Source organism: Mangifera indica, chromosome 4 (assembly GCF_011075055.1).
Source record: "Mangifera indica cultivar Alphonso chromosome 4, CATAS_Mindica_2.1, whole genome shotgun sequence".
NCBI lineage: Eukaryota > Viridiplantae > Streptophyta > Magnoliopsida > Sapindales > Anacardiaceae > Mangifera > Mangifera indica.
Window position 1 is genome coordinate 2,351,939 of NC_058140.1, and position 55,673 is coordinate 2,407,611.

A 55,673-nucleotide genomic window follows, 5' to 3' on the forward strand; every position below is an offset into this window, starting at 1 on the left:
TTTAAATATAGATAAGAGTAGCCGGTTCAATTAGGACCCAAGGGTGAACCAATTTAACCTCGGTTCATCTCAACCAAACCAATGTACTGATATTGATGTAAAAAATTGGAACATGAAAATAGACATACCTAATTATTAGGCTAAATTCAATTTGGGATTAAATGTAATTCATATCTAATTTTTAATGATTAAATAAATAATTTTGTTTTGAATATTATTTGTTAATATTAGTTTGTCTTAAATGAGTTGATCTCAAGTTAAAGTTTTAGCTTCATATTTTGGATCGATATTAATTTTTTTTCATCAAATGACATGGTTTATCCTTCTATCGATATCATTCATTCTATCACTAGGCCTTTGATGACATTCTACATTAATTCGAATAAGTTTGAGCTTGAATTAAGTATTATAAATTTGAACTAAACTCAAATTGACCCTTAATTCAGTTTGGCTTGAATTGAATCTACTTATGTAAATTACGTTAACAATCTCATGAATAAGACCCTAGGGATAAAAAAATATTCTACAACATTCAATCGAATGAACTTTTTAGGTGCATGAATAACCACAAAAAAAAAAAGGTTTCTCTTATTGGGAACCCTTTTGGGCTTCAAAGACAAGCCATATGCTCTAGGGATGGCAAAGTTATGATGGGAAATGACAGAAATATTGTGGTCCTTCAATGTGAACCATACTTGCCAAAAGTTGCATAAGAAGCTAAGAACTAACACCTTTTTAATTCATTGAAAAAGAAAAATTCTGATTAAATAGTGGACAAAATGACTCATAATAGCTTCTGATTTGCTTTATTTCAAAGCTCGTGACTAGTCGACTTCGAACCCCTTTTGGTTGTGGCCGAAAGGGTTTTCAGAGATAATGTCGATCTAATAGTTAGGGTGAATCTTTAAGTGGAGGTTTTAGTCATGGAGTTTGGTCTGTCAATGTTGCTATGAACTTTGGCTTTAAGAAAGACAAAGAAAAGAAGAGAATCTTTCCTTTGCAAATAAAATTGACCAAAAAATTGTGTGGCAAAGCAATAATTTTGCGAGTAATGTTATAGGTACACACTTTAAGTATACAAGATAAGTACAGAGATGATGTGTCATTTTGTGATTAATTATTACTTTATTATTAATTTAATATCACTTAATCATATAATAACATATCATATATGTATCTATTTTATGTAATTAAAATATGTATATATAATTTTATTATAATTTTGCTTCATTCTTTTTAGGGTTTGTTTAGCGGAGTTTCAAGTTACTATCACCAAATTATTAATTCCATTTATGTATAGGTGGATCTAATTCGAACTGGTTTAACTAAAATGAGTCAATCTCAAATTGGAGCTTTAGTTCAATAGCTGAACTCATTTATCCATTATTAACATTGTTTATCTTACCAAAAACCCTATTTTAATATTGTATATGAATCGAACCAACTCAAGCCAAATTTGAAATAAAGCATTAGTTTGATATTTCGACTCAAATCCCCAATTTGTGACATTATTTATCTTATCGATAATATTACATATCCAATTAATTATTTTCTTACAACATCTATGACTTGTTCTAACGAGTTTTGGCTGGTCATTATGGATTCCAATCGAGGCTTGACTCAAATCCAATCTTATACTATATACCCCTTTTGATAACATTATTCACTCAACAGACCTTCGATGATATTGCACACTAGTTAAAACTTAGACTAGTTATTACGATTCAATATGAGTTCGAGCCAACCCCATACTTGACTCGACTCAGATTGAATCCACCTTTACCTTTATTTATGCTTAATCTGCAAACTATGATACGATCTCTTAATTAAGAGTCGAATAACAATCAAGAACCTTTTGCTATAACAAACTATTATTAATACCATTTAATGTTACAAATATTCGTTTTATGATTTTAAGTTCTATGTTTGACATTACATGTTTTACAGAGATATTAAAATTTAAGACCTGTTATTTAATGTGTTATTAGACCATATTTTATAATTCAAAAATATCGATATAGCGATATATTATTATTTACACTCAAATTGATACTCATTATAAATACATATTATTTTATTATTTTCATAATTATCTTTTAAGGTAGCATTTTATCTTGCAGTCAATGTTTTAATACTAGACATTGACTCTGTTAGACAATTGTTTTGATTGTTTGGACAAACCGATAATATTAACATAACATAATTTAAATTTTAAAATAGATTTACCATACTAATGTCAACGGTGTGGTCAAACCGATCTAACCTGAAGGGTGAACTATACCCTTATAAGATTCATCCGATTTAATATTAAATTAATATAATATAATATGATAACTAAAATAAATTTTAGCCATTATTTAGATGGAATTTATCCTTTGTTTTTATCCAACTGACCAGTCCAAATTTTAAATGATTGCTCCCATTCTCAATTATTGACTCCAATTCGTCTTTTAAATGATGTCCCATTACTTGTACTCCAAATTCTATGATATAAACTTGGACTTCCCGTGAGAGAATGTCCATTTCCCACCCGGCGGCCTATACAAAAAGACAAAATGTCACATTTAAAGTAAAAAATAAAGATTTTCCCATTTCGTCGCGTCCAATTATAATTATTTTTTAATTTTTAAAATAGACACAATAAAAAAATAAAAAAAATACTTTCCATTACTTTAAATATCTATTAAAATTAAATAATACTTTATATTGAAATTTTATTAAACACATTTTAAATTTAATTTACTAAAAAAATTTTAGAAAAATTTATCAAACATTATTTCGACTGCTTGAAATTGCATAATCTGATTCTAATTAAAATCTTACAAAAATTTTGAGATTTAAGTAAACATGGTGTAATTAAGTGGAATCAATTGAATCTCACTATTCTGATACAGTTTTGACTAAATGATATTATTTTGATACAATTTTAATCTTAAATTTATTTGTAATTATTGCAGTGACAAGTTTGGGATTGATCCATTTTCATCTTTTTAATAGAATATAGGTGTCACTAGCTAAATTTTCTTGACTTGCCTGTACAGCATCCCTGATAGGCCATCTTGAGAATCAGTCTTACATACACCCACATTTTTTAGTTAGTGAAATGAAATAGTATTTGTTTATAGTGTAAGATTGTAAATGATATTAATTGTATAATATTCATATATATATTATAAATTAATAAAAATATCCTTTCACGATTAAAAATAACATTTGACTTTTGACGGAAAGTGGGAAAATGTTAATTTTTGTACTTCAAGGGCAGCAATTTGTCACTTCGGCATAGTTCGGGTAGAAAATAGTTGTTCTCTCGATCCCTAATTATAATAGTATTATGAGCACAATTAATAATATATTATCGTGTAATTGAATATTATTTTATCTCTAATTTAAAGTGATCTAATCATATGATAACATATAATTATTTATGCATAAAGTTGTAAATTATTTGTTTATATAGTTTTATTGTTACAAGAAAATTTATAAATCCGGCCATTTTCAGTTTATGTAACGGGCTGCCGGCGGACCAAAATGGAGAACTTAGCCCAAATTCCCAAATTTTGGGCCAATTATTTGAGCCCAGTTCTTCTCTAAAACCCTGGCAGTTAACAAAACCAAAACCCTATAGCCTAAAACCCTTCTTTCCAGTTCCCCGAATTCTGAGCGCTCCCCTTTCACCGAAACCCTAATTTCGAAGCCATGGCGAAGCGCTTGCTCCCAACCCTCAACCGTGTTCTCGTCGAGAAAATCGTCCCTCCCTCCAAAACCAACGCTGGAATTCTGCTCCCCGAGAAATCAAACAAGGCAAGTACTTGGTGTTATAGGATTTGTGTTTTTGTTGTCTTGATTTTTGATCGGATGGTTTGGATCTGATTGGGCTTTGTTTGAGGTAAATTTTCGAGCAGCTCAAATCTGGGACGGTGATTGCGGTGGGTCCCGGCGCACGTGACAAGGACGGGAACACGATTCCGGTGTGCTTTAAGGAGGGCGACACCGTGCTTTTGCCTGATTACGGCGGTACCCAAGTCAAGCTTGGTGAAAAAGAGTAAGTGCTTTTCGACCTTTCGTTTTATTTTGTTTAGGGCGCGTTTTGGAGTTAAGTGCCTTGGGATTTTTTTCTTTTTAAAGGAAATGTGGGGTTTACGATTAATTTTTAATTATATTTTTAGTATTAATCAAGGTAAATTGTACTTAATGTTCCATTAATTATAAATTTTCATTGATTTGTAGTAGAGATTGCTATTTTAATGCATGGTACGGTAGGTAAGTTTCTAATTAATAGAACTTTTAGGGAAAATAAGTAATTTTAAGCCATATTTTCAGACCTGAACTGGGCATTGACCCAATGAAGGGACTTGCCCAGGTCAATCGGATATTGGATCTCTGTAATATTTAAATAAATATTCAAAATAATTTTAACTATTTAAATCATTAAATTTAAATTATAATTAATCTAAACTGGATTTAGCTTGGGGGTAATGCATGTTCATATTCATTTACATAGAGTTTTGAATCGCATTACATAAAAATTTTTCAAAAAAGATGTTTCCCTTCAAATAAGTAAGACTGATGTATAACTAAATTACATTTAGCCTGATGGTGCAGGAATTTTTTACATTGATGTCAATATAGGGGTCTAATTGCAATTCATCCTGGGTCAAAGCCCCAACCAAGTTTATAACATAATCTGATTGGATTGGCTCACAGTTCCCGTTCAAACTGATTCTGTCCTGTTTTCAAAACCGTGATTTTAAGTGTTGATGAGGGTGCAGTGAACATTATCTTGAGTTAATTTCTAATTATTTTTAGTGATTTTTCTGAACTTGAAGGGCTACATATTGCATTGTGCATTAACAAATCATTTCTATGACAAAATGACTATAAATTTGCTTTTAGATGTCTTTAAAATAAAGAAATATATTCAATAGTTTTGTTAAATTTAGGGATAGTTTGGAGAAATTTAATCTTAAAGTTTAAGTCAAAGTAAGGCAAGATATAATTTAATCTTAAAGGATGAAACATAAAAAGGAAATTTATATTTATTTGATGGGATTTGCTTGATGCAGGTATCATTTGTATAGCGATGAGGATATTTTGGGTACTCTACATGATTGAAGAGTTGAGCTAATTGCTTGTTGATTTGTAAGGCATTGTTGTGTTCTGGCTTTATTACTTAAATTCAACTCGTTAATCAAATGGGGGATTTTGATTTTGAAATCCATAGCCTTGGTTAATGTTAATGCCAATACAAACTTTGTCTTTAATGTTTTCACTTATTTATAGTTTGTGTTTATTGTTACTATCATTATTTTGCTTTGTGGGTATGGGGAAGATTGTTGTATTATATGGAGAAAAATTCGTCATTTCCCCACATAGTTTGTTTTCATTGAAGTTTTCTGACCATTTATTCTGATTCTAGTGAAATATGTAAATGGAGGAAAATAATTGTGTGAAATCTTTATAGCATTCTGTTTGATTTGGGTTGACCACGGTGGCAATGACAAAAACTTTGGTTTCTGTTGCCATTGGCATGGTTTAGATGTTGATGACTTGGGATGTTTTGTTTTCAGAAAGTTTTCGATTAATTTGGATTGTAATAGAATATTGTGAATGGGGAAATATTGTTGAAAAAAGCTTTGCCATTCTATTTGATTTGGGTCATCCATGGTGCCAAAATTAGGGTTTAGGCAGCTTTTGTTGTGAGCAGCCTTTTAGGTGGATTTGTGAGGTTTACAATGCCTCAAATGATCGGAAATGGATGGTCCCAGATCCTTGAATTATCTGTTAATCAACTAATCATAAATAAATATTGAACCCTTATATTAATAAAAGGCCAAAAGACTTATTCCCATATGAGGTTTAATGTATTTTCAAACTTTTATTTATAAAGTTTCAAAATTTTAAATATCTATTTATTATTTAATTTTTGTTAAATTTTTTTATTAAATGTAAGGTTTAAACTTTTTCAGTTTTAGGAAGTGTTTTTTTCTCCTATATTTGGGTCTTTTTTTTCTTTCTCTCTTTGGTCATCATCATCATCTTAGACGGCCTCCTTTTTCTGCCCTAACTTTTAGCCGACTTCTTTGTCTGCAGATGGAAAGTCTGTCTTTGTACTTATTATTATAATTATTTAGATTATTGGAAAAAAGGTGGGCTAATACATAATTAAGAGTCTCATTAGTAAGTAAATCAGTTTCACATTGTGATTAGACCATTATTAATGATAATGACATTAAACGAAAAATTAAATGCCAATTATTAGTCGTAATATTTTCTTTTTCTTCATTTATTTTTCTGGGTTCTGTTTGGTTGTCAGAATCTTCGAACATTTTGTCTTCTTGTTTGGAATTAAAGTATAAATGATAAAATATTATTAATTTCAATAAAATTTTAGCCATTTATTGATGAATTTATTAAGGTTTCATTTATTTTTATGTTGATATAATAGAGGTTTTTAATTTTCTAAGGTGCATACTATTTTTCTAAAATCGATGACGGGCTCTAAATTAAAAAATGTTTTTCCTTAGCATATTTTGTTGTGAAAATAATATTATTATTTGAGGTAAATTTAAATCGAGTCAAACATAAATAAGTAGTAATTTAAATTTAACTCAAATTTGAAACAACTAGTATGAAATTGAGTTTGACTTATCTAAATTATTAGCTCAAATTTGGTTAATTCGAAATTAGTAAAACACTAGATCTTTCAGAGAGAAGGTCTGAGTTCGAATTTTAATCACGTTTTATCCAGTGCAATGGTCAGGGGATAGTGGCAAGTTTACCTGACTAACTAATCTGAACAGAATTCCCTGATGTCAAAAAAAATTATAAAAATTAAAAAGTGAAAAATAAGAATCTTATAAAAATATATTATAAGAGATTTTCCATTGCAAAATCAATTATTTTTTCACAATATGGATGGGTTATTATCAAATATATTTCCAAAATTGGGACACTTTTCAAGCACTTGAGCATGTAGCCAAGTGTTTCACAATCAGTCTCATTCAATTATCATAATAAATCATTTTATGACTCCAATTATGCCATGGTGGGATGTCAATTTTTTGCCAAAATCATCATCAACAATTGAAATTAAATTATCTCAATTAATATGAATCACAAAAATTTAGCTTAATATGTAGCATTTTTGAGGTTCGAGAATATGCTAGATTATTTTTCTTTGAAACAATATCCTAAGAGTATAAAAGAGATATACGAATCAATTTCGAAATTATTTTTTTGATCTACTATAGATCATAACATAATTAAACATTAAAAAAGGGTTATTAATTATATTTATTGAATAATGTTTCGAATTGAACAAAAATGAGTTTTAACTTTAACGGGAATTGGATGACCACCGATCTGATAAGGGTTTTAAAACACTAGCTAAATGATGCCTAAGCATTTCCCTTTTTTTTTTTTTTTCATAAAATCTTAGCCACAAATTAATTGAAGGAGATAATAATTATGTGAAGTTATTATTTTTTTAATTTTCTATATTTGAGTATGAGTCATTTTCTGAAAGGTATGGCCAAATAAAATGAATTTGTGGAGATCAAATAAAGTTGAATTAATTGAAAACAAGTTGAAAAATTTTAAGAGCACAAAATGGAAGTGTTCAAGCAAGAGTCTTCCCACATTGATAATTCGTTTGAACTTATTTGCCTTTTAGAGTTTTTTAAGTTTAAAATATCACATTATTTTTTAAAAGCTTTAAAATTCTTACTATTTTAAGATCCGCGAATCGAAAGCTTAAACTTAAATGATTGAATTGAGTTAAACTTTATTTGTTCGATTTGAACTCTAATTCAAGTTCGAATGACTTAAATCAAATTCAATCCTATTTATAAATACATTTTTGTTAAATTATTATCGTCTTTTTATCTTAATAATAAGTAAATAATTTGGAATAATTGTTAATGTATTTTCAAGTTAATAATCCCTTATTGAGATAAATAAAATTAGGGATAAATATGAATTAAACTGAGGTTGAATTTTTTGTATTAATATTATTTATCTTATTAATATAATATAATTTAAAAATTTTAATAATATTATTTATTATATTATTAATATTATTTATCTTATTAATAATAATATTTATAAAATTAATAATAATAATATATATCTCGTTAAATAAATTTCTTCCAACTCAAATTGAGTCGGACCAATAGGATTAGAGTGGAATTTGCAGAAGAAACATCAAAATATACTTTGCTTGTACAACTCTTCCATCATCCCTGCCTTAAATCACGTGCCTTTCCTCCTCCTTCTCCTCTCTCTCTCTGACTCTCGCTGTTCGAATCACACTACAAACGGAAAACCAGAGAGAGAAAGAAGAAGAATAAGACCCCAAAGTCAAAAATTCAAAACCTCTGCTTCTTCACTTTTCTATAATGTAGAAAAAAAAGTAATAAGAAACAAACGAAACAAATTAACAGCGAAAACAAATCAATGCACGCTTACAATCGACTGCCCAGCAGCGGTCACACCACTCCGTCACCTCCCTCGTCGCCGTTAAGGTCGCCTAGATACCGTCACGGCCGTTCCAAGGGGGGGCGTTTTTCTCCCGTTGGTCCGCCGTGTGTGGGGAATTTGCCCCACCGGTTGGCTTGGCTTCTTTTGTCTGTTCTTCTTCGTCGTCAGGGTATCTTTTTATTCGCGCCGCTTATTTATATCTCTGGGATGCTGCTTTACATGGGAACGGTGTCGTTTGATGTTGTTCCGATTATAAAACACCGGGCCGCTCCTGGTTCAGTTTACAGGAGTCCGCAGCTTTATGCGAAGTTGAAGGTGGGAATGGATGCGGATAATTCTTCTGCTGATGCGGTGAGTTTTGGGTTTAAAGTTTGTGAATTGTGTGATTTGGGGATGTGGGTGTGATTTAGTTTAGTATCTGGAGTATTTTGATGGATCATTGAGGTTTAAGATGTGGGTATGGTTTATGTTTTTGGATCATAAGAGTATAGGGGGTTTTTTGTTTTGTGTGATCAGATTTGAAGGTGATTGATAGTGCATTTGCTTGGCATTGATGTTAAAGGTTTGTTCTTGTTTATGTTTAATCAATCGAAATTCACTTTGATTTAATTCCAAGTGTTTTGAGGAGCAGTTGTGGCACACTTAATAATCTTAACAATTGAATTTTTGTTTTATATTGATCTCGACTCCTTTATTTTGGAAAAAAAAATGGTGCTTGTTGCTTCTGATTGAAGAAGATAGATGGAGAATGTTATTTCTGTTGCTTCTGCTACAGTGAAAAGTGTAACAATGCCTATATGGATCTAAATGGGAGGGAAGTTATGCCATATGGATATCTGAATTAACTTGGATATGTTACTAAGAAGAGTAACTTAGTGCTTGCATTTTAATGTATATAGCTGGATACTGGCTCAAAAATGGAAGAACTAGGCATTTAGGATTTTGTTGGCAGTTATGTGTTCTCTTTTCTCTAAAGCATGTTTTAAGAATGAGGAGAGGGTTTTTTTTTCTCTCCTTGTGTTTCTATGTTTTGTATAGAAGCAAAATACTGAGGGAAAATTATTGGCCTACATGTCGTTGGAACGGTTGCATAGTTGAGGTGTTTTTCTTTATGCAATTGACTGTTGAGTTATCTCTGCTGCACGCGTTTCTGGAAGTTTCCATTTGGCATATGGTGGCTTAAGTTCTATGTCTTTGATCTACTCTTTTTCTTATGTGCTGCTAAGTACTGATTTGAGCAAATGAATTATATTGTAGATATCAACTATATGGAAAACCTCCCATAGAGGTGGAGACTGGAAACCATGTATAAAAAAGTCTTCAGGAGGTATGTCTCATTTTTTATCTTCTTTCAAGTGGAGAAAATGCTATTCCAGTTCATATTGAATTCCTTTAAAATTAGTTATTGTGAGATTATATTTTCATCTTAATTAGGCTTTAAGTTGATCTGGTTGATGATGTTGCTTTTCAAAAACTTACAGTCTTTTGGATCTGTTTTTGTTTGCTTCTTTGCTTAATATAAGTTCATTAGTATGGAAGCACATATATTGCTGTGGTGACAGGATAATTTTTATTTATTCCCATATTTGTTTTTGTATGTTGTTCATGTTTTAAGATGCTGTTCATACTTAAATTTTAGGTTTACCTGAATCAAATGGTTACATCTCTGTTGAGGCTAATGGTGGCTTAAATCAGCAGAGGATATCGGTTGGTTTTATTCCTTCTTTCTTTTTTCAATAAATTTGCTAATTTTTTAGGCTGTGGTGGCTGAAGCCTTCTTGACATGTTTGTTTATTGTGGATATTTTGTAGATATGCAATGCTGTTGCTGTAGCAGGCTATCTTAATGCAACCCTTGTGATTCCCCTATTTCATTATCATAGCATTTGGAGAGATCCTAGGTTTGTTGGCTAATTGTTATCCAATCTTCATTGTGTTGGGCTTCATCTTTGGGGTGAGGAGGGAAGGAAATAAAACTTTTTCTACTGAAATAGATTTTAGGGTATATTACTGCTATGACGTGTTACCTCATTAGGCAACAATAACTGATAGTTGGTAGTTCAATATTAAATTAGTCTCTTTTTTCCTCTTTTCCTTTATTTTTGCAACCAAAAGGTCTTGGTATATGTTATTGGGGGTGATATGGTACCATTTCAGTTTCCATTAGGATTTGTAATTATTTATCTTGAGTACCATACACACACAGACAACTATCTAGAAATATATATTTACATTTGTTGCATGTATCGCATTCAAAGTTCGCTTTTCTTACTAACAAATATTAACTTTAAAAATCTTCCCAAAGTTTTCTTATTAGGTAATAAGTGATTCTCAATCTATTTGTCTTATTATCATTAATTAAGGATGCCTTATGTTATTGCTTACTTGAAAATTTACTGGTGGTCACTTCTTAACACAAAGTAAAAAATGCACAAACTTAAATGTGAAATTATATATTGTACCTGCTCATTAAAGTAGAATTTTTTCCAATTAATTATTTTATCATTGGGTAATCTATTTATGATATTTATCATTGGTGAAATTTTTGAGAGATTTCTGGTTGTCTTTTCCTGTTAACTATCAAGTTAATTTAGAGTTTACTGATAAATTGTGTAAAACGTTTTTTTTTTTGGTTGTAAATGAACAGTTAGAGTTGAATAAGGTTGTATAGTCATGAAGAGTGCAGACTATTTGGTTCATTATATTGTATTTTAATAACTTCGTATATGTTCCAGAGTGTTATATATTACTGATTAGATTTTGTACCAAGTATTTTATCTTTCAAGTGGACTAGATTAATGTGATGGTGCAATTTCTTTTCCAGCAATTTCAGTGATATTTATGATGAAGATTATTTTGTTAGTACCTTGCGAAATGATGTCCGGGTGGTTAATACAATTCCTGAATACATAATGGAACGTTTTGGCCACAACATGAGCAATGTTTACAACTTCAAAGTAAAAGCGTGGTCACCTATTCAGTACTATAAGGATGAAGTTCTCCCAAAGCTACTTGAAGAAAAGTGAGTGAGAACAATAAGTTCTACAGTTCTTTTCTCAATTTTAACTTAAATAGACTTGAGGTCATGTGAAATTATAGATTTGTAGTCATGGTAGTTTTTACAGTTCTTTTCTCAATTTATATACACTGTTTTACAGTTACTAATAACAATAGTTATATGCTGAATTCAATAGATTATTTGTGATTAAGTAGGGTTTTTATTTTTATAATAATTTGTTATTAGTAACAATAATTATGCAATATTTTTTTTGACTGATGTGGCACTCAATTCAACAAAGTCTTGACCCTACTTATTTGGGGTAGCATGGCAGGTTACTTAAAATTATTCTTTGACTTTCAACTGCTTTGGGATCACTATTTTTATGGTTTGGTTTTGAGATTTAACCTCTAAACTTTTCTCCCCTTGATAAATTCTACTCACCCTTCTGTCACAACTGCTTCGGCATTTTTAATTTCGCTAATTTGGATAGGCTTGGTGGTTAGTACTTGATTTATTACTTTAGGTTTGTGTGCCCATAATGTTATGTTAAGATTCACATTGATGCATGCGGTGTCATTGTCAGGGCTTGACATTGACATGCATCTACTGGTGTCATGATGCATACCATGTTTTATTATTTCTGATTCTTGGGCAGAGACAATAATATCATTTTGTAGATTTAAAGTACCTTTGTATTCCATGATGGAACAGAGTTATAAGGATTTCCCCTTTTGCAAATCGTTTGTCATTTGATGCTCCTCCAGCTGTCCAACGACTTAGATGCTTGGCAAATTATGAAGCTCTGAGGTTTGCAAGTCCTATATCAAATTTAGGTGATACATTGGTGGCAAGAATGAAAGAACGCAGTGTGAAGCATGGTGGGAAATACATTTCTGTACATCTACGCTTTGAGGAGGTTAGTTTTCATTATTATACAAGTGTTGTACTGCCAATACAGTTTATTGTGAGCATCAACTATAGGTTTGTTATCAAAATTATTGTTGCAACCATATATTATGCTGTCACATGAGCAGGACATGGTTGCTTTCTCATGCTGTGTATTTGATGGCGGGGAGAAAGAAAAAGAAGACATGGAAAATGCAAGGGAAAGAGGTTGGAGAGGGAAATTTACAAGAGCTGGTCGAGTTATACGCCCCGGAGCTATCAGGATAAATGGGAAATGTCCGCTTACTCCTCTAGAGGTACTACCTACTGGTTTTGTATTGTTTTGTTGTTATATAAAGCTGATGATTAAACTTTTATTGTAGTCACAAATGTTGTTGTTGCCCGTGCATGTATGGCCAAGCTTCACATGTTATGTTAGCAAAAACAATTTCTGTATTAATTTTGTTTCAATTTTTCTTACGCCAATTGTTTTAGCTCGCATAATACATATTTTGCTGCCATGGTTTTTCAGCATCAAATATAATTAGCTGTCAAATGCCTACTTGACCATTGATATAATTTTTTGGGTATTTTGCTTACAGAAAAAATGGAAGAAGCAATATTTGTTTTATCTTCTTTATAGTTTGAAAAAGTTATGTAATGTGGAGGCACTTGAAATTTGTTGGCTATGCTCACTGTTGTGCCATAGCAACAGCTGAATGCTGGTACAGTTTTTAACAAAATCTTAATTGAGTGAGACGCTTATAGATGATAGCCCAGAATATGTTTTCAGGAAACTAGGACAATAGTGCCATAGAAACAGCTGAAATCTGGTTCAGTTTTTAATAAGATATTGATTGAGAATTCTATAGATGATAGGCCAGAAGTTGTTTTCTGGAAACTAGGACAGTTGATAAGTTTGTTTTATTATTATAAAGGTGGACATGGGGTTGTGGGTTAACTGTTAACATCTAAAAGATTCCTTATGTTCATCAAAAAGTCTTTTTATGCATTTCAACTTTCAACTCAACAGTCAGCCTTATTGTATGTACCAAAATATATCAATCAATATCTAGAGATCTGATTAGCTTTTCTTGTCATTTACTTGTATATGATTTTTGTGTTTTTGTTTGACCGCAGGTATTTTCAGTAGGAGTTTATTACTCATTTCACATGCTTTTTTTGCATCTCATCAGGTTGGCTTGATGCTTAGGGGAATGGGATTCGATAAAAGCACACATATTTATTTGGCTTCTGGAAAGATATACAATGCAGAGAGGACAATGGCCCCGTTATTGGAAATGTTTCCAAATCTGCTAACTAAAGAGACGCTGGCATCAGATGAGGAGCTTGCACCTTTTAAGGTATGAATGGTTTGTGGTTTTGTTTCCATTTTCTAAAATTTTTGGGGTGCAATTTAATGTCATTACTTCGGCTTGTGTTATTGCTTTCAGAACTATTCGTCCAGGATGGCTGCTATAGACTACACTGTTTGTCTCCACAGTGAGGTCTTTGTGACCACTCAGGGTGGAAACTTTCCTCATTTTCTTATGGGTCACAGAAGATTCGTGTTTGGTGGACACTCTAAAACAATCAGGCCAGACAAGCGAAAGTTAGCTATACTTTTTGATAATCCAAATATTGGGTATGCTTTTGGTCTTTTCTCATAAGTTTTCTTTAGTTCAAATTGATTGGTGCCTCTTGCAATTCAAGATCTGAAACATTAAGAATGAGGCAAATTCACTCGAAATTTCAAGCCAGCAACATTCTGGAAGGCCATTTTTATTTAATAGTCATCATATTAATTATAGGTTGCTGAATCTTACATAAGCATCCTGGCTGTGAAATTATTTGCATTGGCACTTGTTCAGATTCTGTCATTCTATGATATATAGACTAAACATTGCCCTTTTTTTCCTGCTTTAGATGGAAAAGTTTCAAACGGCAAATGCTGAGTATGCGGTCTCAAAGTGATTCCAAGGGGTATGAACTAAAAAGACGGAATGACTCAACCTATACCTTTCCATGCCCAGATTGCATGTGCCGGACAAACAAAGCCCCCGATTCAAAATCATGATCTGCTATGTTATTCGTTGCGAGAGAATTTTGATGGGTGATTTCACGCCTATAATTTTGTAAGATGTCCTTGCTGCTGACCCCCTCTTTGTGTTGTATTCTTTCATTTTTTTCCCCTTTCCATTTTGGCAAGAGGGCATACACTTAAGTTTTGGGAGCATTGACGATTCATTGGAGGTTACATTCATCTGATTATTTTCCGGGATTGCGATGAAGATAAGCTGCATCTTTTTTGTATATTATGCCAGAGAAGAAGAGCAATGCCAGAAATTCCTCGGGACATTGATTAACTGAGCATTCTTTTTCATATTTGTTATTGCAGCTGCTGTATCTAACAAGCTGTGATGTGAAATGACACCAAATTCTTTCAGAACCCAGTTGTTTTTCCATGGATGTAAATTTCTTGGTACTTGATTTGCTTGTGTAGAAAAACTTTAGAAACAGAATATACAGATTTGATGTACTTTTTTTTAAAATCAGAAATCAGTGTATCGATTTTGATTCTTTTGTGTATCATTTTGCTTAATTTGTTGATCCATTTTCTTTTTATCATCTTTGTTTTTGTTGAAAGTTATCATCTATTTTCATGCTCACAGCTTGTGTTTTTTTTGGATAAAAAATTTAAATCAAAGTTTCACAGGTGTGGTAAAGGTTAAAATTTAAATTTTTCTCTGAAAGTTTTAATGTTTTATCAGTTTTACTAACTTCATATGTTCACAAAGCTCGTCTTGATGTGAACTTTTAACTTGACAATACTTGTATTTGATGTGTTCTAGGGAACATAATTCAGGAAGAATTTTGATCACATTTCAAGTATTTTATTTCATTTGCATCAATAAGATTGATTTTTCACAATTATGGGTTGATTTGAGTAGAGTCGGTTCAACCTTGAATACATGTTTATTTTGAATGAGTTAAATTTAAGTTGAAATTTTAATTTAATAACTCGATTTGAGTTCGTATATTTGTTACCGATTATTTGTTAAAGTTCTCTTTTTTTAACGATTCTTTGTTTTCTGTTGTTTTTGTTAACCATTCGAATAGGCTTAAGTTTAAGTTTGAATTCATTATTTCAGATTTAAATCAAATTTGAGTTAACCATTATTCGGATTTGACTACTTAAATCCTCTTGACTAAATGAAAAATTCATTAAGGACAATGAAGTAAGATTAAAAATGGTATTATTCCAAGAGATTCTTAAGATGTAAAGCAAAAGAGGAAAAGCAGACAGAATAGAATCCAGTTGTTCCATGTTTTGTTTAATCTAGAAAAGTACTATTATTAGGACTTTTCAGTAATTAGCTTATTAAATATAAAAAAAAATTAATAAAATTATATGAATATTAATTCGGATATTAACCCATAATTTTGAATGATTAAATTATATTTTTTTACCCTAAATTTAATTAAAAAATATTTTTTTACTGATATAAATAATATCTTTTTATCAAAAATAAAATTCCAACTTGCATGTATACTATCTAAATAATATTATAAAATATCTAAATTAAAGATAAAATTTAATTACATCTCATATGGTATCCGAAACGTTTCGAAGCACTCTAAGACATCCACCATCGATGCGAATGGTAAATAGGAATATTCGTGACACAAGCGCATCTTTCTGTCTTATTCTCTTCTTGTCTTGGAATTGAGCCAAACCAATTTATAAGTGAAACTGAGCCAGCTTGTTCCTTGTTCTTTTTCTTTTTATTAACTTTCATTTCAGCTTGACCAGGTACTTTCCCTCTGTTTCTTTCGTTCGAAAGTGGCATGCATGTGGTAATTTCTTCATTTGTTTTTGCTTTTCTGGTTTGTTTCTAAAAGGAACCCAGTTGAGATTTAATGTTGTTTTTGGTGAATTTCACTTGAATGGTTGGGGGAGGAATTTGAGATTTCCGCTTAATCAACTAAATCAGTTCTTGTTTTTGTGAATGTTTTTGAGAAGCAAGTATAAGAAATGTAATGGGTTTGTATGAAGTGTATTGAAATTTTTGTGGTCTGTTGAGTAATTAATCGAAGACATTTGTGTTTGGATTGCAGCTCTTTTGTCCAAAGCGCTTATCCAAAGCATCTGTTTAATCAGACACTTAGATTATCTGATTTCTTTGATGCACCTAGCTATTATCTTTTCTTATTTTTGATTCACTTTTATTTTATTTGTTAAAGTAAACTTTAGAGTAAGAATAAGATCAATTTGTTTCTTAAACTTTTATTGTACTGCCTAGGTTTGAGAAAAATATAGATTGTTTTCCTCTGTAACATAAGCTGATGAAGTTGGAATTCAATCTCAAGTTTTTAGCACAAATCCTAGATTACTTAATCAGCAAATTATCAGGCTTTTCTGAAGTCAACCTGGTCTCTCGTCACAAATTCTCCTTTTATTTGGGGCTCTCTTAGTGCTGCATCTATAGACTTCAAGCTTGATTGTTAATGGGAAGCTTATGCTTTTGCTTGTATGTAAATGGGAATTTAAAATCTTGAGGAATTTGTTAACAGATACTGCATTTGTTCACCTATTTTTTTTTTCAAATAAATTATTAAAAAATGTTAGATCAAGATGAAGTTAAGAGATCTTTGGATTCAGAAACTTTCTCCCAATGCACTTCTCTAAGTGGCCAACTTTTTATCAAAACTCTATCTGATTTGGTTTCACCATTCTATGATATATAAAATAAATGTTGCTTTGTTTGGTGGTGATGTAGAATTGAGCAGAACACTGCTTGCTTCTGGCAGACAACTTTCAGCTGTGCCAGCAAGCTATTGCTGGCAGTATAAAGCATTTTCCTCGTAGCTAAATTGCTTATGAGTCCCCAAAGTGCATCTGACAATAGTAAAGCCTTAAAGGGTCTGCATGGGGTGCATGTGGTACCTCATTCACCTTTTCCGCATCATGAGATCACTCAAAGTGGAGAATTCGACTCTTGTTGTGAAGGTTCTGCTTTTGGAGAGAGTCAACTTCAGTTGATGCAGTAAGTGGAAAGAAACTTGTCCATGAACATATACATGTTAAGTGTTGTTTCTTAAATGTTCGCCAGATGAACATGTAAGATAATTGCATAATTGCGAAATTTCTGTGATGGCATCCACATTTACTTACTTCTTACATGTTCTCCAGACGAGTATGGCAGCAAAGACCAGCATGCTTGAGGCCTGTTCATTGTTGTATTCAGGGTATTATACTGTACAACACTTCTTTTTATCTAGTATGCATTCCAATATCTTGTTCAAAATCTCTTTTTGTTTAAACCATTTGCTTCTTTTGTCAGGTGATCAGACTCTTGTAGAAAGATTCGCCAATGTGCTAACTTCACTTCCATTTATTGCTCTTGGAATTCAAGCCCCAAGGTAGTAATCCCTTGTAATTTGCTTGATACGTGCACTCAAAAACGCATATTTCTGTCTGGTCTGATCTGTAACTTTACTGTTGATAAAGGAAGAATTTGAATACTAGACTGTATGCTAATTCCTTAATTGGAGTTGGGGTTACGTCAAGTGTGTATCACTGTTCAAAGGGAAGACTGAGGAAGTATTTCAGATGGGCTGACTATACAATGATTGCCGCAGCAACAGTGGTTAGTCAAAACTGATTCATATTGGTTCTACTATCTATATCCCTGCTTCCCTGTATTACCATGAATAGAAATTCTGTACTGTTTCATCTCATGTCTTTACATTTTCCCCATGGCATGATTCATGAGTGCTTGAGCTTATGGACTGGTTCTTTCTGATCTTGCCATTAAAATTTTCTTTGTTTTTTTCACTAAATCTGTTGCCTTGATTTTTGACACTTAGCATTTATGACATTGAATAGTAGCTACTTTTGTAGTCATCATACAAATTATTTTTTTCATTTTATTAGTTTAACTGCCATCTTCACACTTTGCATTATGTTTTAGTTATATGATCAAAGTTCTCCCTAGTATGCTCATCCATATGGATGACCTAGCTGATAGTTTAGCTAACTTTCAGTTCCTTTTGTTGGGATGACCTTAATTGATTAGCCAAGTTTTTTTATAATGATGGTAGTAATATGATGTCTCTCATGATGTATTGTAGCCTGAGCCCATCCAAGCTGAACATTTTAGCGGAAAAATCTTGAATACCTTGTATATGGATGTCTCGATGTTTATTCTCTTTCTTTTCTAGTTTTCCTATACTTTTAGGTTACTGAAAATATAACTGCCTAAGTTAGTGTCAAAATGAATTTGTAATTGGTGAACAAAGTTAATCTTGCAGTACAGCTTTCCTCAGCTTATGATTAGTCAACCTGCTTTTGTTTTACTTTCAAGTCTTGTTAATTTCTATCTCAAACTCAAGACTTAAAAGTGAAGAACATTTTTTGGCAGTGTCTCTCAAGGGCCCTCAGGGATGAAAGTCCAAAGATGCTTATGGCAGCATCTGCATTGTTGCTGCCTATCCAACCTCTGATGGTTTCAGCTGTCCACACTGGAATGATGGAGGTAAGTAGCTGTTTTTAACTCCACTTTTTATAGTTTTTTCTTCATTTAAGTCCTTTTTTTAAAGTAAAATTTTCATATTGGTTTTATGAATCCCAGTGCATGGAAGTGGGATCTCTCTTCGTTGAGTGGTTTCGCTAGTTCTATTCTAAGTATCTTTTGCATATTCATGAACATATATCAGACTATGAAAACATTTGTAATCTTCTTTCATTATCATTATACTCCATGCTGCCACATAATAAGGATTCATCAGTATTATCAACAGGCATAGGCTTTTCCCCACTTTGAGTTAATCTGTCTTTTAAGATATTCCTTGGGATTAATTTCATAGTCTCCTATGTGTGTTTACTTAATCTAAAGCACTTCCACGGTTTTCAAAAATTATTTTTGTGGGCGTCCTCTTAATTAAACGATCTTACAAGGAATTTTTAAAATTAATTCTATTCCTTATGCTTGGGAAATTTCAGATATCTGGGATTTATTGGGAATATCTACTGCTTTAGAACTGCGTTCTTGTAGAGCTTTAGTTTTCAAGCTATGCAATCTTCCATCGCTTGATCTATTTTTAGGTCATTTTTGGCTGTAATTAACAGTTAGGCTATCTATAACTTTGCTAACATGAATAGTGGAATTTCAGTTTTAAGGCTCTATTGTTCAACAATTCGCACTTTCCCAACTAATGATTATTTATAAAACAGGAAAATTAGTTTTTTTAAACAAGTAGTATGTTGCTTGCAAACAGGAAACTTATGATCTTGTTACTTACTTGGCATTCTTCATTGGTTCATTTAATTCGTTTCATTGCCTTGTTACGCCGACGAACTCTAGCATCTCTTATGACAATTTCCTTTCTGAACTTCTGATGGAGAATCACATAGATTATAGTTGATTGACTTGATCAATGAGCTAAAGCTGTTCTTTCACTTGTATAATTTTTGTTTATCTATTCAATCCAGGTAGCATTTGCAAAGAGAGCACTTAAAGATCCAAATCTCAGGATGGCACATAACGTGCATACGCTATCGTCGTTACTAGGAGGTGTTCTTTTCATTGCAGATGATGTCTTTCCCCAGACTCCTTTCCTTCACGCTGCTTGGCATCTTGCAGCAGCCGTTGGTGTGGGAGCTTGCAACAAGCTTCTGGAATGATGTATATATCTTGCATCAACCCCTTATTCTTCATTCTATTTTGCGGAGAAAGTGAAGCTGCAGCTCATGTGTAAAGGCAAACCGGGCTGTGTTTTCCTCGCATATGCTACCAAATTCACTTAATAGTAGAAAGGAGCAGGAGCAACTGCCATGGATCAGCTTTCAATGTGCAGTTCAATGATTCAACCATTGTTGACTTGTTGGGGAATTTATATTTTTATTCACCATTCAATATAGAAATTATGTAGCTATTTTGTTCACTGGTATAAACGAAGAACCTAATGGTTTATGTAAAACAACAGAATGTTAAGTTTATGGGCAATAAAAAAAGAAGCAATATTTCTCTTCAAAGTAATTTTCCAGGAAAATGGTTACCACATAAAAGGATGACATTACTCCCCAAAGAAGCAATTTTTTATCACCAATTGAAAGCATGTAATGTAGAGCTTTACACAACATAGATTATGATAATTGTGAATGGAATTAGCCAAGTAATTTTGTTATTTGCTATATAGGTTGAGATTACTTACATGATACTCTTAGATAAATCTCACAGTGGTAAAGTAAGAAAGAGATGTTGAGTTTGTTTGTATTTTATCTATGTATCTCACATTAATTAAGGGTAAGAGGATTTAATTGGTTAAATAGCTTTTGAATTCTTTAAACTATCAAGATGCATTTTATGTTACAAAGCCTAGAAGTAAAACTATGATGAAATGTGTGTATAAAGTGGATAATATCTTGATAGTAGACTGAATTATTGGATCAAAGATGTTACAAATAGTATTAGAGTGACTTTGCTTGTCTTCTTGAACGATGGTGAGAGACATCTCAGTGATGATGTTAAGTCCTATAAAAGGAGGGGAAGGGGATATGTGATACCTTTAGATAAATCTCACATCTATAGCAAAACATAGGAGAAATGTTAAGTTTGTCTGTACTCTGTTTGTGTGTCCTACATTAGTTAGAGGTGGGAGGATTTGACTAGTTAAATAACTTGTGAGCTCTTTAAACTATCAATGTACGTTTTGGGTTGTAAAGTCTAGAATCAAAATCATGATAGACTGTATATTTAAAATGAATAATATTTTGATAGTGAGCTTGGTTATTGGACCAAAGATGTTACAACTTGTGTATAAGAGTTTTTAATGTGATTTGATATGTTATTTGAGAATTTACATCTATAGTTATGTTATTTTTTTTTCTAAAAAATGTCTTGTCAAAGTTAGTATAGTGATTACAAGAAAAAAGTATTGTGTCAAAAATCTCTTATGAGGGGAAATAGTCTCTATTTTGTACGTCTGTCTATCTATTGGTATCCTTTACCTCAGTTTACGTTGACAAAGAAGGAGAATTTCAAGCAAATAATGTATCTAAATATCTTTAATTCAAGTATGATTATGAATATTTATTTATATTTTAATTGTAAAAAAGACAATTACATTTATTGCATGATTCTAATTTGGTAGGAGACGATTACTTTTTCTAGTAGACATGAGATAAAATATAAAGATAATCTCATAAATGGTAATGAAATATATTGTTAGGTAAAGTTTTTTTCATTGTCTCAGAGTGATGAAACTTCTATTTATATTCAAACTTGATTTGTGGATAAATGGCTTGTATGATTGTTGAATTCATAGCTTGTCACATAGCAGTTGCTTCTTGAGTGTCATGTGAGTTAGGTCAAGAAGAAGTTCAACTTTTTTATAGGGCCAAAGGACTATTTCACACCCAAAGTATCTTTTTATATTAAGTTTCCACTTTTTAACTTTAAAAATCTCATTTACCCACTTATGAGTGATTAAAGTTAACGAAACCATAACTCTTTAAAATTTTATTTATTTTTCCTCCCTAAACCCTAAAAACTAACAATTTTTCTTATATATCAAGTTTTAAAAAATAACATTTCTCTCCCTAGGGTTTAGTTTTCAAACTCCGACGCATCTTAGATGGCATCTCCTTTCTCTTCCTTCAACGGTCACTCCTTCACTATCTTCCCCTTCGGTTAGTAGTCCTAAACTAACCATATTTGTCTCCTTGACGAAGACAAGATTTCTCATCTTGACAAATAGCTTTGTTTTCTCGACGAAGCTAAGATTTATTTTCGACGTCAATTGACATTGTCCAAGCTTTCAAACAAGAGAATCTTAGTTGCAAGAAAGAGATGAGACATCAGGAGATATTCATCATCAGCAATGACGTCAAATTTGACGTCGAAAATCTGAAAACTAAACCCTAGGGGGAAACTGTCATTTTTTAAAACTTGGGTTATAGAGACATTTTTAATTTTTAAGGTTTAGGGGAGGAAAAAGAGATTAAATTTTAGTTTATTTTTAATATTACAGATGAAATGACGATTTTGCCTCTAAAACTGTTAATTTTAACCTTTTATAAGTGAGTATTTGAGATTTTCAAAGTTAAAGAATTGAAACTTAAGGCAAGAGGATACTTTGGGTGAGAATAAGTCCTTTGGCCTTTTTATAATCCAAACTATTCCAACCATCGGAATAATACTGTGACAATAATGACTTCTTAGAATGTTGATGGAGACACAAGGAGGAGCTCTTTGAATTCATGTCCCAGTCCCATAACAAACTGATCTTGTTTAGAAATTTTACATCAAACTTTAAATTGATAAAGCAAAGACGCATTCTAATAAATATTTAATTTAGGGATGAAATATATAACTTGTAAGGACGAAATTTTTATTTTTAAGGACCTTTTTTACTTGTAAAAATGAATTTTTTATTTTTTGGGATGAAAATTTTCATCATCTTTTATGAATTTTGTTTTAGTGACGCATGCAGCAACTGCAACGATGAAGTGTAGCTTTCTCTCATGCCAAACAATCTTCACTGAAGAAGAAGCTATTGAGTCTTCAGATGAGTTACTCATTGTCCTGGTATTAAGCAAGCTCTTACCAAATTTATGGATGGAGTGCCTCTTATTTAATAACTAGTGTTACATTCTAGTTTGCATGATGGTACTATAATGTTGTAATTAAAGTGTTAACTCAAATTTCATAAAAGGTTATCTGAATTCAGGAGATACATATTAGAATTGAAAGGTGAATTGTCAAGGAGATTTGCAATGGTAGCAAAAGGATTAGGGTGACCTTTTCGAATACACTAAGTAAATGTAGTGCTTAATTAAGACACTGTCTGCATCTTAATTTAGTCGAACATGGTGGGTACGACCTATGGATTAGAGTGACCTATTGTAATGCATGGGTACAACTTACGGTGAAATTAAGACTAACAAGAGCACTTGTTGATTATCAAATAGTAGTATTATATATATAAATAACGACGTATCATCATATGATTGAATAATTAAAAATTAAAGATAAAAATATTCAGTTATATGATAACATATCATTATTTATATATAAAATTATACAAATAATTTTATTACTTATCAAATATCTACCAGATAAGGTTTGCGGATAAAAGTTGTATTAAAATAAATGTAAAGATAGAGTGTGTGTAGGAAAATTAGAGTAAACAAAGGTTAAGAGCTCAGACAATAAGAATAAAGAAATTTACTCATCATTTTGTAATTTTCTTCGTTTATACTAAAATTTTCTCTTTCATTTGCTCGTGAATTTTCTTGACTTGGTATAGTTTTTTCACATAATAGTAAATACATATGTACAAGTAATTATATATTTCACCCAAAAGCTTATATTATTAAGTCGGAGGAACCTCAGAAAAAAAAAATTAGTAGGAAAATTATTGTTCACTAAATTAATAAAAAATTTTGACCTAAAGATTGAATATCAAGATGGACGAGAGAGACACTTCTACAGTATCAGTTTGATGATTTTATCACGTGTTAGTATACGTTCAACTCCAAAGCTTAAAATATTAACTCTGAAAAAAGAGAAGGCCAAAGGACTATTTCCCCACCAAAGATATGCTGTAATGTCAAGTGTCCCCTTTTATCTATGATAACACCAAATACCCACCCATTAATAATTAAAATTAACAGCAGTAAAGGTAAAATCGTTATTTTCTCTATAATATTAAAAATAAACTAAAATATAATCTCATTGTGTCCCCCTAAACTTTAAAAACTAAAAGTTTTACTCGGCGTAAGTTTTAAAAAATGACAGTTTCACCATAGAGTTTCGTTTTGAAATCTCCGACGTCATCTCTGGCTCTATTGTCGGCGACCTCTCCCTTCGACGACCTCTTTCTTCCCATTGGACTGCTGATCGGCGTCGGACGTCTGATCTTCATCTTCCCAGACAAAGACAAAGCTATCGTCTTCGTCTGGAAGGATGAAGAACTTCTTCTTCCCCGACGAAGTTCTTTGTCATCCACAACTCTTCCAACGCAGATCGGGTGTCCAACAGGAGGAAACAAACCGCTGAAGGGAGAGGCCACCGGCAATAGAGTCGGAGATGACACCGGAGATTTCAAAAGAAAACCCTAGAGTGAAACTGTCATTTTTTAAAACTTAGGGTGGGGAAAATTTTTAGTTTTTAAAGTTTAGAGGGGCAAAATGAGATAAAATTTTATGGGGTTAGGGTTCCGTTAATTTTAACTGCTGATGAGTGGGTATGTGATATTATTATAGATAAAAGGGGGACACTTGACATTGCAATATACCTTGGGTGGGAAATAGTCCTTTGGCCAAAAGAGAATTCAAAAAGAATCTGTGGATCTAGTTGAGAATAGTGGTGGATTTGAGTTAAATCAAGATAAAGACTAGTTTAAAATTGACTCAAATCTTATAGGATGGCTATTTTAAAATCGAGTTTGGTTGTCTCGATTGACAATGAATTGTCAGAGAAACCGTTAAAGAAAAAGAAAAAAATTTCACTAGAGATAAGGAAGAATAAACATAGTTAGAGATGAGAAAAAAGTTGTGAGAAAAATGAAAAATTATCGAATAAGAAGAATCTGTAAAAAATTTTTTAACAAATCATTATGTTGGGCTGTCTTAAATTGAGTCGATCTTGAGCTAACCTAAGTGTGAACAAAGACTAGTTAGAGATCAACTTGAATTTAGAACGGTTAGCTTAAGATTCAGTTTGATTTGATCAATTGATGATGAATTCGATAAATAAGCCATCGAAGAAGAAGAAAAGAAATCGTCAAAGATAAAAAATATATATAAATATTACCAGAAACAAAGAAATATTGTAAGGAAAGATGAAAATTCACCCTTGAAAAAAAAATCTATCAACGATTTTCCAGTAACTTGATTGACTTGACCTAACTTAACTCGATCTTTAGCTAAAGTTATCTCTATTCAGGCTTAATTCTAGCTCCGATCACACCCAACCCTAGTTAGCTAACCGTTGGGAAATTGCAAAAACTACAAGTGTCTGATGTGATACATGATTCAAAAGGTTAAAGAAGAACAATAATAACAAAATTTATCAGAGATAATGTTATTTCCCATATAGTATGAAGAATGACTAAAGTTATTAGACAAATAAGTTGAAGCTGAAGACGAAGTGTTGGAATTATTTTCATGAAAATCAAAAACACTTTTTGGGAACACTATGTTTTCATAAACCACGCCTCTTCTCTCTTCTCTCTTCTCTCTTCTCATAAAACTCTTTTCAACCAGATTTCCATGCTTTCTGTAGCCTCTTTTGCCTTGTTTCTCGCTGTCTTTCTCTCAGAATTTTGATTCTCATTCATATAACAGCCTGGTCAACTTCTTCTCTTTATCTTCTCTTCTTCACGTTTCTGTTTTTTGAAACTTGTAAAATTATTACTATTTAAGTCATTTTCTGTTTAACTGTTCATCCCTCTCTTCTCCTTTTTCAATCTTTGTTTCTAGCTCAGAATGGGCTGTGCTCGTAATGCAAATGATCTTGATCATCAACTTCACCTCGACGTTACTGAAAATGAAGATGCTTTTAATGCTACAGTGATGAGTAATCTTAACCCTAATACTTCTCTTCACCAGAGCCCTTCTTTCATTTCTTCTTCTTCTTCTTCTTCTTTGACTCCTACACCTTTCTACAGCTTTATTCATTCTTCAACCAATCTCCCAGCTTTGAATCACCATCTGGGTATGTCTGTTTTTCTTTTTTCGTTTAGTGTAGTTTTTCTCACTGGGAACCTGCCCGACTTTGCTGGACAGGTGCACTGAATAATTTAGGGCTTCGTTTTATTGTAAAACATCGCTGTTTACTGTAGTGTTTGATTTTGGGGTTTGTTTTGTTTTGTTTTTGCCCTAGCTGTTACTTCAAATGAGCAAAGTAGGACTGAATTTACGGAGCAGCCGATGGGTAGTTCACGGTGGAACCCGACGGCAGAGCAGCTTCTTGCGCTGGAAGAAATGTATCGACGTGGAATGCGAACGCCGAGCGCGGAACAAATCCAACTCATCGCCGCTGAGCTCCGGAGGTTCGGTAAGATAGAAGGGAAGAACGTTTTCTACTGGTTTCAAAACCACAAAGCAAGAGAACGCCAGAAACGCCGCCGTGAGTTGCTTGAAACAACCACAACTCATCATCATAATCCTGAAGAAAAACTCCACCGCTACCACCACTACGAAACTACTGATCTTGAGAAGAAAGATTCAGGTACCAAACTGATGAAAAGCAAGACATTTTAATGCAAAAATGTTTCACTATTTATTCATGGTTAATGTTTTGAAAGAATCTTTGACATGAAAGCTGTAAATTTTTTTGTTTGATTATGAATAGGGATGAGAAAAGGTACAATGTATGATGTTGAACTGACAAAGAATTGGGCATCTTCTTCTCCTTCAAACTGGAGTAAACAATCAGAGGTTTGTACAAATTTTTGAAAAGAAAAATTATTAATTTTGTATTTCATTATAATGGTAAAATCACAAACCCCATGATAAGATAAACAAGATTTAGAAAATAAATATTTAAAGAGAGGGTTTGAAGAGGGACAATTGCTTTAAAGTTTGTAATTTTATGTTGGAAAAAGAAGTGATTTAAAAGCTGCAAATTCTTACTTTCTTCTGTTGGGGCTTTTGTGATGAAAGGATTTAGAGAATCGTGTAGTGTAAATTGATCATTTTATTAATATTAATATTATTGTTCTTCAGGAATTTGTTTCTATGCATACATCAGTTGTATCATCATCAATGGCAGCTGAAACTGGACCACATGGGTGGACACAACATTTTGATGAAAAGGATTTACAGCTTGAGAGAAAAATCAATTTCAGTCTTAATCTTCCACACCTGAAGATCCCATTTTCTTCTTCATCTAATCTTCATCAGCATCATCAGCATTTCCCTCAAAGTTTCAACATTGTGGAGAATAACAATCAGAATGACCATGAAGTTGAAGAAACTACAGCAAACGCTACAACAACTCCAACTCTTGAGCTCTTTCCTCTCCACAGTGATGAAAATGAAACAAGCAAGAAAGACAACAACAACATCATGAAAATGAAGATTACAGCAACAATGAATAATGATAGCAGCAGTTTCAGTCCAAGGCAAATGCAGTACATTGAGTTTCTGCCATTGAAGAACTGAAGATGGGGTTTGTCATTTTGTTGGAAATGGGGGGCTGGGTTTTGCAGGAGAGATTCATGTGCATGGAGCTAACAGTAGGGGAAATTAAAGAGATGGGAGATATTAGGAGAAGTGATTTTGCCTAAAAATGCACTTGGACCATGTTGGTTTATGATCCAAGAAAATGCAATTTTTATACATTTATTAATGATTTGATATGATATATTAATGGCTTATTTCTCTGAAGAATATGATGCAGAATTTCAGTTTTGACAGGGTTGTCCATTTTCTTGACCTTATTTGAGTAATTATACAGAAGATAAGGATGGTGATGGAGAGTTGGAAGAAGAGTTTGATGTTGAACTCACCTAGAATTTGGAATCATCATAAATATATGAGCAATGGTTTTGGTATTTAATTAAGTATTTCAGTTTTCAATACCCAATTAAATATTCAGTGATGTGTTAATATATGATTAGATGTTATTTTATTGTTGATTTAAAATCAATTAATTATATTATGATATATCATCTAAGTATTTAATTGAATATTTAAAACTGAATACACAGAAGTTGACATATAATCAGAGAATTATAAGTTACATATATTCTTGCTTTTATGTATCTTCGAGTTTAAGTTTGTTCAACATAATTATAATATCTAAATAACTTTCAAAACAATGAAGATATATGGGTATGGAAAATTTTAGATATGATGATTCATTTATCTAAATCATATGAAAACACGTATGGTTGCTCACTACTAGTAACAAATATGGTAGCAATCAAACTGAACTAAGCCTTGTTTTCGATTTGATTGGGTTCATGAAAGGCTCAAGCTTTTGAGATGAGAATTTTTTATTCGAGTTCAACTCAAGAAATTTGTTAAACCCTGAAACTTATATATTTATCAGTTGCCCTATTCAAAGTTTGGTATTAGGTTGTATATGCAAATTTAGAAAGTTAAGAGGTCTGGATTAAGTTTGTCATTCTAAAATATAAAAATTTAGTTAGAAATGCAAAATTTTAAAGATTTATTAGTACTATACTCAAATTATGAGCTCACATAATAAAGAAACAGAAAAGTCAAACTTGGCTCAACTCATACATAACTTCATACACAAATAATGACATATTACCATGTGAATAAGTAGTTTAAAATTAAAGATATGTCATGGTTTATGCACGTTGTTTGTGTACGAATTTTCCTCGTAAAACAACAACACTTAAAATATTTTTGTTAAATAGTAATGTTATGTACATCCAGTTTTAAATATCTAATTAAGTATCCAGATAATGAGTTATTATATGATTGTGTATTACTTTATCTTTAATTTAAAATAACCTCATTTCCTAATGACACTAAATTTAGTATCTGATTTGATACTCAAAAGTTGGTATAAATAGTTTTATTGTTAGTTAAAAGCCTGTTCTTACAATTTTGTAAAATTCAAATGCAAACTTATTGAAAAAAATAACACCTTGCTCTCATCAATTAATTTTCATATATTTCTACTAATATTTAAAAAAAAAATTATATACATTAATAATAAATAAAAATATATATTATTATTAATGCATGAATTATTATTATTATTTTAACATTTTTAGAAATATAATAATAATTGCTAGCTATAAAAAATTGCTAGGTCTTCTCTTTTGGGGTGGGATTATGAAATTTCAAATCAACTTCAAACCCTAACAGTGTTCCTCTTTTCGATTTCAGATTGCTTTAAAGAGAAGTTTCTTTCCATTCTTCTTTATGTTTAGGAAAATGTGTTATGTCACCAAATTAGAACGTCTCACTTCACCAAAACCAAAACAGAATCTGTCCAAAATTTGAAGCCTTTTGTTTTTACTCCATAAACCACACTTCAAAAACAACAATAATAATTTATTATATAAAATATTCAAGGCTAACCCTTAAAAAAAAAAAAAAAAAAAGATGGTTTTGAACTAAATTAAGAATAACCCTGATAATTAGAGGTTAACAAAATTAATAAAATATTAAAATTTTCAGATAAAAACCTAGGTTTCAATCGTTGTTACGTTTGTAAAATCTTGAGCATATTATTTACCAAAAAAAAGTTAACCTTAATAGAAATTATGGATGAGACAATCAAGCCAAACTTAAACCAACATATTGAGTTAGAACTCCAACTTGAGGACGATGAATTCGAGCCTCCACCCCTACTCACATTCTTGTATAAACAAGCAAAAGTATGTTGTTCAATCATGATAGTGAAATCTCATGCATATCATTTAGGAATTTATTAATAACTAAACCTAAGAAGATTAGACTTGTAGATTGAAATGAAATGAATCCTTGACCAAGTCCTTTAAACAGAAACTATTCTTCTTCCGTCAAAACTAGAGCATTTGTCATGTGCCCTCTATAAACAAGCCAGCCAGCATGAACAGACACTCAGTACAAAACTTTCCCTTCATATTAACTCATCACAAACAAAACAAAACAATCAGCAGTAGTACTAATGCATGCAACTCATGAACCAGGAGGGAGAGAGACAAAGTAAGAAGAGATACGGAGCTGCCAATCAATAAGTTCACACTGAAACTTTTGCAGGGTTTCATCACTGCGTCTCTGTGGCATACAACAAAAGCAATAGAGAGAGAGAGAAACAATTATCTAAAAGGGTATTTTGTATTGTATATAAACTGATACGGAGAAAGGAATAGTGAACTAGTAAAAGCAAGAGTTTCAAGCTGCAAAAAATAGCTTATTATGTCGAGGAACCGACATGATCTGGTGAAAATCCAACTAGTAGTTTGAGAAAAGCCAGCATTAATTGCCTCTACAGGCCAAAAAATAAGGGAGTGGATTCACTGCAATTCTCCTTTTGGCTTATTCCTTTCAATACTTGCACTACTTTATTTTCTACTGTTGTATTGCCTAGTCTTAATAAGACTACCATCAATAAATCCACCAAGGGGACTACATATGACTTAGTTAAAGTTGGTTTCAATTCTCATATCAAATCTGTTTTTGACAAGTGAGAAATAGAAACAGTATCAGTACAGTGCAAGTAACAATAACAGGAAGAGTTGTGTTTCATAAATAGTTATCACCTAATACTTCATAGGGCATGCTTTTTACAACTCGAGGGGTCTTAACCATGAATGTTCCTGTGAAATCTTATCTGTCTTGCTGTTTCAGCAGCTTTCTCACAAGCAACAAATACTGGCAATGATTATGCCATTCTGTAACTCAAGAAAAAAACTAGGGCACTAATATGACAAAATCTGTTATGAGATTACAGCTTCCTAGAAGCCATCAAGCCTATACATACCAAAATGAACTTTTAACTAAGATTAAGAGGGGGAGGGGGGTGTGGAAAGACAGTCCCTGACACTAGAACTTCAGGTTGTTGCAGGACTACTTGGCTTGTAGCCTCTTTCATTTTACTGCAGATGAAGTTTGATATTCAAAACAGATTGTTTAAAGGTAAATCCCTTCCCTTATCCAATCCTAAATCCTAGTTTAATAGGTAATCTTGCTTATCTTAAAATCTAGTTTAAAAAAGAAATCTTGTTCATTATTCAATCCTAAATTACTTATTTGAAAACTACTCTTGCCTTATAAAACTCTTCTTGTCCTATCTTCTTTCCTCATCTGCCACCTCTTATTTTTTTGTCCTACTCTTGTAGACAGACCTCCATTACTTTATCTTTCTATTGTCTTTTGTGATGTATTGCTAAAATGGAGGGCCTAACACAGATTGTGATTGTTATTGCTTCTTGATATCCACATTGACATTAGGTTGTCTCTAATTAATTACATTCAAACATCATGCTACATGATATATATTAAGTGCATCAATTGCTTTGTAACCAGATTTTAGCACATAACATATGAAATGTACATCAATTGAAGACAGATATTTGAACATCAAAGTACTTGTACATGCAAGAAGTTTCTACAGAAGAAAAGAGAAATGATACAAACCAATTATCAATGGCTACACAGATGAAATGAGGCAGATGTCACAACCATAAAATAAACATTTCTACATTCTTTCTTTTAATTGATTAGGAACTTGAAACCTATGAAACACATACCAACAGTTATTATGCTACAACCAAGCATTAACGAATTTCACTTGAGATGCATATGGCAGCCTTTTGTATAAGTGATTATTGGGTAGGTGAAGATACATAGAGAGGTTCAGGTTGCACTTTTCTTCTGATCCTGAGAATATTTCAGACAAAACAATTACAGCATTTAGAACCAAGTAGTCAGCACATGCAGAGGTATTGAAACATAAAAAACAATCACTGGAATCCATAAGAAAAAATTACAAAAAGGGAAAAAAGAAAACCACTTGGAATGTGAAATATCAGTCCATTAATCCTTTTATATCAATAATTAGAGCATAATGTTGGCCATTTTAAATAACAACTGATGAACAACTTAAAATCGTTGCTAAATCCTGTTTTTACAAGAAAATAAGTTTCAAACATTCTCTAAAACTCTAGTTTAGAAGCAAAAATTTCTTGAAATTAATTGACCATCAAGATCCTACAAGAGAAGGCTTGTACCAAACAAGGGTTGTACAATCATGTAAAGGAGCTCAACATACACACATGCTAAGGAAGAAGAAAGCCAAAGTGGTTAGAGGTGAGGAGGCAACATTGTTATTCTACACCAGAGCAATAATACGTCTGAAGGTTCTCCTCGGACCTAAGTATTAAAGGAAAACTAAAACTGATGATTGTATATGAAGAAAGATTAGATAGGCAAATTTGCGATGAAATGAAATGCCCCAAGAAAGCAACAAAAAAGCAATCAAGAATTATTAAGTAATAGACCATCAGCATTAAATAAAGCATTGTACAGTTTAGACAATAAAAAGAAAATATATATCAAATACGCAGGCTCCAGATCATGGAAATAAATTTGGTTTGATCAATAGAATGTTTTATACTCATTGCTATCAAATAGGGCTGACAGAGCCAAACAGCTCATATACTCACCAATTCTCCTGAGCCCATTTGCAACCATCAGTATCAACCACGTGCAAACTGTATGCATGCCTTGATTTTGAGGACTGATTTTCAAAACTGTAAAATGAAACGATGCAAAAGTGAGATTTGCAGGCATTCATGTAAAATCTTGTCACAGTGAACTCTCATAGAAAATTCTTCGAGCTCACCTCTGATGAATAAGGTCACCATGAATGACAACTAAAGATCCAGCTTTCACTTCAACAGGCACAAAATCCTTTTGGTCATAGGAAGGAGAAGGCCGATCAAAGTAAACCCCCTCTTCACCCCTCAGGAACCTTCTAACAAGGCCATCTAAAAACAAAATAATGCACTAAACCATTAGAATAACCTAAATCTTTAAAAAAAAAAAGCTCTATGACTTATTTTTCTCAAAAAAAAAAAAAAAAGAAAGAAAGAAAGAAAGAAAGAAAGAAAGGAAAATGGAAGAAAAAGGAGTAGAAAACTACTCTTATGAGATCCAGGAATGGCCCAAAGGCAACCATTTGTTATTGTTGCATCTTCTAGAGCAAGCCACAACCCTGTGCAAGTTGTTGGTTCGGTATAAAGAAATGAGTTATCCTGGTGAGGGACAACTTCACCTCCAATGCCTGGTTGCTGTCAATAAGATTCTTAAATATTACCATATGATAAAGCCATCATGAAAAATGATCAAAGAGACTGAATATTCAAATTTGCCAAGAAGATAAATGATTATTAATGCTAACTATGCAAATAAATATCTAACATAAGAAGACCATGCTACATTACAATTGAAGCAAAAAAATTTCTGTCCTACAGTTTACAACAGTGTACATTCCTTTGCTGTAGTTCCCGGTTCCCACAATCAACAGGAATGTAGCTTAAGTTTCCATCCACAAACACTTGTATTATCAAAATTATAAGCACTACTAAAATTATAAGCAATCACGCCAGCTTTATTCCAAAACTGCAATGTACAATTGTAATTATAGAAGGAAGAGAAGCACAAAAGTGCTCATGGAAGGGAAGCAGAACTGAAATAGTTTCAAACAGTTTCAGCACAAACAACAACACTTCCAATATCAAAATCACAGCCGCCAAGAGCAGAATATTGCGTTGAAATAATGCAAAATGAAATGTACAACATTCTACCTGACACTGCAAGTGTTGAATAAAAAACTACATAGACAATACATAATAAAATTTTGCGTAAATGTCTAGTCCTTTTATTCATCCCAGAGTCGGGGAATACCTCTTGTATAACCCTTTGTGATTATTTTCATACTTTTACAACTTAATTATAAATAATTTTATTGTTGGTTCTTATACATCAGTGAGAAATTATATTCCATATGATAGCTTCAAAAGTGATACCACAGGTTATAACTGACTGATGTGATAGGACTTCACTTCTTTCATCTAATTTTCACGAACATTTAATGTATGCTCAAGCCTCGAGCTATTAGAAATGAGTTTAACAGAGCAGACAATAGAACAGCAGAGCCTTTTTGATAACTCAGGCCTTAAATTCTTACAGCAACAAAACAGATTTAGAGTATGGATAAAAAAACCTTAATATCTTCATAAAGAAAATGAATTACCTTAAATATGTACATAGATTGAATAATTACAGGCCTTTTATAACCCAAAGAGCGCAGCAAATCTGATACTTTCTCAGAACAAGAAAGATTTTTGAAAACTGGATCAATCTCATGTAATGCTGCACCAATTTACCCCAAGAACAGTCATTTTAGCTTCATTCAAATATGTGAAGAAATTTTTACAATCTACAATTCATTTTTACCACCCAATAACATAACCACCAAACAAAATAAGAGTAATGAAAGGCACAACACCTTGACAACTTACCATGCCCAACTTTATTAATGGAGAGTTCTTTTGGTTGCTTTAAGTTTCCATCATCCCCAAAAGCTTTCTCTGCCAACAATTACCAATTTTAGCAAGACAAAATACCATTTCCTCAACCAAAAAATTTAACCTAATTACTGTCAGGTTCCTTAACAACCCTTTTAATTTACTTTTTAGCACAAATATTTAATCATCTATGGTGGCTGGTGGGTAAAGATTCCAAATGCACTTGGCACTTCTACTACTGCCAAAAATAGTAATAACTTTAAAAACATATAAAGAAAAGAAAAGTAAAGTAAAAACAAAAGGGTCTCATAATTTATATCCGATTACCTTCAAAGAAAAAGGAAATCTTCTCAGCACTCTCATAGAAGTAATCATCAGTCACCTTTTGCTACCAAAAATAAATAAATAAATAAATAACCCAAAAACAAAATTCAACTTAAGTTCATTATCAAATAAAATATTTAAAAGAAAAGGCAATTGAACTATTGATAAAACAAAAAGTAAAAACCTGGTTCTTGGTTGAGAAAACGGAGGAGGAAGAAGACAAGTCAAAGCTTTGAAGCAAATGGTCCATTTGGGTTCTCATGGCTTCAATTTCTTCATTACTTGCAAATGATTCGATCACAACATAACCTTCAAAAACGCAGAAAAACAGATTTATCCAAAAGAGAATAAATGAAATAAAAGATTAAAAAAACAAGGGGAAAATGGAACCTTGAGAGTTGAAGAAGTTAAGCTTGTCTGGACTCAATTTTCCGATGATCCCCATCCTGTCAGTGGTCAAATGCAAGACGTACACTAGTGCATAACATAGTCAGATCAAATTAAGATTTTTTTTTTTCGATTTTTAAATATTTCTTAAGGAAAAAAAAAACAACTTTCGGGTAGACGACCTGTAAAGGTTGTTTCCTGCGACACAATCCAAGCCCTGATTTATCTCGGCCTGTAGAAACACAACCCACAAAATTTCGAGGCCTGCAAGCTCTATCGGGGCTTTAAGGTAAGGCTTTCATGCTGGTTTGACACTGATTTGTTAAAAATAATAAAATATTATAAATAATAAAATTTAAATTATAAATTGATGGGTAAACATATGAAGGGCACATATGGGCATCGAGCTATGTCGAGCCCAACGTTTACTACAACGTTTATTGGGATCGATTTGGTTTGACTCATAATCATTTTTATTTTCATATTATTTTACTAAGATGACAAATTTTTTATTTTTTTTATTGAATATACAAAATTAATAACTTTAATTTTAAAATAAACCATTGTAATTGCATTGGTTTCTTTTTATAAAAAATTTTAAAAATTTATGGGATATTAATAATTTCAATAAAAAAATTTGATAAAATAAAAAAATTTGGTTCATTCAATTGAACAATTAACTGTTCAATCATTTCTATTGTCGTTTTTGTAAAATCACACTTGTTTGATACGACTATGATAAAATAGGTTTTCAACAATACAAAAAATATAATACAGGTGATAGGGTTCAACATTAATTTTTGCAAATAAACTCGCCTTAATTTTGTGTACTTTCCGTTAACAAAGTTTAAGGGGGTATGTGGTTTGAAGTAATTTTCGATAGTCTATCTTTTATAATTAACATTATCTTATTTAATTTGTCAATTAATAAAGAATTTTTATAATCTTATATTATCAAAAGTGATGTGATAGATAATATAACGATAATCTGATTATCACCATAGTTATTAGTATCATACGATACAATATGATATAGATGAAAAATGATATGTATCATAAAGTGTACCGTAATTAATACAATATAGTGAATATATCGTATAATACGATACATATTACTGATACATATTGATACATTTTTTAGAGAAAATAATGATGTAGTACGAGTTTATATGAGAAATTTTAAATTTTTATAAGTGTTCGTGATATTTTCCAAAATGATAATACGTTAATTACATTTTTTTATTATTTTATTTCTTAAAAACTGTATCATACGATACAATATGATACTCAATACATAATACGTAACATTAAGTTTTTAATTCATGATTTGATTATTATGATTATCACCTTCAACTTAAATATTAAAAGATTATCAAATATAATATCAATTTTTGTTGTAATTTTATATTTAGTTATTAATTTTTAGAATATAAATATTATTAAGATAAATAATATTTTAGAAAAAATATATTAACAATAAGATGATAACTTGAAAAACCTAATTTAATTAATTAATTAATGTTATTAATTGATAACATAAAAAATCATAATATATTGTTAGGGTGAAAATATTTAGAAATTAATCAAAGAAAATTTTTATTATAAAACACATTAAGTCTAACCAAACACAATATTAATTTATACCTAATAATCTTTCAGGTATTTAAATAAAATATTATTTTATTTTTTTATTAATGTCAATTAAATACAATAATTATTTCTACTTTAAATCTTATCAAACATAGTAATAATTTATAACCATTATAGAGTGTTTGTTTTTAGTATTAAAAAATTATTTTAGTAATTTATTTTTATTACTAAAATTATTTTGTTTAGTATGTCAGGTAATAAAAGATTTTGATATATGATAGGTAATATGATGGTTAATATGATTATCACCTCCACTATTAAAAAATTACTAATGTAATTTTGATTTTATTATAATTATTTTCTTATTAAATTTTTAAGACAAAAATAATCTCATTTTCAATTAATATAATAAGTAATATAAAAAAATATTTTAGAATAATTATACGTAAGGATATTTTAGTAAAATAATATCTTAGTATTTAAAATTCGGGATACAATGATGTGACTTACAACCACTGTTTAAGCTCGAATTTAGAGTTTCACTTTGAAAATTCTAACACTACACCAATTTTACTAATTTTAAATTGTTATTTGGATTACATATAGATGTCAAATAAAATTTCACATTACTATGACCAAAATTTAGAGTATGCCTTAGGACATGTTAATAATAATAATAATAATAATAATATTATTATTATTATTATTATTATTATTATTTAGTTTCAAGAGAGATGATTTCCTGTATATTGATTAAAATAACTATTTATTTTACTTTTTATACATATATAACCACATTTTTTCTTATTATACAAATATAGTCACTTTTAAGTTGATTTTATCTTTGAAAAAAGAAGATTATAAGATTTAGGGTTGATGAACAGACCAACCAATTTTTAAAAATAAATTGGTTAACCAACTAATTTTTTTAAAATAAATTGGTTAATCAGGTGCTTGATCGATTAGCCAACCACTCGACCAGCCTTTCCACCGTTAAAGTCATAATAAATTTTCATATTTTTATCTCATTTCACCTCATATTTTAGTTTTAGTTAGGTGAATGAGTGAGTTTTAATGTCTTGATTTAGTGAGTTTACGTTTAATTGAGTGAGTATTGACTGGGTGAGTGTAAAGCTTAAAGATATTTTAAATATTTTATATTTTAGACTATATATATAAAATAGAAAAAAATGACTATATATGAATACAAAGAAAAAAAATATTATTTTAATTAATATCCTTTTGTAATTTAAATTGGGCCAAAAAATATGTGGATTGGTTTTTTGGTAAAGAAAATTTGAGCCCATTTATGAGATGTTTCATGGGCTTAATCTGATCCAGATCTTGTCATCTTTAAGCCTTAACATGATTTTGGGCCAACACTATACAAGATTTGGCACAATCATCAAATCTCAGAATGCAAATATTAATAGTACATTTCACTATAAATCAGGGTTGAATCTTATCCTAGTGGAACTTTCAATTCGATAGCTCAATTTAAGATCGATTTATTTGTTTATTCTCATTAATAACTATTTACCTTATTGGCAATTCTTTAATAATATTGCACACTAGTTTGAACAAGGTTAAATCAGACATTATAAATTAAATTTAAGTTCAAACCAATCATAGGCTCGACTCAGTTGAGATTGAATCCATCCCTTCTATAAAAGGGTGTGGTAAATTTCCTTTTTCCTTTTTTGTTTAACAAAGTTTTGCCTCATGTATAATAGGCAAATTAACCTATATTTATATTATATAGATATTTATTTTCAATTATTAATGTAAATTTAAACAAGTATCTAATGAATGCATACATTTTCAAATAATGATATTAAATATTTTAAATAAAATAAATAATTATTAACTTTTTACGAACTAAAATGCCATCTCAAAACACTTTTATTGAATCTGTAGACCCTAATATTAGCCTCGTCTAATCTTTTATTAGCCTTCATTTAGGGTTTATTTAGATAAGTCTAATACGTGATTGAATAATATAACAAACTACTGTTGTGTAATCTTGTTATAATGAGCAATTTTAAATGATTTTAAAAATATAGACTAATATTTTATCTGTATATTTAATAATTAAACAAATCTTGCCAAAAAAAAAAAAAAAGAACTAGATAATTTTTTTGTTGGGATAAGTCTAATTTTATATATAATAATTTGTGTAGGAATAGCTACTGTTTTTAAACTCCGACAAAATTAGATACTTTGATCGGAAATTGGTCCCAAATCCAGTATAAATCATGATTAAAACTTGTTTTATTTAATGAACCGGATTGACTCGAGGTTGAATGATATAAATAGTGTTAAGTTGCGGTTCAACCTTCAAATCAAACCGGTTTAATCATCATATTGATTTTATATTATTAAAACTCATAAAAATTTTAATTATATCAAATTGATATTACTGATAAGACAATTGGATCGGCCTTTTGCTCGGGTCAATATCTAGGATGATTTAAAACCATGGTGTATAGCATCACACATTTATTTGCAACACCTAATTTTTTCAAAATAGAGGGAGATAATTAAAAGACAATTAATACCAGAAGATTAAAGGAGACAACCTTTTCAGATAGACTAACGAAGAATAAATAGGACTTTTGAAAAACACTGTTGATTGAATTAACTGGTCCTTAAAAAGCTGAAAATTCAGTTAAAAAGGTTCAGGTGTAATGTTTCACTAATAATAGAAATAAACTATATATAATAAAATTACGTGTATTTATTTTAAATATATAAATACGTACATATTTGATATATATCATTATGTAATTGAGTAATTTTAAATTAATGATAAAGTAATATCTAATCACGTGATAACACATATAAGTGTATACCCAATTTAAAATAGATACATAGATATTACTCAATTAAAAAAAAAATGTATTTACGAATTGCATTTAAGGGAAAGTTTAAAAGATGAAATTACTATATCGATACATAAAATTTAATAAGTTTTGTGTGATGTGGGTAGGGTTGAATTCAATTTAGGTTAAGCATAAGCTAAGTCCAGTTTGAGATTAACTCAAATAAAAAATAGTTAGGTCAAAATTGGTTTAAAATCGATAAATAGAGGCTTGAGTTTACCTTGAAAAGAATTTAACTTTTAATTAGCTTGATCTTAATGTTTAAATTGATTCAAACTTTATTTAATTTATAAAATAAACCCAATTTTTAGTTTGAATTTGACTCATTCGATCCGATAAGGAATTCATGGGGCATGGGGCTGGCTAGCTAGCACATTGCAGAAACAAAAGGCATGGTTTAAATTTGAAATTGAAATGTTAGGCAGCTGCACCAATCAACGTCTCATCTCTTCTGTATGAATTAAATGTGCATATCATAACTAAACAAATAATTAATCCATCTTATCCAATTAATTACTTCCTATTTAATTGCTAATTAACTATACTAATCTTAGCTACATCATCAGAGTTTGCAGTGCTTTGATTGGGTGATTTTGAAATAAGAAAAAAAATTTACATCACCTAATCACAAGCTGTCGTATCAGTTTATACAGATAATTTTGTATAATTTATTAGTATGTATAATTTTATTCGATCCCAATTGTCCATACATCAATAAAAATATTATACAGTATTAATTTGAATATCAATGATAACATATTATTATATAATTATAAAAATTTGAATTAACGATTAAAATAATATTTAATTATATAATAATACATTAATATTAATACTTAAATTAGTATTTACCTATATGCAAATATGTCAAAGATTATGGGCATGTGGTATATGCCATCTTATCATAAGATATGAATACAAATCTTTCATTCTATTAATCATAATCAATTCAATAATTTTACGATATCTAGGCATTATATAAAGTATATTAAAGTGAACTTTTTACCATTTTAACTATTAATTGATGAATAATATTATATTTATTAACTTCTCTATATAAAATAGTAGTATATTAACATAATTAGATAGGGTAAGTATTTATTACAAACATGAGAGAATATATATATATATATATACACACACACACGTACACATAGAACTCATGGCAAATAAAAAATTTGCGATATTTATTAAGGGCATGGCAAGTTGGCAAACAAACCTAAGATTTAGTTATAGTAGACAAAAGGCCAAAGGACTATTTCCCACCCAAACTATGCTGAATTCTCAAAGTTATTCTCATTCACTTTTAAAATCTTATTTATCCACCTATGACCATTTAAATCTGTTAATTTTAAGTGTAAAATTATTATTTTATATTTAATATTTAAAATAAACTTAAATATGATTTCATTTCCTTTCCTAAATTTAAAAAACTAACTTTTCTCCCGTAAACCAAGTTTGAAAAAATCACATTGCCCCCCTATGGTTTAGTTTCAAAATGCGTTTAGTTTCTTCGGCGTCATCGCCAGCCGTCTCTCCCTCCCAACCGTTTTCCTTCCTTCGACAGTCCACCTCAACTCCATCTCAACCCATCTAGCATTGAGAGACATCGTCTGGACAGAAAAATTGTCTTCCTAGATGATGATCGTCTTAGTCTTCGTTGTCTGGGAAGACGATTTCTCTTCCCAGATGACGTCTCTCGACGCCGGAAGGGTTGGGATGGAGTTGAGGCAGGCTATCGGATAAAGGAAAACCGTCGGGAGGGAGAGACGACTGACTATGGTGTCGAAAAAATTGAACGCGTTTTGAAACTAAACCTTGGGGGAGAAATGTGATCTTTTCAAATTTGGCTTAGGGGATAAAATGTTAGGTTTTAAACTTTTAGGGGGGGAAAGTGAGATTAAATTTTCAAGGTTTAAGATTCCGTTAAATTTAACTGGTCATGGGTGGATAAATTGTATTTTTAAAGTTAACAGAGAGAACTTTGAGAATTCAGCATAGTTTGGGTGGGAAATAGTCCTTTGGCCTAGACAAAAAAGGCAAAAGCAAGTCAAAGCACAGCTAAATGGGGCAGTGTGATGAATCATCGAAATGGAAGCAAAATGGGCAAATCTCTGAAGCAAGAAATTTATTTGCAATGTAAAGTCTTCATAAAAACCAGTTGGTAGCATAGTACAACAAACTTCATCAAGTTTAATATTTTTAACCAAACCTTCATTCAAATAATATTATACATCCCGGAGACAACGGCTATTAATACTCTTACAGTCCCACAAACAACAGCAAGAAAACAGATGCCAAAATACAAATCAAAGTTAGAGTGAAGGCTGGTCGTGGTTCAAAGTCCAAAGATTCAGAAAGAGATCAATAAGAAAAATATAAGAAGGTTCCAGGAATCAAGGGTCAAGAATAACATGTGATTAGACCCTAAGATAAGGAGAGATCCTAAAATCATATCCTTTATTTATTTTTTCTTTTCTTGTATTTTTTCTCTCCCTCATTCTCCTACTCTAGTGGCATTTTCTCTGTTTGTTTGTTTTTACACTGGAAAAGTGAATCCCAGTTAGGGTTTTTTTGAGTTGCTGCTGCTGCTTCTGGTGGTGGGCTAGGGTGGTACTACAATTTTAAGCAATGACAAGAACAAGAGGAGGGTTCAGAAGTTTATATGCAGTACTTTTTTTCTTGTGGTTCATCTTTGTTTCTTCTCAGTTGGTTTATCTGTTTGCTCTTCATCAAGAAACTATTAGGTCTCCTCCAAGAAAAACTAGGGTTTTCTTCAAGGTGGACTTGTCATCGCTCCGCGCACCTTCGGCTACCTTAGGCAGCCAGACGGTGAACACCAGAGAAAAGAGTTATCACAACAATGACAACAACAACAACAACAACAACATTACTAATAATAATTCTCGAGGGCAAGACGTAGTTTATGAAGATGACAAGAGAATAATTCACACAGGTCCAAATCCTCTTCATAACTAGGTAGCCAGAAGCTAGTTATGGGATGAACATTAATATTATCAGTTTTTATTTTTTTAAATCAATTTAAAAAGATGAGTGAATGAGAGCATTGGCTTTAGCCTTTTTTCTTCAGAAATGTGTTAAATTTCTGGGGCAGTGTGTGAGGAAGATGAAGAATTGATGAAGGGCTAGTGTTAATGCTCTTGTTTCTTTTTCAGTAGTAGTGCTTAAATATGTTCTTTCTCTCTGTACCTGTCTGTTCATTGTGTTTCAATTTCATTTATTTCCCTTCTCCTTCTCTCTTTCATTTCTGCAAAGTTTTGTGCTACCACTTTAACCTAATTCCCTTTATTCTGATTTTTGTTCTTTGTAATTTCATAATTTTACTAGGTAAATCATTGCCAAATTCTTTATTCTATGAATCCAATTTAGTTTACATATTCAATTCTGTTTTCACACTTGCTTTCTCATTGGTTTTGTTTTAGTTTAGTGTGCCTTAGTTGGAGAAATCTAGGGTGCCTTTAGTATAAATTAATACCTACTATGATGGGTTGACAATAATACAAAAATATTGATATATTATTTTATTCAAATAATAAAATTATATATACAAATAACGATGTATTATCATATGATTGAATATTGTTTTATTTTTAATTTTTAACTATCCAATCATATAATGATGCGTTATTATTTATACATAATACTACTTTTTTTTATTAATTTATATATATAAATATTAATATATTATCATATGATTAAAAATAAATTAATAAGAGAAAAATTGTAAATGAACCATTAATTTTTGAATAAAAGTATGTGTAAAAATAAATAATTTATATTATTTTTTATAAATAAATTTATATAATTTATTTATACGTATAATATGCCTCCTACTTCTACCCAATTTCATACTCTCTAATTTGGCAATTTTCTTTGATGCCTTCAATATCCATTAAAAGCGAGACAAAAAGGTGAAACATATGGTGAAATCGAGGCACATTTTCACATAAAAAAATTTACATTTTTATCTTCCCCCAAAGTTTATTTTTATGTGCAAAGACAGTCTGGTTTACGGAATTAAAAGGTTATTTTAATAATTTGCTTTTTCTTATTTATATTATTTTTGTAAATGATGATATTTTATTATCATAATGATATAATATTTAATATAAGATATAATTTTATTATTATTCTCATCTTAAATATTAAAAGATTATCAAAGTAATCTTAATTTTATTATAATTATATTCTTATTTATTAATTTTTTTAGGATAAAAATAATCTTACTTTCAATTTATATAACAAATAATATAAAAATATTTTAGAATAATTATACTTAAATGTATTTAAGTAAAATAATATACTAATATTCTTTTATTACCTCTAACTAAATATAATAATTATTTATATTTATCAATTTTTATTAAATTTTATCAAAAATAGTAATAATTTATATCCAATAATCTTAAAAATAATTTATATTCAAAATAATTTTTTAATTTTGATATTAAACTATTCCCAAATCAAATATCTCTTGAAAGATAATTTAAATGACGAAAGAGAAAATTTTATATTTAAAAGAATATGAATTCAAAATTTTTTTAATTTAAACTTGGGATTTGTTCTATCAATATAATTGATTTAGTCCAAAAACAAGATTCATTATTTAAAAAAAAAAAATTATGTTCATGGAGGATGGATCTTGACTATTAAATCACCATAAGGACAACTACCCGGATGGGAAAACTTTGGCCGAGAGTCAAACTTGCAATGGCATTGTTGAGGATTTAAAATTAATAATTAAATTTTGATTTGATTATTATTCCTAGAAGTTCCAATCTTGTTAAATAATTAATATTTTTATTTTTATTTTTTATGTTTTTTTTGACTTAAATGCGTCCATGTTTCTCAATGAGGATGCCTGTCGTACAGGCCAAGACCCAACACGCTTTCTCTGGCCTTAAAATTTGTACCCTCCAACATTTATTTAATGGTAACAAATTTTACGTCCCAAATTTATTATTTAGTTATTTATCATAAGTTGTAGTACTATATTTAAATTTTTTGTGTACGTGAAAGAAGTTCAAGTCTTTTGGGCACTCGCCAAAATTTTATGTATGGGTTACATTCCAATTTGATTTTATATATATATATATAATATACATATAAATTTATAATAATAATTTATTAACACGTACCAATGCATTTTTGTAAAGAATTGATAATATCACAATAATATGTTGAGAAATTTTAAAATTTTCAAGATATTCAAATATTTTCTAAGATAGTAATGTAATAATTCAAAATTTTATTTAAAATTTTTAATTATTTTTTTTAGAAAACATATTATATAATATGATACAATATAAGATATGTTATATAAAAAATTAAAATTTTGATAAACGGCTTAATTACCAAGAGTAAAATATATATAATATATTCATGACTTACATTCTTTTAGATAGTTTGGCGTTTTGAAACAAATATAAGTTTTCAAGGGATTAACTATATAAATTAACAATATTATATGTACACACCTTTTATACACAATTTCTGTATATATATAAAATTTGTTATTATATGATTATATATTATTTTATTTTTAATTTAAAATCATCTAATCACATGAAAACACATCATATGTATATCAAAAATATATATGTATAGTTTTATTATAATACTTTATGTATAAACAAGAATTATTTATAGGAATAAAAAAACTAATTTGGATAATTTCGACTTAGAAATGAAATAACACTCAATCAAATAATGTGTATATATATATATATATATATATAAAATCAATAAAAATGATAGAAATGATAGAAATTTTGGATTGAAATTTTTACCATATTTATAAAATTTTAATTTAAATTACTTAAAAAAAAAAAAGGGATGATTGGTTAATTTGTCAGTACCCTTAAGAAAAGTTAGGAAGTATAATATTATCCATAAAAAAGGTTAGTGTGAGTGGCTTAGCTCAAAAGGGTATATATAATTTAATGTGTTTTCTCTCCCTTCCTAAATTAATACACAATTTGCCTTTCTCAATGTCACCCATTGACAAAACAAAGTTCATCATCTCAAGGTGAGATCAATAAAGAAGCCATAGAAACTTCCTTGGAATGTGCTTAGAAAAGGCTGGAGAAAAAGGGAAGATATTTCTACTACTTCTTCTTCTAATGACAATACTAATAATAATAATAATCTAAGGTTTTGAAAACTTCAAAAGATTCGGTGCAAATTAATAAAGTTCCTATAGTGAGCGAGGCGTGGAGGGAGAGAGATAGTACTATTTTCCCCAGGAAATGAATGTTTGCCTGGTGGGTGCATTTAAATGTGCATGCAGAAGAGATAATAGAGAGTGTGATGGTGAGAGTGAAACTTACCAAATTTATAAAATTGTATGTACCCATTTTGATTACATAAATAAATATTTATTTATATGAATTATTAAATTATGAAATGATTTTAAAATAAAGATAAAAGTAATATTTAATCACATAATGATATACACAAGTGTACATCTATTTTATACTTAAAATAAATACATATAATATTATTCTTTCTCTCTCTTGGTCAACTTCAATAAAAATCTTGTTTATTGTCTTCACCCACCTCATCTCTGGCTTTCTGCAGGTTTCATTTTCTGGACAACTTCAAGATCTTCTTCGCCAATTGTCATCACCATTTCTATCACCTGTATGGAAGCATTAACCAATTCTGTGACCCACAATGCTTCATAATACTGTCAGTTGGAGGGCTCAATTTATTACAATATCAACCACCCAGAAAATTTTGTATTAATGTTAATTATTATAGGTCACATTCATGCTCTATATGATTTTCAAATCACAGCTAAAGAATTTGAGCATTCATATGAGAAATTTCGAGAACAAATAATAAAATATATATATATATATATATATATATATATATATATATATATATATATATATATATATATACAGTAAGTACAAATGGCTACACAAGATATTGACTAATGCACTTATAGACAAACATGTGACAACAAAATTCACTGTAAACAAGATAATACACAAATTCAATATGTTGACTGCAGCTGCCTTGGGATTCTTTTAGTATTTACTATATTTTACAGAGGCTCAGAAAATGTGTAGTCAAAGAGAGTGAAAAGAGTATGTGTTTGGAAAATGTAAGACTACTTCAGTTCCTCTATGTTTGAGTGAAATTTAAATTACTCTAGCCAAAAAACTAATATGTGGAAAAATGTAGACAGTATTGGCAACTTGGGGCATTTTTCCCACAAACATAGCAAACAGTTGCAGAAAGAAGAGAAGGCTTTTGTGGCTGTTATGTTGGGTAATGAATTCAAATGATTTGTATTGGTGCCTTATCTTAAGAAGGAAAAAGGGAGTCAGTTTTCCTTGCAAGTTCATTTTCTTAGGGTAAAATTGTACTGGTTACACTTGACATTTAAGTCCAAATAATAATGTTCTCTACAAGATAAAGGCAGTTGGATGGTGAAGCACAGTGGCTTTGAAATGATAAAAATTCAAGTCAAGTTTTAATTCTCTTCTCAAGTCTGTATCAACGAAAACAAACTCATATTTCTCAAGTCTGTAAAACTGATAAAACATTAAAATTTCTAAGATAAAAATCTGAATTTGAGTCTCTCTCGTATCTATAAAATCTTAATTTATCTAATATATTGATTATGAGTTTGACCATTTTATCCCTTTCACTAGCTAAGCAGAGGTGAAGAGTGAAGATTTTACTGCGATTTATTAGGTAGGAAGTAAGTAGGAGGAAAGTAAGAAGAAATAAATATGATAAAGTAAAAATCATGACTTTGGTCAAAGGAAAATGATGAGAAAGAAGATCTCTTTCCAACCTACAGAACTCAATCTCTCATAACAATATCAAAAAGTGGATAAAAGAATAAGATCAACTGTGCACGTATGGATATCGACATATTATGACTTTTCCTCCTCTCCGTGAAAGATACTACAAAGTAAAAAATGACAACTATCTTTCTTTATCCTTTCAATCCTCAAGGCCAAGATGTTTGATCACATGGCCAGAGGTAGTCCCATATATAAAATTTATAAGGGTCAAGATTAGAAATAACTAAGTTATCATTTAACTATTGATAAATTTATTAAACCACAAAACAATATATTTATACATTTTTTATAATTTGTTGAAATATTACGACATGATTTTTTTCTTTTTTCAAAGCAACTAAGGGGATGTATAATTCGGTTTAAATCGTAAAATTAAACCAAACAGCTTAAAAATTATGGTTTGATTTATAAAATATTTTGGTTTGGGTTGATAAATTTTTGAAAAACAGTTTTTGGTTTTGATCGTAGTTTAGATAATTTTCAAAGTGAACTAAACCGTAAATCGTATTTTTGTAAAAAAAATATATATATTTTGATATTTGAAAAAAAATTTCAATAGGTAATTAAGTATAGATTTTATTTTTTTACTATTTAGTTTGTTATTTTCTTTAATTTTATATTGTATATGTATTTCACATTTATTTTACATGTTTATATTATATTCTAGAAAACTATTATTCAATTAATTTTATTAAATAATATATACTTAGAAATAAATTACTTTAATAGGTTCAAACCATAATTCAAATTGGAGTAAACTATATTTTTTCAATTTGGTTAGATTTTTATTGAAATCTAACATGATTTGGTTTGATTTGAAAATTTTTGAAACTGTTTTTTCATTTTGGTTTAAAAATGCTCGCAAACCTCATCAAACGGGACCACGTACACCTCTAAAAGTAACCTTGACAAGATTTCATTTTTATGACACACTATAGAAGTTTTTTGGTTGGAATATTTGATAGATGTATGTTGAAAATTTTTAACACTATTGTTTTGAATAGAGAGAGTGAAAGTAGATCCCTTTTTCTTTTTTTTTATAAAATAGAAAGAGGGCATGTTGTAAAATTTAACTTGTCTAACATTCAAACTAAAACAATTGAAACTGATATTATGTCTTGTCCGCCAGTGCACATGACAGTTTACTTATTTAGTTATTTCTAATTCTACGTGGATGTTGAAAGAGGGAAATTGAAACACCATCACATGACTAAGTTTAGTTAAAAAGAGGTCTCTGCTGACTTAAAGAACTAAAAAGATATGGCAACATACTCTCAATTATTTACAAAATATATGTCAGTACCTAGAGCCACGTATAACACAGTTGTGGGTTGAACTCGGTTCTTATACATAGAAGGCCAAAAAACTTACTCTCACCTAAGGTTTAGCGTAAACCTAAACTCATATTTATTAATGGTTTAAAATTTAAATATCTATTTATTTATTAATTTTGATTATTATTGTCAAGAGTAAAATTATTATTTAGATTTTAAAAAAATCCGTTTCCCTACCATACTTGTGTCGTTCGATGCAAAAGTCGATCAAAATCGAACGAAAGATCTTGTTCGATTTTGGTCTCCTTAGTGTATCGCATCGATTAGAGACACCAAGGAGGTTGACAATGAGAACAAAATAGATTGCTCTGTTCTGTTCTCGTTGTCGGCCTCTTTGGTGCCTCTCATCAGTGTGAAGCACCAAGGAGGTTAAAATCGAGTGAGATCTCTCACTCAATTTTGATCGACTTTTGTGTCGAATGACATAGGTATGGTAGGGAGATGGATGCCAACAGCTCGTGCTCGATAGTGGAAATGTCGGAGATGGATGGAGAAGGTTGTTAGTGGCGATCTAGAAACTAAAGGTTAAATGAGGGTGAAACTAAAATTTTTTATAAAGCTAGGAGGGTGACTGTTAATTAAAAAAATATGAAGGTTGTACAAACTCTAGACTTGGGGTGGGGAGAGTCAATTTTTAAGCCTGAGAAATTTGATATTACGGAGAAAATTGTTAATTTTTTAAAACTAAGGTGGAAAAAAGATTTTTTTTAAATAAAATCTATAAATGCCAATTTTACCTCCGATAGTAATATCTAAAATTAATAGACGGATGGGTATTTGAATTTTTAAAAGTTAACGAGTATAAGTTTGGATTTGTAGTAATCATAACAAGACAGGAAAGACACGTACAAGTCTCATAGAACGAGTAACAGGGAGTTAGTGAAAGGAAGTTAAGTAAAACCAATAGCATATGACATAAGGAATTGAGTGTTTCATCTATTGCTCTTGCTAGTATCACCGGCACATCTTCCAACAACTAGTTTTATCTCAGTCCTGTTCTTCATAAATCATGTTAAAGAAGCAACTAAAACCTGGAAAATGAATCTCAGAAACAGCTTGCTGAAGTATCATAAAGAGCAAAGAGAACCAAATCAGACTGAACAAATCACTTCCAACGTTTACAGAGATAATGAGAAACAAAATAAATTGAACATTGTCTACCAGAGAGTCAATTAAATCAAACATTTATTTCGACTTCTTTGAATACAACAGTCTAGGTCAGATGGATTAATAATCAATACAACCAAAATAAACTTCAGCTTTTATTCATTGATTTTTTTCTCTTGCCATGCCAAACTTATGGTACTTATGGTGTTTGAACACTACATGATGTTCTTCTCCTTTATAAAAGTAGCAGACTTGTGCAATCCATTATGTTACCCCTGGGTGATACATTTGATAGTAGTAGTTCATCTGAAATTTAGAGATGCAGTTTCTTGTGCCAATTTTACAGAACCTTCAATCCTGATGGTAGTAACACGGGTGCAGTATTGCAGTGCTTCCAGCATAAGAGGAACTTCAAATACAGGACATCAAATTGGGATTTTCCAGAGACAATGTATGACACTAAAAAGAACATCTTCTCAAAGTCTGTTAAAAAGTTGGTCACTTTATATCAGAAATCATTCTATAAAAGATTAGAGCTTTATGTTAAAACCTGATTAGACACATTGAAGCTTACTTGACAATTTTAGGATAATAATGGTTCATCTACCACCTAGAGAAACTTCCTGCTTGCACTTTTGTATGGAATCCAAATATATGGGCTTTTTCAAGGGCAGATAATGTTGTTCAAGCCCAATCCACTATTGAATGGCATTACAGCTCGAGTCTGCTACTTTGACTAGGCAATAATGAACATTCTTTTATCAAATTGTGTATCCAGCATAGCCCAATTTTTAGACTGCTCTGTCTCACATGGAAGTTCAAAACTGAAGTTAGCCTGTGTTGCTGTATACAGTTTACCTTTTGAGCCCCAACCACTTGTCATGATTGAGGAAACATGAATACAGGTTTCCAATTCTTTATCTGGCTTCAAATGGGGAACTACCATTTACAATCACCAGAAATCCTTGCATGAACAAAGACCACCTCTAAAATGGTGAAAACGGTTCTTATCTCTCATGATGATAGCTCTCAGGGTAATTTTCGAGACAAATTTAGAGAAAGTATGGCAATCTTCACAAACCCTCAAATTCTTAATCACCCTAATGGGTAACTCAGTTCTTACATTCATAAGACCAAAAGCAATGGCAAGTTTTTCACTGTGAGTGTTGAGTGTGGCTTCCTTTTCCTCTGTTTCCACATCATGGAACACATAATCAATTTTTGGAGTGTATCCCATGCTCTTCATCTGTTTCAGCAATTCCTCCAGTTTCTCATATATGAAAGGGCATTGTGAATGTGACCTGTCTCCTCCATGGAAAATATGCACTTTGCCATCACTTTCGACAGAGCTATATGCAGCAACTTTCTTAATGCCTTTATTTCTCATCCTAAGTCTAACTTTGTCAACACAATCCCACCTCCCAGCAGCTGCATACATATTAGACAATAACACATGATATGAAGCAATATCAGGAGCTACTTCAAAGAGCAAATCTGCCACATGCTGACCTAATTTTACATTTTTATGTATTGCACAAGCACCCAATAAAGCCCCCCAAACTCCTGAATCTGGTTCCATAGGCATACTCTTGATGAAGTTATACGCCTCCTCTAGATGTCCTGATCGGCCAAAAAGATCAACCATGCAAGCATAATGTTCTTTTCTAGGTTGAATACTTTTGTCATTTGATTGAGCCATGATGTCAAAATATACTTGACCTTCTCTTACTAAGCCAGCATGACTACATGCGGATAAAACCCCAAGGTAAGTGACATAATTCGGATGCAATCCCTCGTTCCACATCCTAGTAAACAATGCCAATGCCATTTCACTCTCCCCATTCATTGCATAGCCTACAATCATAGTACTCCATGAAACAACATTCCTGTGTGTCATTTCCTCAAACAAAGCCCTTGCCAACTCAACACTACCACATTTCACATACATATCAAGACGTGCATTCTCAACAATTACATTACACTCGATTCCTTCTTTCACAGCAAGCTCATAAATCTCCTCCCCAATCTCCAAACACCCTAACTGACCACAAGCTGAAAGAGCACTCACAATACTCACATTATCAGGCTTAACGCCAACTTCCCTCATTCTATGAAACCATGCAAGACCCTTACTAGCTTGCCCCATTTGCACGCAAGATGCAATCAACGCATTCCACGCTACTAAATCCCTTTCTATCGTACTCTCAAACAAAAATTCACCCAAACCCACCTCCCCAAACTTCACATACATGATCACCAACTCAGTCCTGACCATTGCAACAAACTCTAACCCGTGTTTCACCACGTGTCCATGCACAGCCAAACCAGCCCACACATCTCCCAACTCCCCACACGCCTTCACAACAAACGGATACGTAAACTCGTCAGGGCTGATATTTAGACAATGCATTTGACTATAAACGGAGACAGCTTCAACAGGGATTGCGTTTTTCACATACCCTTTAATGATGGTATTCCATAGAAAAATTCTTGGTTTGTGCATTTCGTTGAACAGTTTACGTGCGTAAATCATGTCGCCCAAAAGCGTGAAATTTGTTAACAGCTGAGTGATGAGCGCATTCTTGATGGAAAGGCCTGTGGTGAGGATGAGTGCATGGACTTGTTTGAGATGGTTTGGGTGTGAAGAGCAGGCGTGCAGGAGAGTCGTAAAGAGTTGTTTAGTTAAGGATATTCGTGACATTGTAAATTTTTCTTCTTGTTCAACTTGGTTTCGTTAAATTTCTAAGCCTTGCTAGGCGCCAGAATTGCATAAGAAAAAAAAAAAAATTGAAGTTCATAATCACTCTGCTGACTGCTGTGCTTGGTGAAAGTGTTTGTTGTAGCCTTGAACTAATTGATCTTTATAAATATAATGAGATTATAATAATGTGAGGGGTATTGATAAAATAAATCAATAAAGGGGGTGTACATAGAGTTGAAAAATTTTTTAGGGGTTATTCCATTTAACTAAAACTCAAATTAGCCAAAGCGCTATTTCCCACCCAAGTTATAGTTTATCTCAAAAACACATCTATGACTTTTCAAATCCCAAACACCCATTCATTGACTAACTTCTATTAAAATTTTTTGTTTGAGGCGAAGATAAAATCATCATTTTATTGCTAAACCTTGAAACCCTAAAAATTTATATCATTCTCCCTCTTTAGTTTAGAAAACTTACAATTTCTCTCTATGATTAAACTTTAAAAAATTTACTTTTTCCCCTTTTTAGGGTTTCATCTCCAATGGTTGCCAATCGATCTTCACCGACGAAGGATAAAGGACGTCCATCAATTCCCCCAAAGATCATTCGTCGATCTTCTCTGATAAAGGACAACGACATTGAACAAAACGTCTAAGTCATCCAAATTTAGACGACAACAAAGCGATATCCTTCATTGTTTGGACAACTGTCTAGGTGGGCTCAAATTTAATTATAAAAATGACCTCAAATCTTAAAAAAAAAAAAAACCTTAGTGATATACGTTGGATATGTGGGTTGCATATGTAAAGACAATTTTTATACATGGGGATGTTGGAAATTTGATATATCACTTGTTACGCATGTAAATCACATGTGGAGGGGGTAACATATAATTTGTCAGGTATGCATGTTCTATTTAATATATGTGATGTGTATAATTGGACTTTATTGAGACGTTTCAATTTAGGGTTAATTGATATTTTTCACATAAGTTTTTTTGTTTTTAGTGTGTTTTGTTCAATTTTATTTACAATAATGTTTTATCATCTGCATATATAATAAAATTAACCTAGTTGTTCCATTTGGTGTAGAATATAGCTTTTAGTTAGAAAAAAAGGCTTCAAAATCCAATTGGTATATAAATGTTCCTCGCTTTGCTCTATTTTAAAGCACAAATTACTACTAAGAATCATCCTGATATGATGACAAAAATATGATTTATAACCCTTATAGGTATGTATGAAGGGCATATGGTCTTTTCTTTTTTGCTTTACATTTGGTTATGTCCCTTAATGGTAGGTTTGGATTTGAGCCGAACTCAAACAAGACCTGACTCATTTTTGATTGACCGAGTTTTAGGCTTGGTTTGGGCTCACCGAACTCGTTAGATCGTATGTTTGTATTCGACTTGTTTGATGATTTCACTATTCGTGATTGGCTTGCATTAGCTCAAGTTCTTCCACATGTTTCATCAAACAACAAAGGTACACTCAACCAAGCAACAGAAAGGACAAGTCATGACTTTTAAGCTTTAGTGTCAGTTATGCCAATCTCACCTCATCACTTTGTTTGTCATGATGTTCACCTGCAACGTAGGAGAAACATGGGGGTGGAATTGTGTTGGCGATGGTTTGTTTATGTGGAAACATCAACAGCCGCAGAATTGAGGGCAAATAAGAGCACCAATAGTATAGCAGAAGAGGCGATGACTACAACCAAAACTCAATGGTAAGCCTAGAAGAACACGTTTTAGGTTTAGTTAAACTAAGTCTAAGTTTGGGTGTGGGAGTCTACATGGCGTTGTTTCACACAAACTACATTACTGGGACAAGCGAGCCGAGCACAACACCTATTTAGGCTCGAGATCGTCTTTGGTTCAATACCCTAGCTCGTATTTGGGTTCATGTTCGTTATGTCGTGTTTGGGTTTATTTGAGCTAAACTTATTTCGGGTCTAAATAAACTTGCTTCGAATCCAGTCCAATTTAAGGGTTATCGAATCTAAGTATAAACATGAGAGTTGACAAATATAATAGGGAGATTGGTTATTAAGTTAAGTTGTAGGCAGTAGACTGCTTGTGTCTAACTTGGTTTCAAGGGAATTTTCGGGTGTTAAAGAGTAATTTTTTGACTACTGTGTAAATCCTGCAAAACTTAAAAAAGTCATACGTATGTTATTTATCCCAAGTAATAACTCACACGTACACCATTTACTTCTTGAAGGATTTGTAAATTTCTTGAGGAACAAAGGGATTTGTGACCGAATTTTCATCAATTAAGATTCAAAGTAAGTCAATTTAACTCCTTTTTTATGTTTTTGAAACAATTAAGTTCATTCCTATGAAGACCCCAAATTGGTAAATTAGGGTTATTGAATAATTAAGGATGATTTGAAAATTGGGGCTGGTTTTGATTGATTGAGACTTAATATAAGTCTTCTAAGCCCTCTGATCAACTAATTTTGAGAAATTGATTGATTTTATGGGAATTGAATTAAACTGGAGAAAGTTTTCTGTAATGGCAAATTCTTCAAAGAGGTATCGGAATAGCCTCATAAAACTCATTAAAAGCATGAAATTAGGGCATAGATGTTTTGATTGTGAATTGCATGTTTTTGCTTTAATTTTGGTTGAGTTGAATGATTATGTATTGAGTTGATACAATTGGGTGGATGTAGAGATGTCTAATGGGCCAGACCGATCCAAAGTCCAGTGAAAATGCCTAACATGATAAGGCCTGATCAGACCCATTATTGTAAACGGATCAGATATTATAAGACTCAACCTAGTCCTATATATATACTTTCCATAGGCTAACCCGAGCCTTGGGTTCAACTTATCTAGCCAGTCCTAGCTCGGTCCATTGCCACCTTTAGGTGGATGTATTGATAATAGAGTATTATCTTGGACCTTATGAAAGTCCTTCGATGTATTCAAACCATTTAGAAGGAGGCTTAATCATTAGGTGTTAGATGATGTTTGGAAGGACATTAGAGAGTTTACTACATTACTTGTTACTTCTTGTAAGTTTTTAATTACTATCCAAGACAAACTGGGTTACAACCAAAACAAAAAAATAGTATCTCTAATTCTTAGCTTTAAAATGCCATTGGAATTGGGTCT

General features: G+C 31.1%; 6 protein-coding genes across 9 annotated transcripts; 4 read left to right on the forward strand and 2 right to left on the reverse strand.

Annotated features, from left to right (window-relative positions):
* The first annotated feature begins 3,618 nt into the window (after positions 1-3,618).
* LOC123213186 (10 kDa chaperonin, mitochondrial-like) lies at positions 3,619-5,455 on the forward strand. The gene is made up of 3 exons (XM_044632564.1): positions 3,619-3,804; positions 3,906-4,045; positions 5,067-5,455. The coding sequence occupies exons 1-3, from the start codon at positions 3,700-3,702 to the stop codon at positions 5,113-5,115; spliced, it is 294 nt and encodes a 97-aa protein (XP_044488499.1). The 5' UTR covers positions 3,619-3,699; the 3' UTR covers positions 5,116-5,455.
* Positions 5,456-8,208: 2,753 nt separating this feature from the next.
* Positions 8,209-14,958, forward strand: LOC123213742 (protein ESMERALDA 1-like). Of its 2 annotated transcripts, XR_006501734.1 has the most exons (11): positions 8,209-8,832; positions 9,739-9,808; positions 10,121-10,188; positions 10,293-10,381; positions 11,305-11,502; positions 12,193-12,397; positions 12,516-12,683; positions 13,563-13,730; positions 13,821-14,011; positions 14,293-14,501; positions 14,765-14,958. XR_006501734.1 is itself a non-coding variant. In XM_044633245.1 (10 exons), exons 1-10 carry the CDS (start codon positions 8,458-8,460, stop codon positions 14,441-14,443), a joined length of 1,683 nt encoding a protein of 560 aa, XP_044489180.1. In that variant the 5' UTR covers positions 8,209-8,457; the 3' UTR covers positions 14,444-14,958. The 2 variants fall into 2 exon arrangements, 1 of the variants encoding a protein (XP_044489180.1); XM_044633245.1 differs by having other exon boundaries at positions 14,293-14,958.
* Positions 14,959-16,031: 1,073 nt separating this feature from the next.
* On the forward strand, positions 16,032-20,404 carry LOC123213743. 2 transcript variants are annotated; one of them, XM_044633246.1, is made up of 7 exons: positions 16,032-16,180; positions 17,148-17,414; positions 17,561-17,616; positions 17,712-17,790; positions 17,879-18,017; positions 18,792-18,905; positions 19,862-20,404. In XM_044633246.1, the coding sequence occupies exons 2-7, from the start codon at positions 17,248-17,250 to the stop codon at positions 20,051-20,053; spliced, it is 747 nt and encodes a 248-aa protein (XP_044489181.1). In that variant the 5' UTR covers positions 16,032-16,180; positions 17,148-17,247; the 3' UTR covers positions 20,054-20,404. The 2 variants fall into 2 exon arrangements, with proteins under 2 accessions (XP_044489181.1, XP_044489182.1); XM_044633247.1 differs by having other exon boundaries at positions 16,106-16,224.
* A 5,122-nt stretch (positions 20,405-25,526) lies between these two features.
* LOC123214810 (protein WUSCHEL-like) lies at positions 25,527-27,913 on the forward strand. Its single transcript, XM_044634806.1, has 4 exons — positions 25,527-26,090; positions 26,259-26,606; positions 26,730-26,815; positions 27,104-27,913. Exons 1-4 carry the CDS (start codon positions 25,862-25,864, stop codon positions 27,539-27,541), a joined length of 1,101 nt encoding a protein of 366 aa, XP_044490741.1. The 5' UTR covers positions 25,527-25,861; the 3' UTR covers positions 27,542-27,913.
* A 3,475-nt stretch (positions 27,914-31,388) lies between these two features.
* LOC123212890 (phytanoyl-CoA dioxygenase) lies at positions 31,389-35,289 on the reverse strand. 2 transcript variants are annotated; one of them, XM_044632117.1, is made up of 10 exons: positions 35,271-35,289; positions 35,092-35,175; positions 34,886-35,010; positions 34,705-34,765; positions 34,372-34,440; positions 34,104-34,222; positions 32,991-33,138; positions 32,691-32,835; positions 32,512-32,598; positions 31,389-31,726 (listed from the first exon to the last, which is right to left on the reverse strand). In XM_044632117.1, exons 2-10 carry the CDS (start codon positions 35,144-35,146, stop codon positions 31,672-31,674), a joined length of 864 nt encoding a protein of 287 aa, XP_044488052.1. In that variant the 5' UTR covers positions 35,147-35,175; positions 35,271-35,289; the 3' UTR covers positions 31,389-31,671. The 2 variants fall into 2 exon arrangements, with proteins under 2 accessions (XP_044488052.1, XP_044488051.1); XM_044632116.1 differs by lacking the exon at positions 35,271-35,289 and having other exon boundaries at positions 35,092-35,245.
* A 14,549-nt stretch (positions 35,290-49,838) lies between these two features.
* On the reverse strand, positions 49,839-52,667 carry LOC123213437 (pentatricopeptide repeat-containing protein At2g01510, mitochondrial). Its single transcript, XM_044632872.1, has 2 exons — positions 50,423-52,667; positions 49,839-50,331 (listed from the first exon to the last, which is right to left on the reverse strand). Exon 1 carries the CDS (start codon positions 52,547-52,549, stop codon positions 50,801-50,803), a length of 1,749 nt encoding a protein of 582 aa, XP_044488807.1. The 5' UTR covers positions 52,550-52,667; the 3' UTR covers positions 49,839-50,331; positions 50,423-50,800.
* Between the last annotated feature and the right edge of the window lie 3,006 nt (positions 52,668-55,673).

Excerpts from the sequence above, each read along its gene's own strand:
- LOC123213186 (XM_044632564.1), top strand. The coding sequence starts at position 3,700 with ATGGCGAAGCGCTTGCTCCCAACCCTCAACCGTGTTCTCGTCGAGAAA. Across the intron at positions 3,805-3,905 it reads TCCCCGAGAAATCAAACAAG|CTCAAATCTGGGACGGTGAT; the intron begins GCAAGTACTTGG and ends ATTTTCGAGCAG. Across the intron at positions 4,046-5,066 it reads GTCAAGCTTGGTGAAAAAGA|GTATCATTTGTATAGCGATG; the intron begins GTAAGTGCTTTT and ends TGCTTGATGCAG.
- LOC123214810 (XM_044634806.1), top strand. The coding sequence starts at position 25,862 with ATGGGCTGTGCTCGTAATGCAAATGATCTTGATCATCAACTTCACCTC. Across the intron at positions 26,091-26,258 it reads AGCTTTGAATCACCATCTGG|CTGTTACTTCAAATGAGCAA; the intron begins GTATGTCTGTTT and ends TTTTTGCCCTAG. Across the intron at positions 26,816-27,103 it reads ACTGGAGTAAACAATCAGAG|GAATTTGTTTCTATGCATAC; the intron begins GTTTGTACAAAT and ends ATTGTTCTTCAG.
- LOC123212890 (XM_044632117.1), bottom strand. The coding sequence starts at position 35,146 with ATGGGGATCATCGGAAAATTGAGTCCAGACAAGCTTAACTTCTTCAAC. Across the intron at positions 32,836-32,990 it reads CATTCCTGGATCTCATAAGA|ATGGCCTTGTTAGAAGGTTC; the intron begins GTAGTTTTCTAC and ends TTTTGTTTTTAG. Across the intron at positions 32,599-32,690 it reads GGTGACCTTATTCATCAGAG|TTTTGAAAATCAGTCCTCAA; the intron begins GTGAGCTCGAAG and ends TTCATTTTACAG.
- LOC123213743 (XM_044633246.1), top strand. The coding sequence starts at position 17,248 with ATGAGTCCCCAAAGTGCATCTGACAATAGTAAAGCCTTAAAGGGTCTG. Across the intron at positions 17,617-17,711 it reads TGTTCATTGTTGTATTCAGG|GTGATCAGACTCTTGTAGAA; the intron begins GTATTATACTGT and ends TTCTTTTGTCAG. Across the intron at positions 18,018-18,791 it reads TGATTGCCGCAGCAACAGTG|TGTCTCTCAAGGGCCCTCAG; the intron begins GTTAGTCAAAAC and ends ATTTTTTGGCAG.
- LOC123213437 (XM_044632872.1), bottom strand. The coding sequence starts at position 52,549 with ATGTCACGAATATCCTTAACTAAACAACTCTTTACGACTCTCCTGCAC.
- LOC123213742 (XM_044633245.1), top strand. The coding sequence starts at position 8,458 with ATGCACGCTTACAATCGACTGCCCAGCAGCGGTCACACCACTCCGTCA. Across the intron at positions 12,684-13,562 it reads GTCCGCTTACTCCTCTAGAG|GTTGGCTTGATGCTTAGGGG; the intron begins GTACTACCTACT and ends GCATCTCATCAG. Across the intron at positions 14,012-14,292 it reads TTTGATAATCCAAATATTGG|ATGGAAAAGTTTCAAACGGC; the intron begins GTATGCTTTTGG and ends TTCCTGCTTTAG.